The 71930-nt window shown below is 40.3% G+C and overlaps 1 protein-coding gene and 1 long non-coding RNA gene across 4 annotated transcripts; one reads left to right on the forward strand and one right to left on the reverse strand.

Annotated features, from left to right (window-relative positions):
• The first annotated feature begins 702 nt into the window (after positions 1-702).
• PIK3R1 (phosphoinositide-3-kinase regulatory subunit 1) lies at positions 703-60040 on the forward strand. Of its 3 annotated transcripts, XM_068422046.1 has the most exons (16): positions 703-791; positions 5578-6341; positions 32467-32559; positions 34273-34347; positions 37253-37384; positions 38260-38461; positions 38660-38739; positions 48920-49022; positions 49696-49794; positions 49920-50100; positions 50577-50702; positions 51761-51903; positions 52180-52356; positions 52467-52535; positions 54831-55001; positions 55467-60040. In XM_068422046.1, the coding sequence occupies exons 2-16, from the start codon at positions 6008-6010 to the stop codon at positions 55654-55656; spliced, it is 2175 nt and encodes a 724-aa protein (XP_068278147.1). In that variant the 5' UTR covers positions 703-791; positions 5578-6007; the 3' UTR covers positions 55657-60040. The 3 variants fall into 3 exon arrangements, with proteins under 3 accessions (XP_068278147.1, XP_068278148.1, XP_068278150.1); XM_068422047.1 differs by lacking the exon at positions 34273-34347; XM_068422049.1 differs by lacking the exons at positions 703-791; positions 5578-6341 and adding an exon at positions 29697-29997.
• On the reverse strand, positions 16065-27530 carry LOC137675821 (uncharacterized). The gene is made up of 4 exons (XR_011050014.1): positions 27185-27530; positions 26784-27082; positions 21300-21383; positions 16065-17540 (listed from the first exon to the last, which is right to left on the reverse strand). It is a non-coding gene; the product is annotated as an uncharacterized lncRNA (long non-coding RNA).
• Positions 60041-71930: the final 11890 nt, after the last annotated feature.

A 71930-nucleotide genomic window follows, 5' to 3' on the forward strand; every position in this document is an offset into this window, starting at 1 on the left:
GATGGCGCAGGGCTGGACCGGGCCGAGGGGGCCATGGTGGCCCATTGCGTGCCGAGGTGGGCAGGCCGCCGCCAGGCTGCCCCGGGGGAGCAGGCCCGGAAGCGGTGCCCCACGCAGTCCGGCGAGGTGCAGCGGGCTGCCATCACCTTGCCCCACAGCACGGCCCTGTTCCGGACCCTGCCGGACACCCAGGGCCCCGGTACCGGGGTGCAGAGCCGGCTGCTTTGCTCTGGGCACGCTCACCAACGTAACACGGTACGTCAGTTTCGGGGGAGGGAAGGAAAAAAGTGAAGAAAAATCCCCAAAGAGGAACAGGGCAGAAGCACGTGTTCCTCTCACTGCCGCCCCCCGGCCCGGCCTGGCCTTCCGCGGCCGAGGGGGCGCCCGGGCCACGCCAGCACCGCCGGGCGCCGCGCCTGTGGGTGGCGACTCCGGACCCCCTTCGCCGCGGGCGGGAGCGTAATCGGCTCCGGGCCGCCCTGTGCCGAGGCAGCGGCTGGGGCGGGAGGCAGGCGGCGGAGTCTCCGCCCGTCGGCCGCCGTCAGTCAACAGGCGGGGCGGGGGCGGGGGCGGGGGCGGTGCGGGTTGGCCGAGGCGCCGGTGGGCGGGGCGGAGGCAGCGCCGGCGGCGGGCAGGGCGCCGCGGAGGTACTGGGGCGGTGAGCGCGGCCGGGGCAAGTGGGGTCCGGTCGCGCGGTGCGGCGGACGCACGGGGGACTGCGGGGCGAGGCGACGCGACGCGGCGCGAGCGGCGCGGCGCGGCGGCTGCCCGGCGGCGCTGCCGCTGCTGAGGTAAAGCGAGTGCCGCTGCGGCCGGCTTACCTGGCGCTGCCCCGCGCGCGGCCGCCGGGGCAGGGGAGCAGGGCGGTGCGGCCGCTCGTGACCTGGGCAGCGGCTGCCCGTGCGGGGTGACAGGCCGAGCGGGAGCGCCGCCGCCCCGTGCAACTTCTTCCCCCGTCCGGGGCCGGCTGTGGCGCCGCCGAGCCCTCCGGCGCGGCAGGCCCGGGCGAGCCGCCCGCTGCGGCCGGCGCCGAGCCCCGGTGGCAGCGGAGCTTCTCCCCCCGCCGCCGGGGGCGGCCCGGCCCGGCGCTTCCTGGTCGGGCAGGGCGGGCGGCGCGCCGTGCCGGAGACGAGGTCCGGCCACCGCGGGGCTGCTCGGAAGCCCCGGCCCCGCCGTGCGGCGTGAGGAGCCGGGCTGGTGCCTTCCCCCGGCCGGCGTCCCCGGGGCGGCGGAGTCGTCTCTGTAGGAAGCGCAGAGGCGGCCGTCGCCGGGGGGAGCGGGCGGCGCGGGGTCGAGCCTGCCAGTCCCCGAGTCTCCACCGAGGGCGATCCCGGCGGCTCCCCAACCGTCCCCGGGCCCGGGGGTCGCCGTCTCCGCGCAGCCCTGCCCCGGCGGTGGAGGGGCCGCGCCCCCCGAGCGGGGCCGGGGCGCGGGGAGCGAGCTCCGGCCTCTCGAGAGCCGCTGCTCTGCGGAGGGGACCGCCGCCCGGATGCATGTCGGTGCAGGACTCCCGGGGGACTTAACTCGCCGGCCTGTTAGCATGCTCAGTTTGTGTTGCCTTCCTAGGTTTTTAAATTATTTTTATTAATTTAATGATTTTTCTGAAGTGGTCTTGATGCTCCCCTGCCTTCTTCCATAGCTTTGCAGCCCGTATAAAATCTTTGAGATGTTTCAGAATGGGATGCGCTTTACAGTGTCCACAGTGAAGTTTATGTACTTTGTCCATGTGTACCTATTTGAACGTGCTCGGCGGTAGAATCTCCAGAGGCTCAAAATAACTCTTTCAAAGACTGGAAGTGGTATAAAGATATTCTAAGTATGCATCTCTTTCTGCACGATGTATCGTGGACCTCACCTTCTTGCAGACAATAGCGTTCCGATGTGGTACTTGCCTTGGTCGTCTCCATCTGGAGAGCGGCAGCATTGTACTTCAGAGATAACAGCAGTTTGAGTTACAGGTGTGTAGACACCTAGCGGGGATAGTGGGGAGAAGAGTCAGTCTCCAAGCAAATTCCCTGCTTACACATCAGATCTCGTTAGTTCGGTGCCTCCGTCAGTACGTTAGTCTGCTCTTCTATTGATGAAGCTCATAATTGCAGTGGAAGGGAAGTTCGTGTTAGGCACTGTTTCCCTAGGGGTTTTTTGAATAAGTATGAGAGGGATGGCAGTAGGAGGAGATACGGTTCTTAAATGTTTTAATACTAAAGTGAGGAAAATCTTTGCTGTCTTCTATAGGGGTGCCGTATCGGTAACACACACACGCCTCTCTGGATGGGCTGGTTGTAACATGGATTCACAGAGTAGAAGTTTTTATTCTCAGTCACCAAAGGAATGCTAGCTAGTGTGAGAGGAAATGTTTGGATACCAGTGGGCTAGGAGCCATACATTTTTAATAGGGGGAGAAGGAGGAGTGGAGGGCAAGCTTTCATGTCCCCTTCCCTTTACACTTAAATTTACAAGAATTTCTTGTATATTTCTGTTGAATTTTAAATTTTACAACTGTTGAAATGCCCAACATGAACCATTCTGCTGAGAGACCAGAATTCTGCCTGAACTCAGGAATCTTTCATTGGGTTCAAGCTCTCAGACAGTAAATAAAAAACAAATGAGCATTTGATTCTCTTACAATACTTCTTCCTCGTTTTCCATTCCACCAGCCAAATGGAAATCCAGTAATACATCATCTCAAATATAACAATGTTTCTTGCCTGAAGTGTTTAGTTTGGTTTTTCCCCTCTACTTAAGATGGTCTCCAAGCTATTTATTTTAAGACTAATTGGCTTAAGTCAGTTTAAGTCAAAATATCTGAGTGTAGAGACCATGTAACTTCACTTGGAGTAAAGGGAATTTGTTTATGTTGGATCTTAAGAGAGCAGTAAGTAAAGAACTGTCAAAGAGGGCTTCTTCGGAGACGCTGCAGTGTTACCAGGCTGGTGTGGAGAACCAGTGTCTGTCCCTGCATTAGCGCTGTCTGCAAGGTTCTTGGAGTCTGAGTCTTTCTCCATCCCCAAACCTGACAGATAGTGAGAATAGAAAAAGGCATAAGTCCAAGAAATTCAGCATGGTTCACCCATGGGAGTGTCTCCAGGTACACAAATGGTAGATCAGTCATGAGACAGGATGCTGGGGGCTCTGTTCCGAGGGCAGTGCTGAGGAGTGAGTATGAACCAGTACTGCAGCTCTGAGCCCCAGGGAAACTGGATTTAGGGAAACTTTGCTACCATAACTGCATTGAGTTGTTCTAACGTGCAAGTAAATTGGACCTTTTGTCCTATCTGATTCAAGTTTTGGGTTTTTAAAATATACTTTAAAACTGTCATAACTAATTTTTATGTTATTACAACATTTCCTGTTCTGTATTGTCAGACCAAGGGTAAGAGACACAAGTGCGAATTTCAAATATCTGGCCATAAAGTTGCTATGATACATTTGATAATAAAAGATCAGAAGAGTAGGTCAGGTCAGTTAAATAATGCAGTGTTCAGAAGACTTCTATGACTGCCAAAATGCCCGTAGGCAGTAGGATTTAAATGAGTAGTTGTAGCAGAGCACTTGTTGAATCTTTCTTAAAAAGAAAAGAAATATTTCAGAATATTTAATTTAGTAGAAGTGGTAATTTTCTAGCAGGTTTTGCTGTGCACAGTTGGTTTTGATTGGAAACATTTAGATTAGCTCCAACACTTAGATCTAAGGTGTGTAAGTGCATTTTGTTCCCTTGCTATGTGAAATGGGAGGAACCCATGCTTTTGAAAGGGCTTCTGTACAATTTAATTGATACTTGTGCTTTAGATTTTTGTTTCCTTTTTTTCTAGTTCTTGTCTGTACACTTTCCTCTGGTAGAAGAGGCAAAATGAAATATCAGTGAAACTCTCTTCACATTAATTGCAAAGTCTGTGATGTTTGGTAGTGTGAGCTAAACAGCATAGTTTGGTTTTTCAGAAGTGGCTGCAGAAATTTCTCATTAAAATTTTGGTGGGAGCTGGATGCCTAATCCACGTGGATGGATTTGCAAGTTATTTGAATAAATAGTTGTGTGTAGGCTTTTTGAAATGAGAAGTCTTAATTCAGGCTCAGATAATTCTTTCCTATAGCAAGAACTGTTTGCAAGGGATGATAAGGAAGTTCTTTGAGAACTTACGAGATTTTCTTCTGTGTTCTGTTACATGAGAAGTTGTGCAATAAGCTGCAGAAAATTATATTTAGACCTGACGGACTGAACAGGATCCACATACAAATTAGGGATCAGGGTTATTCACTGCCAAAGGAAGCCCGTATACATTCTTATAAACACTTTTTACCTTGTCAGTTAGTTATGTTCCAGGGACTTGATGACTGAGACATTAGAGAAAATGGTGCGGAAAAGAGCTGTCAGAGGTTCCGTGTTCCAACCCTGTCTACTGATGTCTCTTTACAATGTAAAAGGAAGTGTTTCTCAAAAAATCAGCTTTCTGTACACTAAGTACATAGTACACAGTCAGTATTCTACCTATTGGTATTACATAGCCCCCTCTGGTCTTTTATTCAGCTGTAGTTTAGGAGTTTCAATGCAACACTGAGTAGTTAGCACTTTCTGGTTCCCAGTGTAGCACTCTAAATTATGATCGGGCTTGTCTTTTTAAATAGATGAAAATGAGTAACAGTTGAAATAATGTTTAGAAAACTTTCACTGTTCTATACGTCTTTAAGCTACTGTTTTCTAAATTGGCTTTTTTTTTGGACATATTTTTTCTTTCTACTTCATGGTTGGACAACCTTGAGTCAAGTGTTCAGGCCTGTATTCTCTTGCCTTTTAGTGTAATTTAAGCATACACAGTGATATATTCCTCTTGCTGGTGCTGCTTAGGTGGTCTGGGTATGCTTGTTTTAGTTGCTGATTGTTTTTTTAGTATTAATCCATAAACACATTAAAAAAAACATCTGGAAGATGGGGTAGTGGGGAAGACCCTCTTTTTAATAAAACAGAAATATGGTACTCATCAAGTAAAAGCATTTTGGACATTTTGGTTCTCCTGCAGATTATGAAAAGACTTCTCCCCCCCCCCAATAGGTTTTTGGAATGTAGGCTTTGAGGTGGGGATTGTTGCCCGTTCTCACCCTCTGCATAAACAGCAGGAGATTGGATACCCCAGTGGTGAGCGTCACCGCTGATTAACAGTGAGATCCTTCTCTGTCCTGGCAGACCTTTTGTGGCAAAGGGTTGTGGCCGTGTGTCTTCAGGGAGATAACATGTAAAATCTTTCTGCCAGGTTAGATATTGCACTACAGGGATAGCTCCAGGGCTTAGCCCTCTCACTCTGAGACTTCAGTAGCCATAAGCCACAGAGAAGGAAGTATGTCTCATACTATAGGGGTGCAAATTTGGTTCAAGTAATTAGACATACATCCTTTATAAAAATGCAAGTGTTAGCGGGCAGATTTTTTTTTTCGGTTCACTTTATTTTATTATTATTTAAGGCTCTTCTGTGGGACATAACCTCTGCCAGGGTTGCAGAAAGCTTAAGTCATAAGTGGAACCCCAAGTTCACAATCGTCAAGAGAATTTGAAATGATTTCACCAGTTTTCTCTTCTCTTTCCAGGAAGAGCATGTGTGCAGAGTTCGGTGGCAGAATAGTTAAGGTACGTGGGCAGTCTGTGGCAAGTACATCTGAAGAAGGTGTGGCTGGCTACAGGAATCAGCTGAACTTGAGCATGGAGACTCAGAAGTGCCAACAAGCCCAGAAGAGGAACTAATTGGAAGAATATTGCTAGACATAGAAGAAGTGGAACACATACTTCTGCAACAATCATTGACTTAGAATAAATATATCAGTAAAAACATCAGCAGTGAAATCACAGATCCTGGTGCTTTTTGATTCTCTGGTGGATTTTGTTATTTCGACATTGCTATTGACATTTTTATTATCCCATTTAATACATCTTGAATCTATCTGTACGTAAAAATATAACTGAACAATTGCATTTTGATACTGTTTAATAACACTTCTGAATGATAAATCCTTTGCCAAGATGAGTGCTGAAGGATATCAATACAGAGCTTTATATGACTACAAAAAAGAGCGAGAAGAGGACATTGACTTGCACTTAGGAGATATATTAACTGTGAATAAAGGTACCTTACTAGCACTTGGATTCAGTGAAGGGGAAGAAGGGAAGCCTGAGGAAATTGGTTGGTTAAATGGCTTTAATGAAGCCACAGGGGAGAGAGGGGATTTCCCAGGAACCTACGTAGAATACATTGGAAGAAAAAAAATATCTCCCCCAACTCCAAAGCCTCGTCCTCCACGGCCCCTTCCTGTGGCACCAAGTCCTGCAAAAGTTGAAGCAGAGAGCGAGCAACAAGGTCAGTACTGTTCTTGGAAGGCATTTGTGTGTCCGGTGTTTTTCATTTATTTTTGTTTCATAGGCTTGTCTGACTGTACATTTATTTGTGTAACACCTGCTGGTCAGCTTTTTTAGCGCATGGCTCATTTCAGTCAATAGAGAATTGTTTCTACTTCATAATATTTAGCTCACACACTTTGTAATTTCATGTGCTTTGTCTCAGGCACCACAGAGACCAACAACTTACTGTGAGGTACATGACACAGGTTGGAAAGTATGCTTATAATTCACAACTGTAAAGACTTAAATGGAGAATGAGCAGGGTAGCATTTATTTTGGGTTTCTAAGAAGCTGGTGGAAGTGTTTCCCTCTGTGGTTCATCACACTCACTATTGAGAAACTTCTTGGTGAATCTGACAGTACAAATTCTAAATAAACAGTATGCTCCTATCATAAATCTCTTGCTGACAGCAAAAATATGTACTTTGTCATGGAGGTTTACCTGTGGCATTAAAGGTAAGAGCAGATATTTAAAAATGAGCAATGGAATGATGATAAAGAGAAATTCAGATTTAACATTTTTTGAGGGTAGGACATGCAGTAGAAAAAATAGCACTTATATAAACAAAGGAAGATACTTCCTTTGTTTAAACACAAGTTGCTTTCTAAGCTACATTTGCAATAGTATGTTGGGCAGAACTCAGAATTTGATCAGAACTCTTCTGTTAATAGAAGAAAGAGTCATCTTTTTTTCAACTGGAAAAACTTTAGGGGGAAAAAAACCCCCACCCTTCCTCCAAGTGGTTTGTCTCCTTTGCATACTGACATTCAGGTGTTTGGATTTTCATATCAAGAAGGCAAGTCCGTCTTAGGATAGATTTTACATTGGTCTTTCACTTCTCAAAAGTCTAGAATGGCTTATATTGCTTCAACATCTAATACTTCTTAAATTCTCAGTGCTTCTAGTTGTAGAAAATACAAGTTGTAGTACGTGATCCTGATTCTCACAGTGACACCATAGTCCTGAACACTATCATCACCCTCTGCCTCCATAGAAACGTTTGCAGCATCACTTGCAAAGTTTTAGTATCAGTTTATCAGCTTCCATCCCACTGTGCATATTATGAGTTTATATTCAGCTGTGCTGATAATCAACGAAAATAAGAACGGAAATATAGGAAATTTTATGTGGCAACCTAATGGAAACCTGGCAGAAGCATTTCTAGGTTGGTGGGGGCTTAATAAAGAGTAAGTCTGAACTGTTTTATATAGCAATGTTTTATATAGCACTCGAGAATTGCTTGCAAGTGTATAATGCCTAGGTGTACATCATTGTTAGAATGAAGGTGGGGGCAGATGGGGGTGTAGTGGCATTCTAGGTTTTACTGTCCCTATTTATTAAGTCCTCGAATTCTCAGCCTCTAGTCATTAGAGTCTCACAGTTTCTCATTAGGTTAGTTCTGAAAATGGGGTATTTGCTTTTGAAAGAAAACACTGCTACTTCTTTGATCATTCCTTGTATTGGATATTAATATGTGCTGATCAGGTAACATTTTCATTTTTCTTAACTCACCTGCAGAAATGGTTGTCTCCATCATATGTAACTGCAGCATAGACAAGGCTCTTTGGATAGACACCTCAATGCTGACAGGTCATTTTGAGAGGCAGTGTGTGGACAGGAAATCTTGTTCTTTACACGTGCATGCTGTGGTGAAGTAACTGGCATCCCAGCTTTGATGCATTTATTGATTTAAACTTAAAGTAGCGCTTTGAACTTGCTTGGTCTCTGTACTCATGCTTGCTTGATGCTCCAGTTCGCAGCTCCACACTGTGAACTGGCCACAGCGCTGTGGTGGGAAGTCCTGGTGTTAATCTTGAGTTTCCGAGCCTGCCCCAGGACTGCGTTTGCAACAGACATTTATGGGGGTTTTGGCTGCTAGGAGTTACTCTGGGAAGTTCTGCTGCAGATTTGGGGGGCTCTGCTTCAATGTAGGCTTTTCTGCTTCCTTGAGATGAGGCACTGGCCAGACCTTAGTGACTAGATCTCTCTTAAACTGAAGTTTATTGTCCCTTGACAGAGTACTATTTACATACAATGTGTTTGTTTTTAATAGCTTGGGACTGTGGAGATTTGAAACAAGAAAATGTGCTAATTTAACTGGGAGTCTTTATCTCAAAGTCTGCACAAATGATCCTGCCATGCTCCAAAACGTTTAAGAATCAGCTTGGAATCCAGCCTTGTATTTTTCTGATTAAAAAAAACAATAAGCTAAGTTCCCATAACTCCTTTTGAATTAAAGATTTTAAGCTTCATGTAAAAGGCCTAGGCACCTTCAGTAATGCCCTAGGATCAGGGATTAGACCCCCTTCAACAGATTTAGGGGAAGCACTGAAATTTGAACTTCAAATAGCTCAAAAGTTAGGTTTAATTTCTTCTCAAATAATGTGTCTTTACTTAAAAGAAATTGGAAAAAGTAATAGTAAGAGGTCTCTTTACAGATCCTTTTAGTGAGGCAGAGAGTGCTTTAATATTAGAAACAAATTTAGGGAATGTTGCACTGAGAGTATTATTAAAAACAAAATTAAGGTGAATTTTTTAGTGAGAAGAATGATACAAAAATAATACCTATGGTGAAACCAGAGGTGCAGGCGGAAATACAGTTCAAATAAAGAATAATGTAGCAATGTATGTTTGACTTTTAGGTGGCTTCAGTATCTTTGTATATAAAATTTGTTGCAAGGAATAGCACAGTTAATGTAGTTCTGCAGCCAACGTAATGGGCAGTGGGCCTGAAGGTTCTTCCCAGAGTGATACTTCTCTATACACCCCCAGAGCATATTTCAAATAAAGTAATGCGTAGTATGAAACTTGCTTGACCAAATACAGTGAAGTTTACATTTTCAGTACTTGATGATTTGAAACTGCTGTGGATCAAAATGACAAATTAATGGGGAACTGGAAGCAGACTTCTTAAATGTACCTCAGGTATTTGTGATCCATATACTTTTTTCATTCCATGATGAGTCAATTCTGTATGTACCCCTGTTGTGTATATGTTGAGTAAGAATATCAGAAACTTAACTGGAGATTTTAAAGAATATATATATAATCATATATGTTTGCCACATACTTAGATTTATTTTTTAAGAAAAAAACTTTCTAATAATTTAAATGCTCTTTAATACTTAATTATTTATTCTGTATGTTTTTTTTCCCCTGGCCTTGTTAAGCTTGATCACTTGCTCATCAATGTCCAGATTATATTGTATTAGATCAAATTTGCAATATTTAGGCATAATGCTGCCAGTATTCACAATGCTGCAGCACTCATACAGAAATATTGATAGACATCTGAACAGACTTTGCAGTCACTGAGGCTAGTAACATGGGCAGAGTTGCTCATCAGGCCAGTGTCTTATGCAGCCACGGTCTTATTTATAAATAGGGAGCTCTTTAAATATTAAAAGCCAATCTGAAAGCAAATAAAACTGCTGGTTGTCTCAAATTCTGTTAAAACATTCATTTCTTTATTACAACACTTAGGTCAAATCTTTCCCCAGATTTTTATTTTATACATGACCTATTTAAATTTCTAGAACCATTGGTCAAGATCAGAACTGGGGCTCCTTGACTGAAATTTTAGAACTGTTGCATTTTGCCTGTCTTCCCCTTACCTTTGTCAATAAAGAAGTAGATTTAGTGTGAGTTTACGGGGCTTTTATTTTTTTTTTTTTTTAATTGCATCTGAAAAGATATGAAAATAAGGGGATACAAGAGCCCCAGGAAGTCTCTAGCACCTTTCATTTTCAGGCCTGGTGCAGGTCAGAGCTATGGCAAGGCAGATTTAGTTCCTGTTGTTGGTGCGAGGCTCTCACTGGCCTGACCTGCCTTTTCCCCAGGTTTCTTCTCCCACCAGGCAAGGGTGACTGGCTGCTGGGATCAAGGCATTTGCAGCAGTGGAGACCCAGTATAGGGTCATCTTTATGCCCTCCACTGGACGTCTGAAGTTTATGTGAAGGACTAAACATTTTATATGAATTTTTTTTTTTCTTGAAATGCTTTCTTTTTTAAATTGAAGCTACGTAGGGCTAGTTCCCCTCACTTAGCCCTGTCTCACCCGATGCTTTGAAAATGAAAAGTGCAGCTGTATTGAGTCCAGCTGAGTTTTGTGAACTTTGATACAGCTGCATACGTTTTGAGTTGGTTCATACAATATTGTTTCTCTACCTGGTTTGTGAAGGCTGATCTTAGGCAGATTTTGAAGAATAAAGCTTTGATTGATCAACAGAAATACTTTCAGATTTAACTTGGAATGCTAAATTCCCACTGTGAAATGAAGGTCAGATTGCAGAAGGGCAGATCAGAACTTTATATGAATAATTTGTCTGTTTTGATGTTTTGGAGCTTTCTGCAACTTCCTGTGTAATTTAAAAGGGTTGTGTGTGTTGATACTTCATACCATTTCAGATGGTTTAGAGACTAAAAATAACCTGAAGCTCTTCCTTCTTGTGATGAAACTATAAAATAGATTTCTTTTTTTAAAAAAAAAAAAAACAAACAACAAAACACCTTTCTTTATGCTTTTCTCCTAGAACAGATACAGATCAGCAAGTTAGACAAAGATAATGACACAGAACATTTGGAAGCTCTTTATTTTCAGAGACCATGTTATGCAATGTCTGACAAAGATCCAAACTGAGAGAGAGCATAAAACCATTTGTGCATGCTTGAACTGAATACGCTGTAGGATTTGTTTCTTTGATTTTGCTATAAAGCCAGTAGAGTGATTGCATTTCTGAAAATTATTTACATGTGTAAATTAGGAGACATAAGAGTGAGTGGAATGCAGCGAGTCTAGAGCCTCTGTTGGGAAGGAAACAGTCATAATCTCCTGATTTACGCAAATTGAAAAAGGAAATTATGGGGTGAAGTGACGAGTCACTATCTCATTTGGTAAATATGTTTGCCGTTCAAGCTAGAGCCCTTGGATTCATTCTAAAAAGCCCAGTTTGAGTGTAAGACTCTGTCCTGCAGTCATGAACTTCACAAGTAGGTTGCTTTTAACTTGCACTGAGAAATGGGGCAGGTTCCTGCCAGAGAGCCTTGCCACCTACTTGTGATCACGTTTCTTGGTGTACGAGGCAAATTGAGGCAAATTTCTAGCTGCTAGATGAGTGCGTGCACCTGGAAACTAAAGTTTGTGCCACCCACTTTATTGCTAATGAAAACAAAGATTTTTTGCAAGCTGCAATAAAGTGATGCAGAGCATTTTTTTCACAGTGATAAAATCAGGATAATAGTAACTAAAAAAGCCTTTGTAAGCACCATAGAGAGCACAGGGATACGCTTTCAAGTAGCAGTACAAATTGCGCGTTAACAGTGGACCTGGGCAAGTTCATGGTTGATGTGTAGCCCCACCTGCTGGCAGAGGAGGAAGGAAGCAAGAGGGAGGAAGGGACTTCAAAACCAGCATCTTCCATGTTGTGTTTCAGTCGTCACAGGATAAGAGTGAAAGTGAGGAAGAGCTTTTGAGAAGAATAATTTAAATGACCAATTGATATTTCTAGAAAAAATATGTTACTTGGGGCACACAGAACCACCTTTTGATGCTCAAAGATGACCTCAGACCTGAAAAGGGTTATGTGGCTGAAATGCATCTTTTCTCCCTAGCTGTACCAATTAGTCTAAAAAAATACTGGCTTTTGTTACACATTTTGCTTTAAGAAACTGAAAGAATAAGATGCTCCTATTTTGATGCTACAAGAAATATTTGTCAGTTTTGTATCATACCAATTTTAATATGCCTTTCTATAGTTATAACAGTGGCATTATGCTGAGTGACTTTGTTGACGTGAATGCTCCTGGGGCAGATATAAAACAAGGCAAAGGTAAAGTAGTCTGCTCCTCTCCCTTGGAATCATCTTGATCTGTTCCTGTAGCTGTGATCCAGGAACATCTGAAAAAAACACTGGTTAGCAGTTACTTAGTCTTGCATGTGATAACATCAGTTTGTGAGTTTCAGCAACACATGGCACTAAGTATTTGCCAAGGACTGATCATTCTGCACCCCAAGCAAATAACTGTGCCCACCTAAATAGTTGTATGATGCCATAAACACATCCAGATTTTCTTGTGTGAAAGAACACAGGTGTTTTAACTGCAGCTGCCTGTGCACTCTTTCACATCTGTGTCTTGCTCCAAAGCTGCTTTCCATGATGAACATCCATGAAATCAATCTGAAGGCTAGAATACAAAGAACTGCTTTATTTTCATAGCTAAGAATGACAAGGGGAATTACAGGATTTTAAAGAAATATTTGTTTTAACTGGAGAAGGATTTTAAGTCCTGAGAATACTTTGGTGAGAATCTGGGTACTTAAGACAATTTAAAGAGAATTTTTGGCTTTTTTTAAAAAAAAAAAATAACCGCGGTTAATGCTTGTCTACTTCCGCTCATGCTTTCAGCAAAATATATGTCTAAAATGCAATCCTATTTTGTGGTTTCATTAATAGAAGAGATTTTTTTTTTTTGCTTTTTTGTTATGTATTGCATTTTTTGCACTTTGTTATAGAAATGCCTGCATCCTTGGACATTGCCTGAAGTCTTTTGGTAAAGTGTTAGCAGGTGTCACTTTTTGTACTAATTTGACTGCTTTTTGTTCAGTCTTTTATGAATGCTGTATGCAGTAGTCCACAAGAATAGAACCCAAATGATATTCCTTATTTTCACATATTGATCCACTTTATAAAACAGCTTGCATGTAAGGCAGCATTTAAAAATAATACTTAAGCTGACAGCTTTTCAGGCGGTAAGGATCTATAATCAAAATCCTCAGGACAGAGTTTCAAAATCATGGTACCACCCTGATCTAGGGAAAGATGTAATGCATATGGTTTCTACACTTTAAAAACATCTTTTAAGACCATCTTGTAGTTCAAAACTACCATGTAACTATGGCATGAATGATGAGAAAGGTCTTTAACAGTTCAGTTAGCTGTCAGATGCTTTTATCATCCACTGGATCTGTTTGTATGCGCTTGGCATCATCCGCTGTGTTAGAGCATTTCCCAGAGGTTAATGTCTGAGATAGTTTCTTCACTAGAGACTGTGAATGTCAAGGGCATGAAGTGAGATCTACACTTGGCAGGTCTGAACATGCCAGTTTCCATCCATGCTGGCAGATCAACCCCGTGGTGTCCAGGATGGGAAGATGCTCCTGCAGAAGGCAGACCTGCTGCAGGAGGAGCAGTTACTTCTGGTCCACTCAGCTTCCAGAAGCTCTTAAGCAGCTATTGTATTTTTCAGTAAATAGGCAAGGTGTAGACGAGGCTGATTTTTCTCTGTGGTTTCTTCGCTTTTTTTTTTTAATTGAGTTTGTAGTTGTTGGAGAACCAGACAAAGTTAACTCTGCTTTCCTTTCAAGTTTTGATGCTTCCTTCTAAAAAACATGCACACCTAAAAATGTAAAGATACTGGCTAAAAGTCAGACTATTCTGCTTAAACACATCAGATTGGTGTAATTCAAGGGGTTTCTTCCTTGCTCTTTCTCCCCTGTGGGATCGGATTTGTTGGATGTGGCATGTCCAAGCACTCCTGTTGTGTAGCCTCCTACTCACCATCTGGGAAGGAAGAGGAGAGTAGTGCAACCTGAGATCTGTAGTCTGAGGAGGGAATGCACCTCCCAGGAGGCATGGCTGCACCAGTTTTGTATGTCTTGTTTACAGATGTAACAGTGGAATTTATTTGTTGGGGTCAGGAGAGAAAACTTCAATGCTGTCACCAATCTCCTCATCCCACTTTGACAAGACTGGTAGGTAGCAGGTAGCATGGAGGATTATTCTTGGCGAAGCAACTTTTAAATGGTATCAGATGCTACAGACTTCATGTTTCAAAGCATGTTACAGCATCTCCAGCAGTCTGTCTGAAAGGGAAGGCTTTTAGTTTGTGAGGTTACCTTTTAATATGCCCTCTTCCTAAGCTGTTTTTGGCTGGAGGTAGACCAGAGCGCTTAAGTTAGGGAATTAATGAAAGAAACCACTAATTATGTGCAGTGGTAGATAAGGCTGCACAGCTGTGTCTGTTTTCATTATCTTTCTATCCAGGAACATTCCAGAAATAAGCAATTAAGAGCAAAGATTTGCAGTCCTTTTCCTACTTGCACCCTGTAACCACACATTCCAGTTCTCTATTGCTAATTTGCAGTTTTTCATGTGCTGCGATTGGATGGAGACACGAAAATGTCTGTTGTGTTTATGAACTTAGCGTTGAATTGTCTCCTCGCCGAGACACATCTGCTTGGCACGGTGAGGAGCGACAGAGTCCATGGCAAAGCCCTCCATCATTTCCTGCTTTCCTCCTAGTTGACTGGTGCACACTTGAGGGGCATCTGCCTTGCCGTGGTCTGCAAAGGGCTGTGAGGCACCAGGGCACTGTGGGGTGCAGTGAAGTGTGATGTGTTCCCATCGCCACTGGTGTATGGGACTTCTGCGAGGTGTTGACGCTCTTTGAGAGCTCCTCTAGGGTGCTCTTGGCTGACCAGGCTTTGTGCCTCTTATTGTAATACAGTCTTTCATTCTTCATTTGATACTTACTCCGCTGTTTGCAATATAGCCATTCCCTTAAGAGAAACGTCAGAAAATGTCATCCCTTGACATTTTGAAGCAAGTTCTTTTGGATACTTTGGAGTTGAATCTGTACAGATGTTTGAGTATAATTTAGAATATATTCTTGCCAGTCCAAATCTACTCCATTGTTCTGAAGCCAGAATAATGTAGCTATTTGTTAGCCTACACAAGCAGTTTTCTTAGGGAAAGAAAGATTTAGGGAGGCCTCTTGTTCCATTGCAAGCCAGTTCTGAGAATAAAGGGGTTTTTTTTACTGGTCCTTGCAATCTGGCCGGGTCAACAGAGAAAGTGTTCAAAACAGCAAGTAGCAAAAACTTCATCTCAAATATCTGGAAATAAGGGACCTCTGTTCACTCAGTGAGGGGTCCTCAAGGGCACAAAGGGATGAATGTTTGAATTCTCTTTGCTCTGCTGTATTTATAATTTATTACCATTGGTTGAAAGATTAGCATACATTCCCCACCGATTTCATGTTTTTCTAACTTCCTCTTGGGTCAAACTTAGTGCTGACAACTCCAAAACCCTTCTGGTAGTCTGTGTAAGCTGCAGCCCCTTACATGAAATGAGAGATTTTCACAATCCCATTATTATCGGGACACTTTTTGGGGGTTGTATTAAATCACTGGTTTAACAATGTTTTCTACAGAGTGACTAGCATGAAGTGTCGCTTTTTCTGAGCTGCCTTCTGGCTTTTGGGAGAATTCTAACTGTCTGCTAGAGGAACATTTGGTGCTCATCTGTTGTGCGTAATACTACTCATTGCTTTGGACTAATCTCATAGTGATAGTTAAAAGTCCCTATATCTTCAACACTAAAATTTGCACTGAAAAGGATAGTGGGCTGTGGGTGCCTTCCCCAGGAATTTAAGATGTGGGACTTTTGAGTTGCATGTGCACTTTAGCCAGAAAGGGGAAGACAGTTACCAACCGTTACGCTTTTTCTCCAGATGTTTCCTCTAAGACAAGTATCTAGAGTTTTATTATGACATAGTAAGAACACACCAATAAGACGAGAATGGTTGGGTTGGTTTTTTTTTTTTTTTTTTTTTTTTGCTTTTCATTGTCTGTTTGATCTAAATAACCAGTCAATCAAATACTGTGGTTAATTGTATGGTAGGTTAGATGGAACATGCCCATGCTTGTTAACGTGAGCTTCTCTCTTCTAAACAGAGTATTAAAATGCTTTATTCAAAATCCCTTTGAATGCAAACTAAAAATAAAATTATCTTAAAAGTACTGATGTTTTTGAAAATATTATACATGGTTGATGGGGGTTTTTTTGTTTACTTAAAAGACTTATTCTTACAAGAAGCAGCAGGCTCCTATTCTACTTTCCCTTAAATTGGTGGCAAAACCCATTTTGACTTCAAAAGGAACAGGATCAGACCTATAGTCAAGGTTTGGCAGCATTGGGACAAATCCCACAGTTCTTACTCTCACTTCTCTCAGGCAAAATTCACATTGCTTTAGGGTTTGGAGCACAAATGCTAGCTCTGTTCTGAAGAGATTCTGGTATACCAGATTGCGTATGATACGAATGTGCATGAAGCACTACATGATAAACACCGATGTAAAGAACAGTGTCTGACTGTCCTTTCATGAATTTCGAAGACATGGAAGGAAGACACTGTTAGAATGATCTCTTCTGAGGCCCTGGGCTAATGCAGGGCATGGAATTTCACTTGGTAATATCTGTATCAAGCTCATAACTTCTAGATAGACTTAAAGCATTTTCCTGATTAGTCCAAACTACTCCCTTTGGTACATACTTAATGTAGATGACTTAAATTTTTAGCCATTTGTATGTCCATTATATAGTAAGAATTGCAAGTTTGGTAGGCAGAAATGTCTTCATTTGGGGGATACACACACATTTAATTGTATTTGGTGATGACAGTATAGAGATTATTTTCACCAAGTTGTTTTCTTCCATTGTATTCAGTCCTATTCACTAATGCATATGAAAAATTTACTCCATGCTGCTAGATACTTTGGCAAGGCTGGTTTTTTTTTCCTAGGGCTGCGTGTTTGGGTAACTAGTGTGATGGTAACAAGTGTTTCTTATGATTGAGGAAATGATATGGTGACAGTTTTAATTGTATATTCTGTTATTGGAACAAATTATTGCATTATGATAAATACAGAGTTTTATGACCTTGATTAATGTGTGTATATACAGTGAATTACATACTATAGTAGGAGAACATTGTTAAGATTGCAAAACTATGCATCTAAAACTCGTATTTGTACATGTAATTACACCTTCTTGTAGCGTATGCCATCTGATACAGTTTTTAATTACCTAGTTGCCTGACCCCTTTTCCCACTTATCCTTGCTTTGTTCATTGTCGAGGTCTTCACTGAATGAGAATTGCCTCATTCTGGTTGTCTAGTTTGTGGTCTTAAGCCATCTTGTCTTCACAGCCTTCAGGCTCCTCTCCGGAAACAGGTTTCTCCATTGCTTCCTCTGCTCTTCCCAGTGATGTGGCTGATAACAGCTTCATAGAGCTTCATATTCACAAATACTAAGTCGTTTTCAGGACACTGTTGTGAGCAAAGGTGGTGTCATGATTCCTGTGAGGAATGAGGTAGACCTAAAAGACAATTAAAAGAATAACTGCTGTTTTAAGATAGTTTAATCTCTTTGTAATAGGGAGGTCATGGAAAAACACTTTAAAAAGCTGAATCTGGGGATGGGTCTCTTAAAGAACTCTTAACTCTAACACTTAAATGTTCATTGAGATAAGTAAAACCAGGAACCAGACCTGCATTAGGTTTGACAGGGTAAGGCTTTATTTATCACAAGGAGTGAGTACCATGTGCTCGCTCCATGGCTGGCTTCAGTTACTGAGTGCTGGGTGTCCGAGACGATTCCTTGCAGCACAAATCTTCCTGGCATACCTCTGCCTGCATCATCCAGCTTTGCCAGCTGGAATCCAAGTATAAGCATCAAAAGCAAAAGAATTATTAGAATGTAAGTGCACAGATCCAACAGATGTGGTGACATAATTTAGTGTTGTCTCACTTGTTTCCCGACTGAGAACTCAGAGTTTCAAGTTTACAGTGCTTTGTTGTACGTGTAAAGCATGTCTTGCAATAGAAATACTAATTTCAGGGACATGCATGTTTTAAGTACCTTTTGCTTTATGTTTTTATAGTGCATCTTTAGTAGTTTTGCTTTTTTCACTGTATTGTGGTTGTGATTCACAATGCAGGAATTTTTGCAAATGGTGACATTATACAGGGAATTACAGGATTAACCTGATTTTGGTTTTCTAATACCAGTCAGTAACTTGCTTACTTGAAAGATGCTTTTGCTACCATATTTATTCTGCCTTGCTGTAAACTTTAACCTTACTTAATCAAGAGGTGTGGCAGTGCAACTTCATACTAGTGTGACGAAGTTTTTTCCTGGATTACTCTGTTGCTAGCATCACACATTAGATTTCTCTTCTGGGAAATACTAGTTTACGAAGTGGGAATCAAGGTGGCTTCAGTGTGGATGATAGATGAGTAATGGGGGAGGTATGAAAAATAGTCTTGACACCTGGAATGGTTATTCATTAATGTTCCAGACACACTAGAAACATGGGAAGACTGTTCTGCTGTGGAGGAATGTGTGCTGTCTTGCACCTGACCCTTGTGCCAGGTTGGAGAAATTGAAGGATATGCTAACTCCATATGAAGTTGTCTGCACAACCATTGTGGTTTTAGGTTTTTCATATTTCGTGTCTTCTAGATACTGATATGGAAGTTGCAGGGTCATTGGGTTTGTATGTGCAAACAAGACACAGGACTCTGAAGAACCATGGCATTTGATCTTTGAAAACCAAGAGGGTATGAATGCATGCTCCTACGAAAACCCTGAGTTGCAAAAATCGTTTATAGTGGGCTAGAGAGGCATTTGACAGATTACGTGCAAGTACATACATGTGTGTTTCATTATTTGATTGCCTTAGGAGGCTGGTGTTTAAGTTGGCAGATCTGCTTATTAAAAGCAAAGCTCTTGGGCTGGCAGGATTACCGAATGCCAGAAGGAGAAAGAGAGAGAACGTGTAATGTGCAGAAAGCATGGGGAAGCAATAAAGCCAGTAGGAAAAAGTAGACTTAAATGTGGTTCCAATTTGGTCTGTTGGGCTCAAGTTGATAGCCATGCAGAAGTAAAAGCATGAACTTCTCTCATTTCAGTATGAATTTAATGTTTTGGAAAACATAGAGCTTTCTGTTGTGTTAAGTGTGATTTGGTCACCTGTTTGCAGCCTGTCAGAAAACTTTAAACCATGCTGATTTTCCTGACTCAAATTTAAAAAAGCCCCTTGCTTTGAAGCTTTACAAAGCACTGTCAGACCGTGACATAAGTGGATGCTGTAATAAGCTCTAAAACTTTGTTCTTAGTCTTGATTAGTTTGATGCAAGACTACGGTATTAACTCCCAGTATGTTACATTTCTGCATGTAATTTGGTGATATCTAATTTGTAACTATTTTTGGGGAAAAAAAAAAACAAAAGAAAACAAAAACCAACCCAGTCTTTATACATAGTACTTTAGAAGTAAACTATCCTGCAAGGTTTTGGAAGCAGCAGACAAACAAGTTGAGCATGTGTGCCTAGAGAATTCTACACCTGTGGCCTTGCACTTTCTCGCTTGAGCTGGATCCCTTCGCAACCTCAGGCAGCACAGATTAGAATATTCACTTGGTCCTTTGCATTATTTATTCCTAGCTGAATGCTATTAGAGTAACTAGCCGCCTTGCTCTGTCTCCTAAGACTTCTGAGTTTGAGACCAAGCTTTGAAAGGAGGGAAGCTGACTGGTGGAAAGCTTGACTAATACAGTGAAACACAAGAAAAAGAGAAGCAGAAGGACTGGCTCCCCTGAGAGATCAAGAAATATGCTATTTTAAAAAAGAAGAACCAAACAAAAAGCGTTTCCCTTAAAACAAGTCCTAGATTTAGATGATTGCTCATACTGATGTCTCTAAAAGAGGCTATTAGTGGCATGTTTACCATGAAATATTAGAACCTTTTGGGAGGTGGCAGGCTCCTGTTTAGCAATTCTGAGTCCTGCAAGAATTAGGTACCTGGTGGTAGCATAGCAGAGCTTAGGTGAGTTACACAATCTGCCATTTTTGAGGAACTTTATCTTGTAAAAGCCTCATTAAAGTGCTCTGAAGATGCCACAGCTGAGCTAATTAGCATACAAGTTTTTCCAGCTTTATGCACAAGTTTAGAGTGGTAAAATCAGGAGAGATAGGTAGAAAGACGCTTGTTCTGATGTAGCAGGCAGTTCATGTGAACTATGCTTAAAAACAGGGAGTCATAAGCCTGTTAGAAAAATCAGGTTAGTTTAAAATTAATGCATTTCTGTTCCTTCTGTTCTTGATAGGGACCTGGTTTTTTGGAAGGATTTTCCATCTGAGAGTCAAGTGAGGCATCCTTTCCCTTCATGGCATGGCCCACATTTAAATACATAAATAAATTCATTTTAAAAGGTAAAATGAAATGAGAAAGAGGTTTCCCTTCTGGTAGGGTCAAATAAAGCTAACTCTGGTTCTTCCTTTTGGCAAGATGACCAAGGGATTCCTCTGGAGCACAATAACAAAACCAGACATGTAAGACTTCCTTTTTTTTTTTTTATTTTTTTTCCTCTTCCCCCCCCTTCCCCCTCCTCCCCCCAGTAGCGTGGCAGGAAAACAAGCAGGATATACTTGGCCTTCTGACAGAACAGCAGTCAATTCCCAGTCTTTGCTGGCCAGTGTGGAAGAAAGCTTACTCCTTCCAGCCATCAGCCTTTCAGCCTCACAAACCTCCACCCATTTATTAGTGAGTCATAGCTGGAAGACCTTTTCACATGTTTGATCACATCTTGTGCAAGTCAGGGATGTATTTTTACTCCTTTATTGCATCCTATAATTGACATTCTGAAACAGCTGAGTGATAGTAGCTTTAAGCTCTATTTGTACATATGTGGAAATAGATGTATAGATAGACAGTGCTATTATATTTTCAGATATGGATGGGTTGGTTAGAGGACTAGTTTCTTGACAGGAGCAGGATGGTGGAAAAACTGTTTTGGGTTTTTTGTGTGTGTGACCTGTAAAAGCTCTGTACAGTTACAACACTTAAATATTCAACAGATTAGTATTTCTTGGCATGCTCTTTTATACATCCAGTACTTCCCTAAGTTCAGAGGCAGTCAACTTAAGCATTAATCCTGCTCCCTGTGAATTTTCTACAGGGAAGTTAGGGAATGTCCACAGCATGCTCCCCTGTGCTGGAGTAGGCCAGTGTAGGACAGCTGCCCGGTGGCAGAGGCAAGGAAGGGAAGCAGCAGGTCAGAGTGCTTTTTGCTCACCTCTTGAGTCTTTGTAGAGGATGTAAAAAGAGCTTCCGCCTCCCTGGCTTCTTCCCTGGAAGAGGAGCTTTTCATTTGATCCACCTGAGTTTAAAAATCACAGGGAACATGTTGTCAGTTCTTAACCAGATACATACATTTTTTTAGTTTGCACAGCCCCTCTGCAGTTCAGGCTTTCCAACACCACTTACAAAATGTTTTTTTGCCATTTATTTCAGCCTCTTCTGCTCAGTCTCACTCCTTCACATCACACTGCTTGTTTTCAGGAGGGGCACGTTTTTTCTTTGTTTTGGACACCAGGAAACTCTTTAACACTGTGAAGTTGCATGGAGGTTGCAAAAGGATTTCTCCGAGTTGAAGTGCCTTGAATTGTGCTTGGGTTATCTTCAAGAGAGGCTTTGCCTCTTGCTTTTAGTCTCTTTGCAAATGAATACTCCCAGTGCAGACTGAAATCCTGTTCCATACCTCCTTACCCTGACTTCAGTTAATCTTTGGCTTGCAGATGATGATATAAAAACATAGCCAGTTTTTCATGCTAGCTTTTCATTAGCACCATCTTTGTTGTTATTTTCAATGCTTTTTTTACACTTCCTATAAACAGATTTTGCACTATATGGATTTCTGCAATGCAGCATGCTAGACAGTACACAAATGAAGGTCTTCGTCCAGTTGCAGTTAGCCAGCCAATTGAGACCCTGGCTGCTCTGTTAAAGTCCATGAAATTCATTCACCACTTTAACTGCTAAGGTCTAAATTAAAATTACTTCAGCAGTAGAGTGTGAACAAACAGTGGTTTATGGAAGAGAGGTCTTTAAGTGCATGCATAAAGTACATGTGCTTCATATTCCATGACGTCCTTTTTGTACAGTGTCTTGATAGCGTGAAATATATTGGAATGAGAAATCAACGCTGACATTACTATGCAGAGAAATCTTGACAGGTATATGATATGGGTCAAAAAATCTTATTACATACAGACTGAGAGTTTTCTTCTTCATCTGAAATTAAAGACAATGATGGGATTAACTCTCTGTAGATCCGGTTCAGGAATTTCCTAATAATGTTGTTGTTTCTGTATCTATGTCAGATCAGCCCATGGTTTAATGGCTGTAAGGATTAACCCAGTTTTACTTTCTTAGAAGATTGCCTTTCAGCATTGCTGTATTTCTCTTTTTTTTTTTTTTTTCAAGCAGAGGAAAAAGGCTTGATTTGAAATACATTAGTTTCCAGAATTAAAAAGTCCTTCTGATGCTGGATTGCTGTTACCATTGTTTGCATTTTTTTTTTCTGGGGGACTGCTATACACTCACTATTTTTAACTTTCTGTGTACTTACAAATGTTTCCCATAATTCCCCAAAGATGAAGGAGCTGTTTTGGCTTTTATCTGTCAGCAGCTTCTGCCAGTACTTTTATGTAAATCTTCCAGGTCTAAACAACTTGACTTCTCAAGCACAGTAATACACACTATCTTTTTCTTGAAGTAGTGAAGAGTTTATTCTTTTCCTCTAGACTGCTTGCCTGTGGATAGTTTGAGGGGGATTTGTTGGCATTTTTTCACATATTATTTTCTCCACAGCAAAAAGGTAGCAAAACAAAGTATTCTTTCAGAGCAAAACAACATACTGTCCTGAATTTTTATGTATTATGATTATTGAATAAAAAGAGAATGTTTTAAAATACGCTTCTCAAGCAGAGTTATTGTAACAAACCAGTGATGGCCTTGCATAAGAAACAACCTCATGGTACCAAAAAAAAAACCCCAGCAGTAAGGAATAGGGATCCTTTACAGGTGGGACAGGTCATTCTGGAGAGAGTTCCAGCATCCCCAGTATCTCACAGTGAATGTCCATCTAGCAGTCCTATCTTGGATACAAAGAGCAGATGCTGCTGGAGCACCGTTAATAGCCATCACCATGGTTATGTGGAAAGGAAATTGAGGTTAGTAATCTTGGTAGATTAGTGTCAAACTATTCAGAATAAAATACACATCACTGCTTTTTAGGTAAAAACAGTTCCAGCATGGGAACTCGCTCTGTCTTTGAGGTTTTACCTGATAGAGGTCATTGAAATAATCTCATCATGACTTTCCACTGGCTGCCAGAACCAAAATTTTCAAGTGCCTCTTGAGCTGCACCTCAGCATTCCTTCCCTTAAAAGATAGTCAGCTGTCTCTCTCTTATGTGACAAAGGTTTCCGGGAACAACAGAGTACGTATTTCCTTCTTCACTTGCTAGGAGGAACTTGAGAACAAGTTGTGGAGTGAAGTACTCGGGCATGGGAAGCCGAGTTGAGATGAGAGAATAGAAAATTCAGGTTTGAAGCAGGAAGTAAACAGGCAATATGAGCCTACTGGACGACCGTGTGTCCTTGTACAATCTGGATAGTGCTCCACATAATAAATACCTCAGCTCTTCACCTGGATTCTGTCCCTTGAGAGCACTAGGCTCTGTGTGCTGAAATGGGCAGAGTAATTTAATGGGAAAAATGCTATGTGATTATGTGGAAAGAGACAAAAGGAAGAACTAAAATTGCACATGCAGCCTTAGTTCTTTGTTGTCTTAAGTTTTGAGAGGATGACCTTGTGGTCTTGATGCTCCTTTAATGTAGTTTTGTTTATGTGTCTGTGTAGTATAGCAGGTGTCAGGGAGCTTTGCTGCTGATTCCTTGTAGCGTGATTGTAGTAAAATAGTGTGGAAATGTATTAACTTAATTTATTTTAAAGAGACCATATTTATGCTTTTACTAGAGTTTCAGTGTTCCTTGTTTTAAAAAGAAGTCTAGAGTGCTGAAGTTAATAGAATATCATGGCTTTAATATCCTTGGAAAAGATGGGGTAGAGTTTGTGGGAAGGCAGCTGGCATCAATTCTGAGAGATCACGTAGTTAATCGTAAGACCAGTAAGGGAGGTTTTGTTTGTAGAGAACTATCACCAAGTTTGTTGCAATTCTGATAAGGGCTTCTAGGTACTACTACTGCAATCTGGATGTTTAATGACAACAGTAACCCTGAAGGTTGCGCTGGGAACCTGATAAGTAGGTCACAAGATGCAGCTGCCAGCAGAACCTGCTGTTTGTCCTTACACCTGTGCTCTCCACACTATGCTTGAATATTCAGTGTCATATATTTCCCGTCTTGATGTCATGTATGGTTTCATGTCAAACCACTGCCAGAAGCTGGAATGGAAAGTTTTTCATTGCCAGTTAATATCTCTGAGGAGAATTGGGCAAAATTACTCAAATTCTTGCAGAGCTCAGCTTTTCTAGCCGTGGAGTGGCAGTCCTGAAGGAGGAGGAGGGACTATAACAAGCGTCACTTGATGTAAAATGCAATGTTTTGCACTTCACTGGGTCCAGCTTCTTGGTGGCCCTGTCATGTCCCTCCCTTACTGTCACCTCTGTCATCATCTCCTTGCTTGTGGGGGTGCAGTAACTTGGTACCCACACCACCTTTTACCGCTCATCTGCTAATGTCTCTCTGACTGAAAACTGCTGGTGGGGAACCTGCAGACATCAACAAGACATGAAAAATAGGTGTTGGCTTATTAAAGTATTTTCTTTCTCTGTCCTCAGAATCACGGTCTGAGGACCATGCTGGCTTGTTCTGTTTAGAGACATTAACCTGCTTGTCCATTTAAAGTGATGCTCTTAGGGACTGCTAGAACATTGCTACCCGCTGTGCTCCTGCATGTCACACAGGGCTTGGGGTGATCCCTGAGTATGAGGGGTAACAGGGAATTATGCATCAGTCTGCCACCCCTGAGAAAAGCGTGGGAAGCCTCTAGCCATACCCTGTGCTCCAGACCACGGAAAGGAGGTGAGATGCACCTCTTCCGGAGACCGGCAGTAACAAAGCCCCAGTGCCAGCCTGCTTGGGGTTCAGCTCCAGCCGTGTCTGTCCTGGGCCCCTGCTGTGCTCCTCAGCTTATTGAGTGCCCTCCTCTACTTAGAAGCAGAAAGGCATCTTTTACTACCTTGTTGCTTATTTCTTATTTTACTCTTCCTGCTTATTTCACAGCTCTTCAAAAGAACAGTTGAATAAGCAGGTGGTTTTCCCATCTCTTCCTTGGGTTTTTGGGGAGGTTTCTTTTGCAAAACAGTTTTTGTATTATGTGTGCAATTACAATGCAGTCTACTGCATGCCAGAATATTGCACTTCTAATTTTTTTTTTCATAAGCCTTGCAGTTTTTCCTCAGAATAGGGCTGCTCGTTTCTCGGAATACTAATTGAAAATAGTTGCAGCCATTTCAAATCCTAAATTCAGTTGTAGTTTGAAACGGAGTATTGCAAAAGCTGACCCATAGAGGGAAGCAGAATACTGTCTTTACAACTGTCTTAACTACAGGCTGCTTTTTAAAAATTATCTGTGCTTCAGCTGAAGCCAAAGAAGAACATCTGTTGTCTTATTTATAGCTTCTATTTCTAAGAAGTATATTCTGTAGCAGATGAGAAAAGTGCCTGACAGCTCATAATTCATAAAGTTACTGAGGTTTAATCTGATAGAATATTATGTACAGAATTCCTTCCCAGTACAGACAGTATCCCTTCCCTTTCAACAGATGATAGAAATAGGGCTTTATGAAGCATTAAATTAATAGGTGTGAAATATGATTAGCAGCCACTATTAAAAGTATTAAACTATTATAAAGGAGTATAGTACTCTACACTACGTTGCTTCATGGTTTTATTTTTCTGCTATTTGTGCAGCTAAACTTTCCTCAAGCCAGACGGCATTGTCTTTTGTTTCTTTCTCTCTGCACTTTAATTTTTTCTTAGAGGAGTTCTTTGTTGATTAATGCAGCAGCTCTGTGACAAGCATTAATTTTTGTGTCAGAGAAGGGTAAAGAGACCCCAGATTTCTTTCAGAAGAATTAGTACATTATACGTTATGACTTTCTATATCAAATCAAAGCTTTGTTCTGTCTAGTTCTGCCATCTATTGCTCATGGATTATTTTCTTGCACTGATCTATGTTTGCCTGGGCTTGTTTCCCCTCTGTTCCCATAGTTGCCCCCTATTTTCCTTAGCCCTGAGAGTGCAGCTAGTGCAACTTTATAAATGGGGATAAAGAGAGAAATTAGTTCTCCCAGTCCCCCAAACTTCCTGCATAATCACCATGCACATAATATTTTGTCAGTCAGATCATTGCTTGCATATATGTGCTAATAACCCTGGAAAGTATCTAGGCAAAGTATTTGACTTGTCTCAGTTACAGCATTGATTTATACAGGTGATTGTGTCTTTTTCCATCTGTTATGTGTAGCCAGGATAACATCCAGTTTTTATTCTGACCCTCCTAGATTCAGTGGGTTGGACTATAAATGGCCCAATCATAATATACATATATTTGTCCTCCTGGAAAAATGACTGCCTGGCCTTATTCTGTTAAGTGCCACATACATGACAACAAATTGTGTACATTTTTCTACAAAAGTCAGTTTGAAATGCCGTTTTTCAAGCTTATATGTGATGTTGTCAGTACCTACCTCACACAGAGGATGCCGGAGATGCTGGCTTTGCGTTTTCGGTGATGCACTGGGACTGACTGGACTTCAGAAGGTCATGCTGGTGAGAACTCCTGCAGTCATCATGCTTTGGAATAAGCCCCTTGGAAAAGTTCTTGTCACTACGTACTACTAATGTAGGACCACAGCAGAGATATGGATGCTTTAAAAAGCTGTTTCAAGTCCATAAGCATATTAACAGAGTACTGTTTATCTATGAGGGCTAAATGTTGTCATTGAGATGTCCTGGGAAGGGTGTTCGGCTTTATTCAGGTGTTTCTCTGTTGAAGACAAAGGAAAAAGAGGAGTGACAGCTGATGTGATAAACCATTTTTTTTAGTACAGATCTGTATTTCCTTCTGTGGCTAAAATCTTCAGCATACCTTTAACAGAGAATATCTGAATGAAGCTGTCACTTCATCCTCTAGTTCATACCCAACACCTACGGACCGATGGAAGAAGTAGACTGTGCTGGCTGTATACTGTTGAAGGATTTTAGAATTGGCGGTATTTCCATCCAGCTTCCTGGTTGTACTGCAGTCACGTAAGGTCATCAGCGGGCATCATTTCCCTGTTCCTTTTCGTAGCTCTGGGGTCATTCACATTGCAATAAATCTTGACGCGCAGACATTTTTTTGCCTCCGTAAAAGTGAGCTTCTTGTGAGCCCAAAGACTGATAGTGTTGGTGGGTCAGACCATTCCTTTTTCTAGTGCTAGGATAGTCTTCACCTCTCTTCATTTCTCATGGATCTAGTCTCCTTTGGCTGCCAAGGCTTCTGTGGTATTCTGAGTCTGTAGTCTGCCTGATTGACGACATCTGATAAAAATAAAAGCCAAGTAATAGTAGAGAGACTTATTAAGCCACTTGTAATGATGTGTGAAATTCACTGAAGCTTAAATCTGTTTCGTATTTTTCCATGAATAGTGTTGTCTTTTGAAACCTTTCTAATGAAACCAGTACTCGAAAAGGTGGTTGAGCCGAACAGCTCTTCCTCCTGCCATTTTCAGTGATACTTTCAGCCTCTAGGAGAATTTAAATATAGCCAAACTAAATCATCTCAGGTCAGTAGTGTTTAAGGAGAGGTATTTTCCTCTTCCAACAGTTGCAGCTGAAATATCAGCATTTCAATCAAGAAAGCAAGCTCCCACATTTCCCAGAATTTTCAATAGCAAGCATGGGTGTTGAACTTTGTGGAAAACCCTCCACTGTCCACAGCTTGTCACGCGTTGTGCCACTGACGGTGCCACTGGCAAAAGTATTTTATGTGCTTGATCAGCCATTGTTTCTTTATAGCTTGCTGGCTAATCTTGTTGGAGGCATTATCACAACTTGCTTGACAATGGCCCTTAGTTTAGCATTTCTTCTTCTATGTTAATTAATATGCTTATGTTTATTATAGTTAATTCCAGTGCTGGTCAAACCATTCACATTTGGACATATTGTATGACTTTCAAACAAGGATATATGTAAATCTAGAAATGCACAATTTACTATGTTAGTGGATACAGTTCCATGCATAAAGAGTATATCTGCATGCATGTAAGGCAGTTATAATCATCTTAAGACCGGAGCTCTCAAATATTGGACTTTTATGTAGAGCTGTGTTGTCATCGAATGCAATAAGTATGCACAAACTTAAATGACGTTTCTGAAGAATATGCATGGAGTAATCTTGACTCAAAGCTAAATTCAAGTAATGTTAGTATATAGTTTCTGTAAAATATATAGAAATTAAACTCCTTTAATTAAACTCCTTTTTTTTTAGACCTGTTGGAGAGCAGCTTAGGGGAAAGGGACCTGGGGGTCCTAGTGGACAGCAGGATAACCATAAGCCAGCAGTGTGCCCTTGTGGCCAAGAAGGCCAATGGCATCCTGGGGTGTATTAGAAGGGGTGTGGTTAGCAGGTCAAAAGAGGTTCTCCTCCCCCTCTACTCTGCCCTGGTGAGGCCACATCTGGAATATTGTGTCCAGTTCTGGGCCCCTCAGTTCAAGGACAGGGAACTGCTAGAGAGAGTCCAGCGCAGAGCCACGAAGATGATTAAGGGAGTGGAACATCTCCCTTATGTGGAGAGGCTGAGGGAGCTGGGTCTCTTTAGCTTGGAGAAGCAGAGGCTGAGGGGTGACCTCGTTAATGTTTATAAATATATAAAGGGCAAGTGTCAAGAGGATGGAGCCAGGCTCTTCTCAGTGACATCCCTTGACAGGACAAGGGGCAATGGGTGCAAGCTGGAACACAGGAGGTTCCACATAAATATGAGGAAAAACTTCTTTACGGTGAGGGTGACCGAACACTGGAACAGGCTGCCCAGAGAGGTTGTGGAATCTCCTTCTCTGGAGACATTCAAAACCCATCTGGACGCGTTCCTGTGTGATACGATCTAGGTAATCCTGCTCCGGCAGGGGGATTGGACTAGATGATCTTTTGAGGTCCCTTCCAATCCCTAACATTCTGCGTTTCTGTGATTCTGTGATTCCTTTCCATGGTGTGTATTGTTACATTTTAAGTTATATTCTTTTTTTTATATACTCATTTTCATTCTTCTAGCAGTAATGAAAGATTTGGCTCAGAAGCATCTGAAGTCAAATTCCAGCTTTAAATTTCCACTTGTCATTGCCAGGTACTAACTCTAAAATATCTCTTTTTACTGAGAACCCTTCCAAAAGGTGCAGCTGTGTGCTGGTTTCGTCTTGCACTTTGTAGCTGTGTTGGCAACCATCAAACCTAAGGTATGCTCTTATCTCCCACACGTTGCCATTGCCTTAGAGCTGTTCAGGCCTGTCTGTATTGGGGAGAGGGAAGAGTTCACAGATTGGAAGGAACCCTGGCTTGTCGTTCGCCTCATTGGTTCTCACTGTGGCAAGGTAAAAATAGAGCTAGTGGAAAATCCAGCTTTTATCATGTGTCACCAGAAGCTTCCTTACTATCTAGAGACCCACTACCAGACTTGTGACTAGAAAGAAGATGCAAAAACTACGTGTCGTCTTTTCAGAACCTTCGTATTTTGGAGACCGTGGAATTTCAAAAAAAAATTCAGGAATTTTGGGGAAAAATGATTTCTTTAAGTGAGAAACTGATACTGGATTGTAGCAAAGGGATCTACAAAGTTGCTCAGATTCTTAAGAGTGGATTTGGTTCTGCAGACCTCTGTGCTGTGCTACAGCGTGCTTCAAAGCAAAAGATACTTTTGAAATCAGGTACTAAATGCAGGATGCATGTGGGCTTTTGTTCTCTTTTACTAAAACTGACCTATCTGAAAAGTTTTCCTTTCCCTCTGTAGATCTTAATATGCATGCTGAGTTTCCTTCTGGAACACCTAACCTAGAATCAGGACTTCCCCGAGGACATCTTGTGTTCTGGCTCTGGGAGTCAAATTGTTTTTTTCCAAAATTAGGTGTAGTTTTCTTCAGTTTAGCCTCTGCCATTTCCTGTCAGTATTTTGAAATTGAAGGGCACTGTTCCCAAATTTGGCTTTCTGTGTAAATGTTATAAACTGGCTTCAATTCTGTAAGTACTGTTGTTTTTTATTTCCTGACAGATGCGTGTTTCATGAGGCCTTTCACCTTTAAATGAACATAATTTTCTATTTTGTGCAAAAGTTGGGGAGTTTGTGAAGTACAAGTCAGTATAATGCTATAAGTTAATTATATTCGAGATGGTGCAATGAGTAGGAAATCCTAGAACAGGTGAGAGGTTAAGTAATTTTAATTTGTTAATACCATCTCCTACATGCTGATTGAAGTGAATCAATGTTGCTGAGCACTAGAACTGTGTGACTCTAGATGTATTTTTCTGTCATTGCTGCATTGAAGGTAACTGCAGGTTTTGCACCTGCCGTTGTGTGTGTTTCTGTCTTTTTGCTGTAAAGCTTATACTCACCAGTGTGTACATAGTATTAAGAGACGTGAATAGCCTGAGTTTTCAGTCAAATACACAAGTATTTTACAGTTTATGTATTTATGGAATAGATTGTCATTATTTTAAAGGCTCTTTTCATATCTAAAAGTTCAGTAATGTCTCTGGTAGATAGAAATTTCCAGTTTGGGAGAAGAGGAATGGGAAGGAAGAGACGTCAAAAATCCTTCGAACTCCTAAAATTTTCGCATTTTTCCAGTTGCATATTTTAGGGTAGCAGAGGAGTGTTGGAAATCTTTCCTTTTAACCAATGTGACGTTTGCTTTAAACACATGTGTTCTGATGTCCTTTTCAGTTATGAATGGACTGGAAAGTATTTCATCTTTATCATACCATCATTCTGCTTCTTTTTGCAAGGGACATGTCTCAGTGTCTCAGTATGCTCCACTTCTATTAGTAGTTTGTAAATAATTATTATTTCTTGTCTTTCATTTCTCTCCTCAGTTTTCTGCACTTCCAGTCTTCTTCTGTACCTTCCTTGCTATCTTACCACTTTTAAATTGTTTACATTTTTAGGAAGTTATATAATTATTACTTCCAAAATAGCTTGAATTCTCAGCCAAAATTGTCTTCTTTCTCAGTTGTGGTATATTTAATTTTTTTGTTATCTCAAAGTTTTTTTATTAAAAGCTCTCTAGTAGTATTTTGCTGTTGTGCTTTTTTCTTTTTCTCCTTCTACTTAGTTATCCTAATTTTTGTTCAATTTCAGTCTTTTAGAAACATGATGTGTGCATGTATGTATACATATGCATGCAGGCATACATGTGCATGTGTGTTTAAGAATTGCTCTCTGTTTGTCTGTGGTGAGTTTAGCCGGGCAGAGATCACCATCACTTAAGCAAGTGGCAACTTTTACTTCAGTGATTAAGCTTTGTTTATCTATCATAATCCATCAAACTATGCCAGATGTTTCTGTCAGTAGTTTAATAATATCTTTATGTAAATGTTCTTGCTTTCCAAGAGTTAAACAGGACTGCTCTAAAACTTTTGAATTACTCTTTTGGCAAAAATAGTGCGTTTAGAGATAGATCATCCCTCACATCATGAGCCAGAACATTCTTTTGTACAGTATGTTCTCTCTGTGAAGAAACTGGATTGCGTGAAAACTAACTTTGTATAAAATCCATATGCAGGTTTGTTAGAATCTGCAAAATGTCCTGTTCTGATTATACTGCTATTTATTCTTAACCAATCATGGTAGAAAAGAAAATTCTTACTTCAAGAAAACTATGCTGTTAATAGTATTATATTTGAAAATTGAAAGCAAACAGAAGTTATTGAACTTCTGTATGAGTGTGAAATACTTGTTTCTACTGCTATTTCAGGCCTTTGTAAGTCTGTTTCACCCCGAGGATCAGCAGCTCCCAGATGGTGATGTGTTTAGCTCCCTCATCTGGTGCACACAGGATGTAAATGTTTCAGACCGAAAGGTTTTTTCTTTTCTTCCTTGCATTATATTTCTGCCCATCCATAGACTGCAAACTTCTATTGTATTTTCTTTTCCTAGGCAATATGGAGAGTGATTCTAGGACTGACTGGGGTCCCTAAAAGAAAATGCTATAAAAATGCAATTGTCGTCATTTTTATTCATCTTCCTGATTACTTGTGGAGTGTTCTCGTTTAGGCCTGACGAGTGGGATGTTTGTCCCATATTTAAAATTTAACTGGTTGCATTATGTGTCGTGACTTTTATAAAGAGAAATTGCATTCAGCTCTAGCTTGGCTTATTTTTATTCTTTTTTTTTTTACAGCTTTTTCACTTCCAGATCTTACGGAGCAGTTTGCACCTCCAGATGTTGCTCCACCGACTCTTATCAAGATAGTAGAGACTATTGAAAAGAAAGGTAGGGTGAAGAATGATATACCAAGGGTTTTTGTAACTTACGAGAGCCAAGACTTCAGAATCAGATCCAGAGCTGGCATCTTCTCTTTCTAGAGCTGCTAATGCATCGCATTACTCAACAGATAATCTCATTTAAGGTTTGTTGCATTGGTTTCTGCTCAGTAGAGGCTACTTGGACTGTAGGAGCAAAACCAAAGCTTACCTCAAATGACATTTAATAACTCAACTAATATAAGTAATTATTGAAAGGTAAGGGAGAAGGGTTTGGTATTGGCTTTTTTTCTAAACAGTAAGCACCTTAAGTTGGTTATGGAAATGCCATCGTAACATTGAGTTGGATATACAGCCAAAGAAGTAATGTTTTGCCCCAAAGCGGGAAAAAAATAAAGAATTAAATATGAAAAAGTTACAAGAACTGTTTTTATGCTGCAGGAGCCAGTTCTTTATTGCTGCTGTAGGCTGAGCCAGCCAGTGTTATTTTTATGGTTTTTTGCTCTCCTGCTTTCCCATGTTGATGTCTCTCCATCCTTTTGAGGCTTTCCCCTTTCTACTACTATGTTCTGCCTCTTTTGCCCTATTTCTCTTGTCCTGGCTCTTCCTCTGATATCACGTTCATAGTTCTGGTGAGATAAGGAGCAGCTCAGTGGGTTCTGCTCATTCAGTGGCCTTAGAGCCTGGGATCGAGAGGAAAAGTGGTATCCTGGTCAGACTCAGGCTGCTGTCCTGGGGACACAGGTTCTCACATACACTTTACGGGAGCATAAGCCTTTCCTGAATAAGTAGGAGCCTGCTAATATCAATGAGAAGGGCCAGTATTTAGCCACAGTTTCCATAAGCAATCACTGCTTCCAGGAAATGCCACTGACACTATTAAATCGTTGGTGCTTTGCATCCCTGGATGTGGTGTCTTGCCTTGTGTCTTCTCTATTTTCTGTGAAGTAGGGAAGTTGTAACAGTATCTTTTACATGAAAACACTGTATTGGTGTCTTCTATTCAGGTGGATTATCAGACATGCTATGTGACACATACAGACATTTTCTCTCAGATCAGTGATGTGACACTCACCCTACATACACTGTGAGGTTATGGGCTCTGTGGGTAATCAAAGGTGACCTAAGGGTCACCTGTCCCGTAGAAGGGGCTCTCCGTCTCTGTTGACTGCGCAGGGTGGCAAAGGTTAGGCACACTTGTAACGTAGAAGTCTGAGTTAAATCCAAACTCAGCTAATTTGGATTTGTCAGAACCTTGTCATGTCCCCGTCCCATTCCTGTGGGGTGGCATGACTCAGATTGCTCCCTTCTTACCCACCTGAAAGACCTGGTTTCCAGCTCGCATGTAGAGTGTAAAGAAAGATCTGGCTCCCATGTTGCTCCTGCAAGCTTTTTTCTTCCCTGGGGTATGCGAATCTGTTTCCTAGTCCTGTCCTTCTACAGCCAGCCCGTGGAGAGTTGTACAGAATACGTGGGACTGCTGGCATCTCTGATCTTCCTTGGCCAGCTCTTTCTGCAGACCCAGCAGTTTGCATGTACAAGGAGGTGTCTTGCAGCCTTAAAAAGCAATCACATTCTGTAGTGTGGTGGGTGGTAGGTGGATGGCGGTGGGAAAATATTGCTAATTTATACTGTAAGTACATCTTTGAAGAAAACAGATGTATGTTTTGTCATGGCAACAGTCACTGGAATATTGATGTATCCCGTCGATCTTGTTTTGAAGGTCTGGAGTGCTCGACTTTGTATGGAACACAAAGCCCAAGCACTTCAGCAGAATTAAGACAAATTCTTGAATGTGGTAAGTACAGTTCTCATCCTTAAAGCACTAGACAGATTTTGTGGTCAAACTGCTCCTCTTTTCTTTGTTCCCCTGCTCAGCTTATATATATGTGCTGGTTCTGAATAATATAATATTAAAAAGACAAATATAAGTAATAAAGATTTCTAACTTTAACATTTAATATGAAAGGTACTTTTCACTTTTCCAGAATGACTTTTTTTCACAGCTCCACGGCATGTTTTTTTCCAAGAATAATTATTCTAATTGTTTCTTGGTCACTTGCTTGTTCAAGGACTGTCAATCTAGCTGTACAGAGAAAAACAAGGTGTTTTGTTCAGAAGCAAGATAAAGATACACTATTCCTGTAAGGGTGCAGGTTATTATTTTGTAAACAAATGGCCATTTGTTTACATACAGTTCTGTGTGTGCATTTATTTGGTTCAGTAGGTGGAGAGGCAATAGCTGCACATTTCCCTGCCTGCTACAGAGATGATGCTGGTAGGGAAAGAGAGAATTGAATTAATGTTGCTGCAGGAGGCTGGGTTCTCAGGTTTTCAGCAGTAAAATGCAGCTACACCACTAACACCATGTAGCCGTTCAAGTTTACTGAAATGTATTTCCTTCTCTTTTTGGTACTCTTTATTTCTACTTCAAGCCAGAATATACTGGTATGACAACACTCAGTTGCACTATGACAGATCAGGAGATACTGTAAGAGGAGTGACCACGCCTTTAGGGTGCAATGTGGGATGTGAGCTTCCACTTGCATTAAAAAAACCACAAAAATACAAGGGCTAGAAAATGTAACTGGTTACATGCCACGTTGCCAAAGGGACAAAGGAAGCAAACTCAAACTGTGAATTCACTCTCTTCATTTTTAGTAATTGCAAGTATTAACAAAATGAACAAGAGTTGATACTATGAGTTGTCTGTTCCTTCAAATCAAAAGAGCATCCTGAACTCTGCTGACTGTGATGGGAGTGAAGAAGTATATGAGTGCAGCAAGCACGGAGAGGAGATATGCACGTGGTGCTAGCAGCCTAAGCCATATTTTTAATACTGTATTTTTCAATCCAGATAAATCCAGGTTTTCTACGGCACCAATATGAATGTATCTCTTAATTTATCTGAATCCCTTTTTAAGTCTCTAAACTAGGTGTACTTTTATGAAAGGTTCGTCTATCTCCTGAGATCAAGAACTTGTGGTTTACATGTATTCTTATTTAAAATGTAATTAGGCTGAGAAAAGAGAACAGGACTTTACACTTTAGTAACAGTGTATCTTTCTGAGTTCTCTTTAAGATAGGATCAGAATCTTCCAGGACAGAGCCGGTGCAGTGGGTGTCCAGATACATGGATACAGACAGATCTCATCATCTGCTCCACCTACTCTCTTTGAATTAGTAGAGTGCTAATTCAGAGAGCGAAGTCGGCTTTGGTCTCAAAGTTGTGAACTGCATTAGTGTGCTGTTCTGCTTATGGTTAAGATGCTTTCTATGTTAATTGGATAACTGCCTGTTAGCTTCAACACAGTGCTATCTAGCTCCAGAATCAAAGCTGACTTGCATCTGGCCAGCTCAGCAGATGGAAGAGTTCAGGTCTGTTTATGACATTACACCCAAAGAGTTGCAGAGTACCAGAAGTTTATTCATACTCGTGTATTCATTATTATAATTTAGGATATACTTCAGAGAATGGGTCAGCACTGAAAGAACCAGGATTTAACTTGGCCTATGAAATAAAAAACATCCTGTGAGCAACAAAACTAATGAAAACTATTTCTTTTGAATTTGTGGTTGGATTCTCTGACACATAATGGCTCTTACAGAATTCATACCCACACTGCAAGTTTTTTATCGTCTGAGCCATTTATAGTGTCTTTTTTCTCATGGAAATTCTTCAGTATCTGATAAGAATTGAGCTCATACTGCAAGCTTTCCTTTGGGGAAAACAGAAAGAAGGTGGAGGAGCACTAAGTGCCTCACTGCTCCCTCTTGACTGCTTTTTTTCACAGTACGTGTAGACACACCATATATCTGATTCCTCTACCCTCCTGTTGAATTTCGTTTAAACTGGTCAAATAGGTTCAGGAGTTGTTTTACAGGGGACTTGTCTAGCCTAGAAAGTTGGTCAGCATTAATACCTCTAAATTCTTGCGCCAAATGTGGATCTTTACATTTAGGGCTTTACTGTGCCAGAGTTTCATGTTTTAAGATGAACGCTAATCTTGCTTGCACTAAGTAAGCATTTCTGTATTTTCCTATTTTTATTTTTGCTGCTGATATTCTTTGCTCCAATGCTAACAAGTAGTCCTTTATGTGACACTCCCAAACCTTAGCCCAAATCATAACCATCCTTCAAGGATATCAGGTTTTACAAGACAAATCCTAACAGCTGCATAAAACACCAAGCACTCAGTTCTGCACATGTGTATTTGTTTCAACTTACATAAATATTTACAGACTCGGAGCCCCAAGTTGTTAATCAAACTTTCAGTCATAATAGAAGTAGCTAGCAGTAGAGAAGCTGCATTTGCCCAAACCCTTGATTAACACTTCTTACACAAAATACTTACAGGTAAAACAGAGACCTGTTAAAAATATTCTAATGTTCCATAACATTGCCAACATGCAGCAAGTCACTACTGTTACTCTGAGTTCAGCCCTACACTGTATATGACAGAAGGCCACACAAGGAAGCCATTTGGTTCGTCACATGCCAAAGGCTTGGGCATGGTGTTGAGCACTGTATGTTATTCATCTGAGAGATGTTTCTTGCTGTCTTATGTTCTTCCTTACAAGTTGTTCCTCATAAGCCAGATAGAAGTTAGCAGTTTGGGCTTGGTATAAAGGCCTAATATCATGAGGCTGTATATTTTTTCCAGTTTCTAATGTCTAAAAAATATGTTGCTCTTTCCCTTTAGATGCCTCTTCATTGGATTTAGAGACATTTGATGTGCACACTTTATCAGATGCTCTCAAGAGGTATCTCCTGGACCTGCCAAATCCCATCATTCCAGCAGCTGTTTACAGTGACATGATTTCTGTAGCTCAAGGTATGATTATCACATTATTTTAAATGTCAAACAAAAAAGCATTTATTCACATTCTGAATATCCAGTGGTCCAGCTGTCACCCACAGAACAGGGAAGATTCTGCACAAGCTGGCAGCATCTCAGAAAACATATACCTGCACCACTTTTGATGAAAGCTGTTTCATTTCAGATCTAGACATGCATTATTTACTTAACTATTTAGGTAAACATAATGGAAAATACAAGGGATTCTCTTCATTTTAGTAAGTAGAATGACTATAGAAAAACTGGGGGGAAAAATCAAGGACTATCTTTATGCAGAAAGCTAATTTTTAACTTTTTATCAGTGCTGACAAAGTAAATGTATTAGAGGTCATGGTGTTCTGTGGTACGTTGGGAGTTGCAGATTATGAAGTGAGAAATACATGCATGTAAGATTCATCATCTACAGTGGTCATTTCAAACAAGCATAGCTGATAGGCTTTCAGCACGTGGGCCAAGTATTCTGTTATATATCTCAGGACAGGATATTGTTACTGGTAACCTTCAAAGTTAGAACAGCACCTGTGAGACTTATCTAGTGCATCTCAGAATTACCCAATCATGTGTGACGCTAAACACAAGACAGACTTCTACCAGTACACTCTGAACACATTGTGGTTTTCACCAAAATGCATATCTGTTTCCATTTGACTTTTAAATACTTGTTCTTTACTCTTCCGTGAGCATTTCACTTTTTTCAAAAGAAGAAAGAAGTCTTAGGGCACTGATAAAGGGCAGAATTATTATTTTTTTTCCGTAAAATTGTTGCTTTCAAAGGAGTCATACATAGTCTCGTTTTACTTGTCGAATGTTCCTGTGCTGATATCAAGAGCCTTTTATCTGTTTGCCTACAGAAGTGCAAAGCTCAGAGGAATATGCTCAGTTGCTGAAGAAACTCATCAGATCTCCAAATATACCTCCCCAGTATTGGCTCACACTCCAGTATTTGCTCAAACATTTCCTCAGAGTTTGTCAAGCCTCCAGCAAAAATCTCTTGAATGCAAGGTCTCTGGCTGAAATTTTCAGCCCTCTGCTTTTCAAATTCCAGATAGCAAGGTACATGGATCATCTTTATTATATTTTGTACTGTAATATGGTTTAGTTATGTACAAAAGTAAATTTGATGAATTAATTTTGTGACCTTACTTATAATGTGGAGGGCATTGCTGTAAATTTTTCCAATGTTTTTTGAATAATTCTAATGTAAACTTTTGCATTTTTCCTAGTTCTTACTGTATAATCCATCTCTTGCAGCTCTGATAATACTGAACACCACATAAAGATCCTAGAGGTTTTAATCACAAGTGAATGGAATGAGAGACATCCTGTACCAGGTAAAAACTACTTTTCATTTAAAAAGTTATATACCAATGTTTTCTTGAATATTAAAATTCAACTTGAGGACAGTAAATGCTCATTGTTTTTCTTTTTTAATCAAACTTAATGCAAAAGCGCATAACTACAGAACTAAGTAGAAGTTGTTAATACGTTCTACAGTGGTGTGCAACATTTGTTTTATAAGAAATCATCTTGTTCATTAAAATCATTTTAGTACCCATAGTTTGTACGGCCTTAGGACTTTCATTTCCTTTTCAGTAAACAGTGAATAGGAATTTGTGAATTTTTAAGACCTGTAAACCAATAGAATGCATATCATACAGTTGTGGTGGTGGTGGGAGGTAAATTCTGGAGATTTTATTTAACTTTCACTCTACTCCCAGGCAAATTTTCTTAGAACTGCAATACCCGATAGAGATCATCGGAAGAAAGTAAGATTTCCCCCTTTATTTACATATATGTATTTTTTAATCCACAGAGTCAAAAGATTTATTTATCAATATCAATAAACAACATGGAAAATATTAAAACCCCATTCAAGAAAGATAATTATACTTGTATTTGTTCTGTGAGTTAGTGTCTAAATTTAGTCAGCAAACAGTAAAACCCACCTCTAATTTATGCAAAAATCCCCGTTTTTAAGTCATATATTTGGTAGGAGCAAGGAAGAGTTGCTAACTATGTGCAAAGGAGATTATTAACACAGGGGGACTTTAGATGTTAGCTTAAATTAATTCCTTTTACAGCTTATTAACAGAGTGTATTGAACAAAGGATAGGGTAATGGTGAACCAGAACATTGGGCAGGCTGTAGCTCTCCTTCCTCTCTATCCAAAGTACAAGGTAAAGTTCATGGCAGTAGGATTTGTAGAGCTGTTTAAGATTTGAAGACCTAGAACACAGCAGCAGAAAAACAGCAGCAGAAAATGCCTTATTTCTTGTATTTCAGGTAGGCGCATTGTATAATCCCCTGCATGAACTAATGGAGATTAATTCAAAATGGCTAAGATTTTTGTTCCTGTTGCTTTGTTTGTAAGGCTTTTCCAGCCTTCCCAGCTCTATTAGTTACGAATCTTTCCCTAACATAGTGTACATCTGTTTTGAGCTAGTTTATACCTATTTGGTTTTGTTCAATTTTGTCAAAATAGTTAAACAGGCATTTCCAGAACCACTGTGTATTTTTCCTCCTGATGCTTCGTAACAACCAGGAGAGTCCAAACTTTTAATGACTATTTGTCCTATTTTACCAAGAATTAGCAAATAACTGCTAATTGTTAAAGAATTATTTTATTTGCCACCTGTTATAAATCTTAAAAAGCAAAATGCATTATTGAATCCCCTTAATATTCTAAGGAGTTTGCTAATAGCATTTTTTTAAATGATATGTTTGCAAGTGCTTTAGAGTATGTAATTTTATATGGCTGGAGGCACTGATTGGGAGGTTACAAAGGCAGGGTCAACGGTGAGAGCTTCTAAAGTTTCGAAGTCAGAGTTTCTGAAGTTGCACTTAAGAGATCCCTTGGTTGCATATCATCCTGAGTTGCTTCATGTGAGGAAAGTATAAAAGTGAAAAGTGTTGATGTTAGAACTACTAATGAGGACAGGGAGTCTAGTCATCTTGAAAGTATCATTAGAGCGCTTGAAGAAATGTGGCTGTATCCATCAGATTTATAGGGTTTGACACTACGATAATAATTATAAACTAACATCTGCTTGTTTTTAATATTGCGTCTGCATTAATTAATATTTTGTAATGCAATAGTTTATTTTGACAATCCTCTTGGGATTTTTCATATGATCTGTTACAAAAATAGAACTCCTTCCCTGTGCATTTCAAAGTCTGTCCTGGGCAGTGGAATGTTTTTTTAGTAGAACATTTGCACATCTATTAATATGCTGGAAAAAAAACTCAGAAATTTTCAAGCTTTGTAGTCTATAGTTAGCTAGCCTCTGCTCTCAGGCCTGTAAAGCACTTGAGTAATTTTCAAAAGTTGAGTCTTAATAGAATGTTATATAAGTTTACAGGATTAGGACACAAGTCTGTTTTCCACACCAAAATCATTTGGTGACCTGATCATCTGAAGCACTCTGTTTTTATAATTCTCATAGAAGACTCTAAGATGTATTTTTCAGAATTACCATCTTCATGATTATTGCTTGTAGTGGCTTGAGTTTCCATAAAAATTATTTAGAGACATTGTAATAAAAGGAAGATTCCTAGAAAAGATAACTTATTTGTCATGTCAGTGTTCTGAGAATGACAATCTATAACAGAATTTTAGAAGTGCAGAAGTTAAGAGGTTTTAAGCAGAAAGAATCTTACTTGTTGAAAATAATGTAATGACAACTAAGCCATAACAGGGAAGCCAATGCTGCCAGATTTCTTCTCTTTTTCACAGGCTGGAATGATAGCTCTCTGCTTCCTTTTTTCTTTTTGTTATTCTCAAGCTTGGATGAAAACATTCTGTCTAAAACAAGCTGTGCATGAAGTTTTAGTGGTATCTTACACAGTACGTAGGTACATTAAATGTAGTGTTGGAGATATCTGAACTGAATAGGGAGATCTTTGCACAACTGCGTGTTTTTTTTTCTTATCACATCATCCACTAATTATCCTTTTTGCCTCAAAGCGATAGAAAGTATGCAATTGGACCATGTATGTTAAAATTAGTATCTTAAATTGAGCATCTTTAATTGAACATCTTATAGCTAGAGTGATGCTATGCACACTGTAACACAAAACCAGGAGTTACTTCTAGGCCATTACTTGATTTTTTTTCTTTAATCACAGAACAACTCTGCACTGATTTTTTTTTTTTGTCTGTCAGTGTTGAACAGCAAACTATGCATTTTAGTTTGTGAATTAGAAGTGTTTAGCCCTCCACAAAAGTTTAAGTACTAAAGTTAAATTACTTGTTATGCCTATGCGTGTAGTAGGTGAAGACAAAGTAATGTTGCAGGAGAAGGAGAACTGGAGAAATGTTGGTGTTTTGAATAACTGGTAACCAGACCCATTTTCTAATTCCTGTCTCATTCTTCGAGTTTATCAGTAGGGGAGCCAAAAGATGGTGTTAGTGCACAAGCTAGGTGATTTAGCATCCCATTTTAACAACCCAACTTGATGAACAGCCACACAGGCTTTAATTTAAAAAGTAGTGCTGATTTTACAGTCAGAAACAGAGTGCATGTCTCTAAATATGCTATTCAAAACAGTAGAATTAGAAGAAATTATAGCTAACAACGCTGCTTGTCTCAGAGAATCTCACACATCATACAGAGGTGTGAAGGAGCATGTGCTTTTAGAGGTAAATATTGACAAATAGGCTATATTTGTAGGTGTAGAAGACTGGATGTTTTTTTCAGTTCATTTTCAAGGATCGTAAAGGCACCTGGCTTTCCCGTCTGGAGAAGGCCCGCCCTGGATGCAGGTCCCAGAGCCATCTGTGGGGCTCAGCAGGTGCTCGGGGCAGCGTCATTGCTTTGGAGGTGGTAGCTGGGAAGGCAAGTTGTACAGAGGAAGGTCAGGTGATGGGAGAGCTGGGAGGGGATTTTTGGGGGGAACTCGGAGATGGGGGTCCTCTTGGGCTCAGGGGGTGTTAAGGAGCATGGAGTGGCTTTGGGTGTGTGAGATTAAGGTGTGTCTTAGGCAATGAGGAAGGGGGATGTGGTGGGAGAGTGAGGGGACATGGGGAGCTGGTGGCATTGCAGGCAAAATGGGCTGGTGAGGAGAAGAGGAAGAGCTACTGCAGCAGCGGGAAGGAGCTTACCTCCTGTATGGATGAACTGAAGCCTTTAACAGCCTGTGCACTAACTCAGGCTGAGCTTCTTCATCTAGACTGTCTATTCCGATTTATTCCTGTTGCCTGGGCTTGTAAATAACATTGTAAATAATGGCTCAGGCTGTGAAATATTGCAGTTTTAAGCATGAAGAGGTAGGTTTTACTACTCACGGGGTCGTAGCTAAGAATGAGTTGAGGTAACGAGACTGCCTCACACATAACTGCTCACTTACTGGTGACGGGGTGCGAGTCCTGTCGGTATCGCCGAGAGGCAGACACTTTGCTTTTAGCTGCACAAAGTATTAGCAAGTGTGGTAGCATTCCTCTTGGAATCACACACAGAGCTCCCCTGGACTGCTGCGGTGGTCCGGCTCAGACCACGGTCTTGTCCGTAGTGTCCTGGGGACACAAACAAATACAGAGGAAGGCTGTTCCTTGTCAGGATTTTGCTGCATCATGTCACGAGCGTGGTTTGGAGCCCGCGGAAGGCGGCGGGTCCCGGGCAGAGCTGGAGCCGCACGGGAGGGGTGTTGTGTGTCCCCTCAGCCGGCAGGGGGCGCCGCGTCTGAGCGAATGAGCCCCTGCACCGCGTTGGGCTGAGGGCGAAGGGCCTCGGTGGTAACTTCTTGGAGTGCTGCGTTCCTGGTTCAGCGTTTGACAGCAGTCTGTGCTTTATTTTCCTCAATACCGAACTGAAAGTGTTCGGTAAGACTGAAATAACATGTATGACGTTATTAGAACTCCTTACAGATTGATATGTCTGTGTGTGTTTGTGTGTAGGTATGTGTAATACATGCACAAGCCTGTCAGACCCGATCGGTTCTCTTCCTGCTTCATACATAATTTTTTAGGAAAAAAAGTGCTTTATAGGTAGAAGAACACTGTGAGTATGACTGCAAAAAATAGTAGGCTACTGACTTTCTGCAAATACAGATCTGTAGATTCAATGGGCACCACTAGAGGTTTTGAAATTTAACTTTAAATAAAAGTTAAGATAGAGCAATTATGTGGAAATGCAGGTGTGTCCCTACCAGTATCTTTTTTTGGTGAGGCAGTTGATTCCCTTCTGCAGGATGATTAGGAACTCATTTTTGCACGAGGCACTGGAATAAAAAAAAAAAATATTGGACTTAGGAGCAAAGCCTTATCTTTTGTCTCTGTGTGGGTACCTGTGCTTTTTAAAATGATAAACAATTCAGTGAACCAGGTTTGGGTTGTCTTTTCTCCTTTGAGAGTATGCTTCTGTATTGTGGCCCTATAAACCAAGAAGTTTTATCAGCTCCTTCAGTAATCTTAACAGGCATATCAGTTACTGTCAGAAGTTGGGTTAGTTCAGAAACACAAGTTACCATCTCCATTTGAAGTAGGCTGTACCTTTATGACTGTGCTGCTTTAAATTATATGTAGAACTGACAATTGTTCAAGTAGGCAAAGGCTAAAACTAGAAAAGCAAGGGATTGTTATAGGTGAAGCTAATCAATCGATTGTAAAACATCAAAAATGTACTGCAGATATTTGGGTTTGGTATTTTGTAGCATGGGAGAGTTTTGGTAGGTGGAGTGTTCGGGAGGTGAAAACTCTTCAATGCCGTTTGACTGCCATAAGGAACACAGCTACCAGACGTTCTCACTGTTTCCAACAAGTAGGAGGAAAATATTAATCCCCTTCTCTTTCTCTGAATTAAATTTTGTGATCTGCTTCTCCTTTCACTTTATTTCCTTGTAAAACTGAGCTAGCAAAGAAGTTAACCTCCGTAGGCAAAGGGGAGCAGGCTCTTCAGTTTCTGCTCCATTCCTTTAGCAAGTATGATCTCCACCAAACACTAAGGCAAGGAAAATGTATTTGACCTAAACTGCTTCCTCTCTGTACAGTCCATTTTCCCGCCTGCCTGCCCAAGGAATGAGCAAACCTGACGTACTGGAAAACACCGTGGATACGGACAGGTGTTTTTTCTACTATTTTCAGTTTATAAGAAATGGATAAAACGCCTCACAAGCGTCATGCTAAGGGTCTTCAAGCAGCACCTGTATTTGTGATCCCACATGAGTGTGTAGGAGGTGATGCTGTGCTTGCAAGCAGGCTATTTTGCTTGCACAAAGCTGCTCTGAGAGATGCAGCTTTTTTCAAGGAAGATTTTGATTGTATTTTTCTGCAGTAAGTTAGTTAGCCACTTCCTGTATTTGGCTGTTCATGGTGTTTTCTCAACTTCAATACTGCACTCAGCATGCTGCCAGTGACAGAGACTATTTTAAGGCCTCTTACAATAGTCTTCTCATTTACTTAGCTAAAATGAGAAAGTTAGCCTTGCATTGGCCACTTGTTAGCTGATGACAACTTTTACTTTGAATCTGGCTCCCCCTCCCCCACCTGAAATCCCTGGCTCAGCAAATATTTGAACCTGCCCAAGTTAATCATGAAACTGAGATCTTTATCTGAGAGAGACGTGCAAGCTACTGAGGGTGGTGGTTTCTTTTTTTTTTTTTACAGTACTAAAGTCAGGTTCACTTTTTAATGATGAACCAGAGTAAGTGGATACCTTCTGCACAGCACAGAGCTTTAAGCAGTTAAGAAGAGAGAGAAGGCTTGGATTTTCTTACTGCGTGTTGCAGCTTTTTTAGGGATTTTTATGGAATATTGGTTGGAAAGCAGAGCAATCTCTTTTTCAGAATTTTTTTTTTCATTGCTTCAGAGAAGCTTCCTAGTAAAAGGAGTTTTAGGGGGTTTTCTTAAGTAAGATTTTTATAAGAGGAAACCAATTAATTTTTCAGGTTACTGGAGTGCATTTTCAGGCTGTATTATAAGGACGAGCATTTGTGATGCATAATTTACAAAGTAAGTGATTCTGAATTTCTCTGTGTGTTTTCTTCATCACCTCTTGGAAGTATTTTACTATAACTGATTACCAGGTAGAGCTTTCATGGCCTTAAGATATGTGAATGAAAGTCAAGTACCTCAGTACTTTCTCCAGATTATACAAGGAATGGGGAATTGCCTGTCTGTCTCCTGTCTTTTCTTGCCTGCAGGCTAGGCTAGTCTGAGCCAAGTACTAACCTGATTATACAAGTGTGGGCAGTCCAGAACTTGGCTACCGGTGAAACTCTGGAGAAGTAATTTTTTCTGAAAGCCTTTATTCAACGGAATAAAAAATCTTACTGGTCCCACGTGAGACCTAAATGCAGCAATGCAGTCTTTGTAGGAAATCTTTATAACCTAATTTAAATTATTACTTTGGCAGCTCAATTGTTTGGGTAGCAGGTGGGCTAAACCTCCAAGTTCAGTGTTTGGACTTGTATGTGGGATGATTTCAAGTATCCTATTTCATTTTGGAAATGAAAGGAATCTTTGGAGCACATGTACCTAAATAGGGCGGGGAGAGTCTACTTCAGAATGAATTTAAGCTTGTTAACGTATAAAGCAAATTAGCATGTATTTTTTTGTAGCTGTTGGTACTCTAGACGTGTTCTTGTTTGTAAATGCTTGTCTAAAAGGGGGAAGCTGCTGAGGGGCACAGAGAGGGTGTAGAAATGTGTGAAATACTTGGGAAGGATATAAATTGTGTTAATTTTTTTAATGAGCATTTGTGAGATAGAGCACATTTCAGCCGCTCCAGAATTTCTTATGATGCAGGCACAGATAGTTGCTACAGCTACTCTTTGTTGTGGTTATTTTTGGTATCTGGTTTTCTGCCCCCATAGATTATAGTGAGTATAAGGCATTCACATTGCTTTACATAGCATTCTGCTCTGGAATTAATAGTCTATTCTGTGCGTGTTTCTTCCAAGAGGTCTGAAAGAGTTACAGTCAGCGATGGGGGGAAGTTAAGAAGGAATATTTCTAAATGGTAGGAGGATACTGATGACATAAAGTCAAGTGAGGAAGGAGACACTGACAAGGGACTCTTGCTTTTAAAAACAATTAACTTGATAAATATCTCAGTGAGAACAGGGTAGAGAAACAGTGTGAAAAGGCAGACTAAATCTTGTATTCTGACAGACTGGCTTTTTATGTTCAGCAAAACCATGTTTCAAGATCTTGCTCAGTTTTTACTTTCTTCCACAGTTTAGGCAAGTCTGCTGAATGTAAGATTACGATATTTGGGTTTTGGATTTCAAAATGAGTTAATCTAGATCAATTGGAATTGTGTTTTATTAGAAAATGATAAGAGGGGGAAGACATCTCTGCAGTAAACACATTTTATATAATAATACCACATATATCAGACCCGTGTGTCCATTGAAATAATAGAAATCTGCACAGTTTAAAGACATAATCCATATTTTATTGTGTGGAGATACATAAGCCTGTGCGCATATGTATGTGTAAAATGGGTGTGTAATGAATACACACACACACACGGAGTCATGCTCTTTTCCCTTCTGCAGCTTTAATACGTACAGTAGGTCCAAATGCCTTTTAAAGCTTTTTGAATGGTAAACTTCAGGCATCCAAGCAGGAGAACACAACTGAGATGCAACCGACCTACTTCTCAAGGGAAGCTGCCCTGTGTGCGAGTGTGCGTGTGCTGTGTGCGCGTGTGTGTAAGAGCTACGTGCTGCAGCGTATCAGCCTTTTGTCATCCTGCCAGGATTGGACTGTACCATGCTGCAAAGTCAGGAAAACGAGCCGGGAAGGCAGGGAGGAGAGCCCACTTGCTCCTTTTGTTTGTAATACCAGGTTTATATTGCAGTTCTGCTAAATGTAGATTCTTTCTGAAACTGAAATTGTTTCAAGATTAATGTAGAACAAAATGATGAAACAGGAGTGGTCTGGTGACATTATTTTGACATGATTGGCTGAGGATTATGATGTAATAGGTTACAGTGCAGCCCCTTATAGGTTTTAAAATGAATTCCAAGACACCATTACAAAGAGAGCCTGACTCTTTTCTTGTATCTGAGCTTACTCAGTGAAACTCATACAAATGTACAATACTGTTTGGAATATGGAAGAACTGGATATAGAATATCCTAAGACAGATATAAATTGTGGCACAGACTTGATGTTTTACATAGAAATGGATCCACCAGGTAAAACTGCAGTCTTATTATGGAAGACTTAATTCATTTTGATCTTTACAATAGCTGCTTAGTGGATATGTAGGATTTCTTTACTTTGTCATTGATGCAGATAGGTTTTCTTTTTCCTTTTCTTCGTAAATTAGAATTAAATTGTGGTTTAGTGCATGGTTATAGTAATTAGAATCATAACCTGTAGAAATACCTGTCTGCTTACTTAACTGAATTTTTACTGAATTGACCTGTTTCTGTTTTGATTTTATTCTGTCAGATGTAGTTCTAGTTCTGCTATTATATAATAAAAATTTTGTATTTGTTTTATTATTATTTTTGCTGTCTCTGTTCCACACTGTGACTAAAAGGAGATGCTGCAATAACACTTTTATTTCCTGAACAGTGATTACAAATCATTGTTTTGGATTGTTTGAGGAAATCAGATTTTAAAATCTAGCAATATTAATTGAATACCTGATATTGCATCATTTTTTCATATCATATAAAAATACTATGCTATCTTGATATTCATTGCAACTTTAAAAAACATCGTGTTTTGTAGCTGGTCATAGCATATAGGGCAGGGCTGTTCATAAGGAATGATATACTTACTGGAGAACTAAAAGAGCTGGGTTGATTTTTAATCCTGATTCCAATGTAGCCCCCCTTTCTACTAAGTCAGAAGTGCTGCAGTATCCTCTCTGGCACCTACTGGTATACGTATGCAGCTTTGACATTGAGAAAAGGGGGATGTGGGTTTTAATCAGTCCTGGCATTTGGAACACAATTTATTCTGTAGAATACTAAGATTTACACAAGGGATATTTGGTTCACAGATGGGTTTCTTACAGCGTTTTTTGGCAAATCATCGCACAGAATGCTGAGGATCACAAAAACCCAGTTCTTCTTTTAAACTATACAGTATTGCTGTGGGTTCGCATCTTTTATTACTTAGCTTCTAGGTGAGGAAGCAGCAACATTGCTCTAAGATCATTATGTAGGAGAAAAAAAAAAAGAAATTTTACATGTTTTATTATTTGTATTCACCTGAAGATAGTGGAAGAAGGTAAAAGCAAACTTCGGAATTTCTTTTCCTCATATGCTTTCTTCAAAGGGGGAGGAGATGAGTATGGATTTTGCTTAAAATATGTTCTTGCAAGAGTAACATACTTCTTTGAAACAGTACATCTTTCTTGTTGAATTATACTGTTTTCAGTAAAATATCTTGATTCCTCTCATGGCTTTTGAAGGCTGTTAGTGACGGAAAACTATTTTGTAACAATTCTTTTTTTTTTTCCTCATTCATGTAATAAGGTATAATTTCAAGGCATATATGGTCAGGTTTTCAGTGAGTTTTAGTCAACTTTTTATTTCCCCTTTCATCTGCAGCGCTGCCTCCTAAGCCACCAAAACCTAATACTGTAACTAACAACGGCATGAATAACAACATGTCATTACAAGATGCTGAATGGTACTGGGGAGATATCTCAAGGTAAATCAGCTGTATTTCTAATGTTTGCTTTATGTTCTTGCTATGCTACTCTCTATGTATGTGTTATGCTTAAGTATAGAAAAATTACAGTTCTGAGAGCCATTTTTAGGATATTTTCCAACACAGACATATTCGATTGGTTTTATTCCAAACATGACTAAAAAGTTACTGGCAGTCAGTTAGAATGTAGTATGTGAAACGATTGGTCTGTTACTTTAAGACAGCTATATGAAATGCTAGCATGAAAGGACAGCAACAATAAAAAAGTATTTTCTTCTTTTTTTTTATCAAGAACCTCAACTGGAGGCACAATAGTTAACAAGCCAGACTAACAAGTGCTATATATTAGCAACATTTTTAACTGTACTATATATAGGTACATTAGACCAGCACTGGCTGCTCGAATTGTGCAGGCTTGTATGAACAAGCAGAAAGACCGTTGCATTAATACAATTTTGTCCAGCAATGAAAGGACATAGGATATACCATTTTTATATCACAGTTGTTCTCCAGCAATGTCAAATAAGCTATTAAATAACTGTATTTATTAATGTGGAGATCAAGAAGGCTTATAAAAATGATTTATTTTAAAACAGAATAGTTTAGAGCACAGTGAGAGGATAAATGAGTGAGAAGTAGCTGAAATAATTGGTTACTTTTGCTTTCATTTTAGAGAAGAAGTAAATGAGAAGCTTCGAGACACTGCTGATGGTACCTTTTTGGTACGAGATGCTTCAACCAAAATGCATGGGGATTACACGCTTACGCTAAGGTAAGATTAGTTATGCTAGGTCTGTAATACTCGACAGTAAAATGTAATACTGCATTTAAAATACAGTGTTCTTTAGGAAATACTACATAAAGTATGCCTAACTTTTCAACAAACTTTATTTGCAGGAAAGGAGGAAATAACAAATTAATCAAAATATTTCATCGAGATGGAAAATACGGCTTTTCTGACCCATTAACTTTCAACTCCGTAGTTGAGCTAATAAACCACTACCGGAATGAATCTCTAGCCCAGTATAATCCTAAACTGGATGTCAAATTACTGTATCCAGTGTCTAAGTACCAACAGGTAATTTGGTCTGTTTTCTTTGTGTTTCACTTAAATACAGAGAAATAACTGCAGAGTGGGGAGTCATTTATCATTAAGAGCTTCAGCTCTGTTAATATTTGAAAAAATAAAGTGGGTATAAAAATGGATATTTTTGTTTAAAACCAACTCCACAGTTTTCATATAAATAATTAAAACTTTAAATACTGCACATACATTATTAAGAAATAAACTTATGTTAATAAATATCCCACTCATTAATGATGAAATATATAATTTTCAGTATAAAGCTGAACACTTGCAATGCAAAATTGCTTTTTTGTCATTAATTTCTCATTTGCATATTATGCATATAGTATAGTATATCTCCATATGGATGAAAGAGGAGTCACATTACCAAGTAATTAACTAGGCATTTTTAAGCAGTTTTATCCTGAAAATCTGTGCAATATAATCGTTTCTTTACAGAGTATCTTTCCTTCTGCTCATCATTCCAGGATCAAGTTGTAAAAGAGGATAGCATTGAAGCAGTGGGAAAGAAATTACACGAATATAATACCCAGTTTCAAGAAAAAAACCGAGAATATGACAGACTCTATGAAGACTACACAAGAACATCTCAGGTGAGGTAAATTTGGAATCAAAGGGAGAGTGGAAGACCTCTGTAGATTTAGAAGAATATTATTGTAAATTCGTACAGCCATCTTCCTCCATCCTCCTCCCTCTCCCTTCCGCCACCACTACCATTGCCCAAAAGAGGAAACATATCTGATGTGCTTGCTTAGTATAGTAAATTGCTTACTCATGTTTGAACAGTCACCACCTGTAACCTAACCCACCCTGTGCCCAAGCCTGACACTTGCATCCAAAGCAAGCACAGAAGTATCTTGATTTACCAACGGTTCCTTGTGCTAACCTCATCAAGCTGAGTTACAGTTTTCAAGACACATTTGCAAGGAAGCATTGTATTTTATTACTAGTTTTTGAAGGGTCTGGTTTCGAAGGGTCTGGTTTCGTCTATGCAGAGTAGAGAGATGACGTGTGTAGATACAGTGCAGGAATGTAAAGCTGCCTCTATCCTTCGTTCAACTTAATCAATTATTAGCCAAGTCTTGAAGTGCCAATGAACTAGTGCTGTTTTACAGACCCAGAATCAAGACTGCTTCTTAAAATGTGCAGGAAATATGCCTAAAAATAATTAAAGAAAGGTGGAGAAGTGCAGGCAACTTGAACTAGTGACTTAAAAGACTTAGCTATCAACTAGCTATATAGGGGCAGGAGGATGGACTAGATGACCTCTTGAGACCTGTCCAGGCCAATATCTTACACTTTTATTTCAGAAAGCCAGATGTGTGTCTAAGGACATTAGTTGGTACAAAGGGCAAAGTGCCTTGCGATAAGGCTCTAATTGTCACAAATAAAACTTACTTATACAAAACAAAGATTGTAGCTAGCTCTTTGTCTAACAGTTTTTCTTTCTTGGAAAACCTCAGCGTGGGAAGCCTCATCATGGTGGCCTTTTGCACAGGCTTATTCTCTCTGTGTTATAAGGCTCTGCAGACAGAATGCATTCTGGTAAAGGGATATTAAAGTCTTCTGGTACAATAGACTGAAGTGTTTCTGTGATACAAGCCAATAAATCATCGTCTCTGATAACAACTGTAATAACAATTATTTTCAGGAAATTCAAATGAAAAGAACAGCTATTGAAGCATTTAATGAAACAATAAAAATATTTGAAGAGCAGTGCCAGACGCAAGAAAGATACAGTAAGGAATACATTGAAAAATTTAAACGAGAAGGAAATGAAAAAGAAATACAAAGGTCAGTATTTGTATTTGCATTTCAAATTGTATGATGTTGAAAAAAGAAACAACGCCAAGTATAGATCTGCCTAAAACTAAAGCAAGATGGCAAGTTTAAAGTTGTTCAGTTGTAAGCAAAGCAAGCCTCAAATAAGGTAGATGTGAACGTGCAAAATGTGTAGCTACTTCTAGAGAAATAATCTGTTCTCTTAAGGGACTACAGCACTAAATAGCAGATTGTAAAGTTATGAATAATACATCATTAGAGTGTAACCTATCGCATTATTCCATTCAGAATTATGCACAACTATGAGAAACTGAAGTCTCGAATAAGTGAAATTGTGGACAGCAGGCGTAGATTAGAAGAGGATTTAAAGAAGCAAGCAGCTGAATATAGAGAGATAGACAAGCGCATGAACAGCATTAAGCCAGACCTCATACAGCTGAGGAAGACAAGAGATCAATACTTGATGTGAGTATCCTTATGAATTAATGAGTTTGGGGTTTTTTTAAGTTGTTGTTTTTTTATACCTGTCCAACTTCTGTGACTAACAATTAATGTTATTTGCAATTATTGTCCAGGTGGCTGACTCAGAAAGGTGTTCGGCAAAAGAAGCTAAATGAATGGCTTGGAAATGAAAATACAGAAGAGTGAGTACTAAAAGATTTAAATATTTCTGGTATTTCAAATCATCTTACGTAAAAGTGAGATAAAGCATATTTAATTCCTGGACCACACAGAGAAAATCTCAAGCCTCGGTCTCCAGTGACAATGCACACTGTTAACACATGGCAGCCTACATCATGCAAGTGTTAGAAAGGACTCTATCTCACCCCCTACTTTCCATTATTTAGGGAAGTGCACAGTCAAGTTACTATAGCAAAGCACTGGAATTTGACCTGTGTCTTTATTCTTACCAGCAAAATAAAGGCCATAAGGTGTTAGTATCTTATAGAGATGCCATATGGATGGATAAATTTTTCAGAAGGTCTCTTGGACATAGGCAGGCTTTTTCCAACTTTCAAGTGTTGGTACTGTGGTGCTATTGATATCACATTGTTATTGGAGATGATGGAATTGTATATGCTGAAAAGTGGTCCTTCTCTGGTTTTGTGGTCTGGTTATTTTTTTCTGGGAAATGGCAGGATAGTGTTCTGTCATTTCAGCAATTCAGTTTACTATAGGTTCTGATAGGGGCTTGGCTAATGAGCAGGTTTCACTTCGTTCCTGGGAAAAAGCACCTGGATGGTGTGAATGTGGACGAAATTTAAACAAAAGCAAGCCACAAAATAATATCAAAAGTGTAGTAACAGTGAAGAATGAACAAATAGAAAAACAAAGTTGTCTGAGTAATACTGTGTCGACATTTTCTGCCTTTGTAGTTTCCTGTGCATGCCTTTTACACTGCCTGGCTGAACATAGAGCAGAAGCAGCAGACTGACAATGACTGTTTTGTGGATTTACATTCTAGCCTTGTCCACATCTATTTTAATTTGGCTTGGTTTATTGAGTCTTCTACTGTTATCCTGGAAATTGTGCATCTCTGCTGTGGCTGCAGCGGTAGAAGAAGGAGATAGAAATGGCATACACATTTTAGAGCCGTGTTGTTCACTCAGTCTTAGCACAGCTCAAAGATGATATGATAGAGAATAGGTAGGCACCTGTTTCCAGTAGTATTCCCATCACTTAAACAGTAGACAAAGAACAATGCCAGGCCATAGTTTTAGTGTAGCATCAAAATAGTAAGTGAAACTAAAGAAAATCTTCCTTTTCTCTCTCTCTGTGACTCCCCTTGCCAGTGAGTCTGGTAGGTGCTCAGGTTTCTGCCGGAAAACTAAACTTTCAGAATAAGACTTTAGAAAAAAGATGTAATGCAGAAAAAATCAACATAATGAGAGGCAGGAAAAACAGGAATCGCTTTCTCTAGCTGCTGGATGAGAATGGAGACGCTGCTGAATGTATTTGAATATCATGCAGGACAAAGGAGTATAATAGGGTAAAGGAGCTAGAGAGAGTGTCATCTGAAACGAACCCTTCTTTCTGAAAAATTGAATTGTGTGTGAGATTGCTGATTTCTGTAGACAACTTTGAGAATCTTCAGAAAGGCAGAAGAGTGGATGAGTGAGAAGTCATGTTTTCTTAGACCAAGGAAAACTGATTAAAAACCTATTACAGAGAAAATAAATACATTAGGCAAACACAGACTGATTGCAAGCTGAGCAGGAGAGGCAGGGCCCACCAGCACAGGCTGCTGGGGGAGTGGGGAGCTCTGGAACTGCAGAATATTGAAGTGGTGTCCACACAGCTGATCCAGAGACATCTTCTTTCATGGTGGGCTTCAGCTCGGAGAGTTCTGTATAATTCTGAATCAGCTTCGTTGCTGGTGGCTGTTTTGGTAGAGAAGGCCCTATATTAATGCTCTTCTCATAATCTGGTTATAAGGAGAGAGAGAGAGCACTCCCCTATTCCACCCTTTCCACAAAGCCATCTCCCCTATAAATAATTAATCTGTCTACCTGTACAACTGCTCGTGGCTTTCCCAAGCAGCAGCAGCTGTAGTTGATACATTGCATGATTTTTCACTGCTGACCAAGTGTTCTGATCTTTGGAAATTAAGCTGACTCAGAGGGTATTGATTTCGTTGGGCTTGCTATTTACGAAAACAGTGAGCAACAGTAGAAGTACTGAAGCACTCGCAGCATCCTTTTCTACCCTTCTTCAGATTCACATAAATGTTCTTAAAAGAAACAAGAACCAGAACTTATTTTTATTCAGCGGTTTAAATGGTTCAGTATTACATATTTTTTTTCCCTAGTTTTACCAGGGAGGCATCCTACTAACCATTTTTTTTTTTTCCAAGTAATATGAAATATGGGCTACTTAATTCATGGATTTTACTCTGCTTCTGTGTCTGTTTCACAAACACATTTCGTCCTATTTAACAGCCAATACTCTATGGTAGAAGATGATGAGGACTTGCCCCACCATGATGAGAGAACATGGAATGTGGGAAATATCAATAGGAGCCAAGCTGAAAATCTTCTGCGGGGAAAGCGAGACGGAACATTCCTTGTTCGAGAGAGCAGCAAACAAGGCTGCTATGCCTGCTCTGTTGTGTGCGTACCCTAATTTGCAAATGATGTAACCAACATTTGAGGCACCTACCTTGAGTCAGGGGCAGATAGGTAGTCAGGGGCAGATCCACATACACGTGGATCCCATTGGACCTTTGGGCTTAGAAGCAGACCAACAAGTCCTGAGGCCGTCCTTTGCTGCCTCATTTCCTACACAGCTCAGACCTGTGCCACTCCCACAGATGAGCCTCATGCGGAAGAAGGGAAACCAAAGCATGGATGCAGTCCTTTATGTGCAGCTGCTAGGTCTTGCCTATCTCCTGCCTCCCTAAGCTAACACAACATCTGGGAATTTGGGTTGAACCTAGGCTTTTACCATTATCCCACCACAGAAGACAGGAATTGTATGTAGTGACTAGCATCTTAAGATTTATTGCCAATACCTTATTTTCTAGCGTAACTTTACTGACAGACTAAAAACTGGTTGCTTTTTTTTTTCCTCTTTAGGGTGGATGGAGAAGTAAAACACTGTGTGATAAACAAAACACCTACTGGGTATGGATTTGCAGAGCCATATAACTTGTACAACTCACTCAAAGAACTGGTGCTACATTATCAACACACATCACTTGTGCAGCACAATGACTCTCTCAATGTCACACTAGCCTACCCAGTATATGCACAGCAGAGGCGATGAAGATCTTAATACTCTGGGTTGTTTGTTTTTTTTCTAAAGAAAAGATCTGACAACATTGAGGCCTCTGGGGAGAGAAGGCTCCTTTCAGCCCTACTCAAGAATTTGAGCTGCAGTATCAAAGCTATGTGTCTTCAGATGGGACTAGAGCTTTCCTTCACAACTGCAGTGGGAGAGATCACAGTTTTCAGCTGTGAACGTATGTTTCTAATCTGAAGTGCTTTTTTTTTTTTTGAGAAAAGAAAAACACGAGAGAGAAATCCGAACCTGATCTCCCTGCAGGGACATAGAGGCCTTTAACCATGGTGCTTGTTTACGACCACTTCTGAAGCTTTACCAGCTAGAACATTGGATTCTCCAAATGCAAGGTGTGAGAGGTCTTTGTCATTCGGTTATTGGAATTTCGTGGAATTCACAACTTGGCTTGGATTTGGTGTTGCTGCACTCAGTGGATCCAGACACACAGCATTGTGGATTTTTTGGTTTCTAGTGAATGATATGTAGCAGAATGGCACTTTCATTTCTAAGGGACACTTTAAAAGGACTTCAGTTTCAGTATGTTGTTCAGAGTAACTGTAATAGCAAAGTGCCAGGAAGTGTTTTGTTTAGACGTTTAAAAATCCTGTTTTAAGAATATATTTAAGACTGAAGAAAACAGGATTTTCAATGGCATACAGTATATAATAATGTACATAGGATTGGATGACTAACTATCATTGATGGAAACTATCAATACCAAACCGCTTCTTTTTTCCCTTTTCTGTTTGCTGAAAGCTGGATTCTTAGACTGTGCTATGCAATACTGAATTTTCTTTAGGCTGTAGTCTTCTCTCAAGCGTATCTACAGGTTAAGCTGGTTTTTCTTTCTTGTTTCCTTGTCTTCTTTTTTCTTTCTTTCTTTATTTTCCCTAAGAACATTTTTCCTGATGATTACTTTTTGTTACTTATGTTATTGTTTGTTTGGGGATTTTTTTAAACAATGTACAGGAAGCCAGCAAGAATTGGCTTCAGAATTAAAACTATGAAATATTTTACAATTTTCTTTGTATAGAATATTGAGCTACTAGCTCAAAGTTTAAAAAGTTCGTAATTTTTTTTTTGGACTAAATATTTTGTTGGGCAGTGCCTGATAAGCTTCAAAGCTGCTTTATTCAATAAAAAACATATGAACATTACAAAATATCACTGAGTCCAACAATATTGTTTCAGAGATAACTTTAGAGTACGGTACCACGCTATCTTTGCTTCTTGAAGCATTTTGAGCTTCTATCATGATTGTCTTTGTGTTTGGAATATGAAAAATTGTGTATCCTTCTCTGATAGTGATTGCAGAAAAAAAAAAAAGGGGGAAATTTGGCGACTGGGGTAGATAGTTTGGATTTCAGAATGAATCCACTCTTCATAGTAAATAAATGACTTCTTGACCTACTGTGACAGAATTTTTGTCAGCATGTAAAGGTATTCTAATTTCATATGAAGGAAGTTTCTCTAATCTGTTGCCTAGGTTTGTTTTTTTGTATTAGTATTGTGAAAAAAAAGCTCCCACCTTTACTGAGAACATTTGGATACAACGTAGAGCTAATTAAGACCAGAAAATGCCTGTTTTGAAAACAATTAGGCTATCATATTTAACATTTTGGATTTATTTTCATAAGTCTATAGGCTGAGGCAGTATCAAAGTGAACAATTCTATAATTTCAAGCACCAGAGACTTACGGAATTATGGTTTACTTGAAGGAAACAAATACATGAATCGCACTAGAGCGAACTTAGTAGGAATTCTGGGACAATTCACTGTGGGTTATTTGCAATGGTTATTTATTGTCCTTACCACTGAGGAGGTTCACACATTGCAAATTGATAAAGTAATGAAGTTCAGAGAAATTTTGGAAAAGTTTTGACTAAGTGAACATATGAATTTATTCTTCCCCCAGGAGGCAAAGGCAAGACCCATTACCTATTAAAGGGAGTTGCACACACAATCGAAAGAGTAAGACCCATGGACTTCTCTCATAATAGCTCTGTTTTAGAGATACATGTGTTTGAATTCAAAGTGTGCCGTGCTTATTAAGCTATTGGAAATAATAAGAAGAAATTTGCCAGTCTCCAGCAGTTTTATATTATCTTTTAATTTTTACATTATTCCTTCATTTCTGAGGCTGTAAGGCTTTTGATTTTATTTTGATTTTGTGCTCTTTTGGTGGGTTGTCTTTGCTTTCCTGTAGATGTATTTTCTTACTAGAATTTATATCATGAAACAAGATTCAACCAACATTAATGTTTTGGGATTGTCACCACTTACAAAATTATTCTGAATAGATGCTTAATCTTCATCCCTTCCCTTCCTTATTCCACACTCTTTTCAGGCCTGTAGGACCATGTAAATTTGGTTTACTAATAACTGGTTTTTACTATGAAAAGCACCAACAATTACTCTAGCATGCCAGTTATACTACTGGGCTTGAAGTTACAAGTTGGTTCAATATACAACAATTTTAACACTTGTAGGGATCCAAGATATTCTTTGGACATATATTAATTTTTGAATGTTAAATATTTTAAAAGTAAAATTGTATTTTTTTCTCTATAAGCAAAATATATATAATCTGAATTGATGTTTCACATAGCATTTGTCAAGAAATTTTATCATAGTTAAGGCATTTGGATCTAATATTCCTCATATTAAGAAAATCTCTGCTATGTCAGTGGGCCATATCCTCGACATGCTCAGCCCAGTATGGGATATAAGTTGTTCCTGTCGTGCTGTACAACTTCTCTTCATCTGTGTTTGTAGCAGAGAAAAAAAAATCATGTATGTGCAAATTTGGCACGTGCTTTTCTTGCACAAGCAACAATGAGAAATAAGCACTGTGTTGTGAGGATGAGTGCTTAGGGCTTCCTAAGGGGAAGTTCTGCCTGCACAGGGTCTGTGCAATTTGCAAGGATCACTTAGGCCCTCAAATTGGCATGAGTGGGTTTTCTTTGGTACTTGCATATTGTGTGGCCTCTGCATTTTCCTCCCTTCTTAACACACAGAGCTACGTCCTGCCAAAGGCCCTATTCATTGCAGGATTGTTTGTCTTTAATGTACAATATTGTTCACTCTGGTTTTGATTTATCTCAAACAGACTAATATATACAGAAAAAAAGTACGTGGATGTAACTGAAGAAACACGGCACTTTTCTGTATTTCTATTGACATGTAGTTTTTTCCATCTAATATGATTCAAGAGTGGGATGTGTTTTGTTATTTTTTTTTGTTTGGGGAATTTTTGGTTTTATTTTAAATCCCTGAGTTAATGCTGCACTGAGTTAATACTGCAGCAGCACTTTCACAAGGCCTTTGAAAGGTATGAGATGTAACTCAGAGAACCAAAACCCATGAGCAAAATCAGGAGTTTCTGATTTCCTTAAGTTGCAATTTGCATTTGGAGGTTTGGGGATGTATATCTGTGCATACGTGTGCACACCTGCTGTGTTTATATATAAGTAGATCCTAGTATAGGTGCATTTTTATCACACATGATCATTTTGCTGAATTCAGTAAGTGATATCATTAACTTTGTTTAAAGACACACACACATGCACATTAGACCTTTGTGAGTACAGCATGTTTCCAAATACAGTTAGAAAACTGAGTTTCTGTGCTGTTGGATATTTTCTTTTTAAAAAAAAAAAAAAAGCTTGTCTGTATGGTTCAGTTAGCTAAGAAATCTTGTCAAGCAATCTGTAAAACCAAATCTTCAAATTTTCTATTTGGTGTCAACTTTTCTGTAGTGAAGAAATGGCTTTGTCTTGTAATTGACAATGAAATAATAATGCTTGGGAAAACATTCAGATGCTTCTAATGGGGAAAACTTCTGCCGATTTTCACACAGTGCTTTTGCTATGCATGGTATTAAGTTGGGAAAGTGAATCCTGATAATATCTTTTTTTCAGGGTCACTTTAGAAATGGGCAGCTCTAAGCACAATGCCTCCCATGGGACAAGGTTCCAAAATGCAACATTTTATGTAGAATCATGTTGTATTTACTGCAGCTGAAGACTAAACTGGACTGTGGGAGTTGGTGACATTACATTGCACTTGTCCTAATGAGACTGCATTAGCTGCCCGAGATGCTGCTATTTTTTTTATTCTTGTTTTTTAAAAAAAAGCTCTGTTCTGTTAAATGTCTTTAAAACATTAAGATTACTTTATTTTAAAATGGTCTTTGAGGAGGTGGAGGGTAAAGTGGGTTGTAAATTGCCATTACAAGGCAATAAGGAAAACATGCCTCCTTAAAGTTTTGTTTAAGCTATAGAGTTGATGGAGCTGTGTCTTGTTTTTAAGTTGCTTTAAAAATTGTAATAAGTCTTCAAGCAGAATAAAGGTGGTTTTGAAACTGCATTTCAGTTGTTGAGGCTTCAGTAAGGACTGAGATTCTATTTACCAGCATCCTTGGCCGACTGTTTATATGTGACCTACTTTGAAAATGAGACCCAAATGCTTTTATTATTAGAGGGAACTAGGAAGCAAATAATTTCAGCTGACTTACAGCCATCCTATGTATTGAACTGCATGCAGTACTTGAGTAGCTCCAAAATAGTCTCATGTCAGTGCCAAAATGACAGTTCTACTCGTCTCATACCCTTGGAAAAGCAGTACACTATTGATGATCTGTGATCTGCAGATAAAGTTCTGGTTGTTCTGAGCTGTGTGGGTTTTGTCACTGATTTCCACGAAGCCAGCCTGTAAGCATTTGTATCTAGAAGTCATTTACCAGGTTCATGTCTGCATCTAATTGTGAAAACCAACGTAAGAATGAAGAAGAGGGAGAAAGTGAGGGGGGATAGGGCAAGACCAGTTCTGAGCATTGTTTTCTTCCCCTCATTATTGGTATGTGGTACCTGACTTCTTCGAGCCTGCCCGTATCTTGCCCCAGGAGAGGTCCTCCAGGGAAGTCAGCCAGCTGCTGTGGAAGCAGAAAGAGATTCCTATTCCTGCTCAGTCCAAAGTTTCCATTCCAAAATCTGCCCACGTTTTGCTTGCAGTAGTCACACAATACCCTCTGACTGAGGCACTCAGGTAGCACAGGCTTGAAATAATTATTACTAATCACAACATTGTCACTAGCCCTTAGAGGTTCTTACAAGAAATGTAGATTAAAGGCTATTACCATATTTTTAGCCCACTTAATAGGCACTGGGTCTAGAACGCCAATGAACCTGTTTCAGTTTTACTCAGTAAGCTGATTCTTTTAACCAGACACTGAGTTTATCTCGTTCCTGCTCCCTGAACTGATGTTGAGCAACACAAACACTTCTGCAGCCGTAGGGCTCAACATCTAAAAATAAGGTTAGCTAGGTCATGAATCACGCATTGTCCATCATCAGCTATTGAGAGAAATTATGACTGGCTGATCATAAACGACAGAAATCTATGGACCAGCAGGTTTCTTGCCTGTATCATACGTTGTATAATATCACTCCTGGCAGACTGGAAAAATAGTTTGCAAAAATGTCGTTCTGTTTTTGCTATCTGCAGACCAACATACCCTCACTTTCCCTTTCTGCTTTCTTGCTAGGGCTTCATGGTCATTTTTCATAGGGAATATGAGGACCTGCTTAAATCTGTCTTTGTGCAGCTACAAGTGGGTGTGATATTTTTAAAGGCTTGGGAATGCTTGTCGTGTTTTTTTTTTTTCTCCCTGAGCCACTTGACTCGTGCGAAGTTGTGTGCAATTAACTTCACACAAATCCCTTTGTTTGAGCTGTGAAGCCAAAAAGGGAAAAGATTTTAAAACTTTTCACTGTTGCCTTTTCCGGGCTTCATTGAAGGGACAGGTGCTGTCCCCTCCCCTCAGACCTCAGCCTCCAGCATCTCAGCCCACCCAACACCCAGGCTTCCCTGCCGCCCAGGGGGAGCTTCCTTAAGCCAACCGACCAGCCCGCCATAAATGACACGCCAGTGCTGATCAGCTGGCCAGTGAGCAAGGGTGGCAGGCAGAGGTCCCTGCAAAGCAAACAGGCCAAGCATGGGGTGCCTGTGGACAGCTCTGCATGGGCAAACACAGGGAACTCCCATGGCTGCAGCCAGGGGCAACCAGGCACAAAATGACAGGGGTGAGGAGAGCCCTGTGGCTGCCCCTCGCTGCCCATAATGGCCTCCCATGGAGGCAGCCTGCCCTTAACGCCATGGGGAAGAGCCCCCCTTGTTCCCAGAAGGACCCTTTTGAGATGATTATGTTTAGGATACAGCTAACATTTACCCCAGGGGTCCAACCCCCATGGGGGGGGTGGAAACTGAGGAAATGGCAAATAGTGATGTCCTGCCAGTGTCCCTGGCTGGAAAGAACAATAAAAATAAGCAGTCCTGCTTTCCCTGCAGGACAGGACGCGGGGGAGCGGTGTCAGACACGCTTCCCATCAGATGTGGGCTGTGCAAAAGGCACCAGGCCTTTCCATGGCCTCTGAAACAACAAAAAGCACGAACTGTAGGAGTGATGCTGAGGACATGGTTCTGGTGTATTTTTTTTTTAACCCCTTTGAGGACCTACATCCTCAAATACATAGACTACCAAAAATAGAAACTCTGTAGGGACCTTCTGGGTAAACAGATATCAATTGCTCAGCCACTATTCAAACTTTGGATAATCTTTGCAGGGACCAGCACTTCAACCTCTGAACAGCAATCAGATAACCAGAAATGTCCCAACAATTCTTTGAAAAAGTAGGTTTTTATCCATGGCTGTGCCAGGCTGCGTTTCCTGCCAGAACAACATTGCAGGGACACCTCTTGTTGCGCCATTCTTTTCTCTACAAAGAAATTACCTTTACATCCTAAAAAAGAAGGCATTTACGCCACTGATTTAAAAGTGCAAATATTGACAGGAAGAAAATGTAACAGCACACAAAAGGATCTAAAACCTGCCATCCTCAGGTCTTTGAACAAACAATGTCAACAAAACCAATCACGAATATAGTTAATGATGATTTTACTGTCATGTGTCTGGTATTCCTAACTCATTAGAAGGGTGTAGCCTGAGAAGATAATTAATTCATACTTGAGAGCATTTCTTCCTCTATAAATGTTTATTTCCTACATGGTTTAATTTATTTTTCCACAAATCTTGTGCTTGGTGTAAAACAAATGTTCTGTGAAGGTTGCTGGGTTATTCTTTTTCAGTTTTTTTTAACGTTGCAACCACCCGAAGTACTTCAGCATATTTGTCCATGGGGTGTTAGATGAAACAGACACACCGAGAGTCAACGTTTGGTGACCCTCCTGCGGGGACTCGCGTGGCTGGTTTGTGTGACAGGGTGGTCCATCACACCTGCGTGTCCAGTACCCATGGCAGTGCTTCACACTGATGCTGGCTTTCGTGTGCCCTCTCGTGTGCCCTCGGGCCTGTCACTGCACTCAGGGGAATGAGGCGTAACCTTTAACTAGCTAAAAGGTGGGTATAGCAACTCTTAGCAGCTTGTATGCCGTGAGGCTGAATGAGAGTGTGGGAGACATGAAAGAGGATGAAGCAGATATATGAGAGGAATGCAAATCCATCAGCTGTCAGAGCTGGAGCCAGCCACGCCATAGCAGGGACAGAGGCGAAGGGAACAGCCTCGCACCGCTCACCGCACCCTCTGGACAAGGATGCAGGCTGCACCGTGCTGGGGCTGCAGCTGGGGCCCCAGGTGCCATCCACCTTCCCTGTGAAATCCATGCAGGATTATTATTCTGTTGGGTAAAGGCTGCCACTTAAAAACAAAGGCTGTTTGCAGGCTCATGCAGTTTGCAGCTCTTCTCTATTTCAGGAAGACAGTGAGGTTGAACATTTTGAGGTGGGATTCATCTTGTCTAATTTTAAGCATCTAAAAGAAAGGCTTGTCATCAAAGCTATCTGGCAAAGCTCTCTTCACAGAGAGCCAGGCAATTCCCCAGGGTGATTCACCCCCGCCTACCTCAGGCACTAATCTTAGGATGCGGTGAATCACGCTCTGGAGACACTCCATTGACTGGAGGGGAAGCCTGGGCAAATGGCTGACACTAGAAGTGCAACATTAAGGTAGCCAAGGTTAGATGAACTCCGTCTCTTCCCTACTGATAGGCAGTTCAGTTTTAATCTTTCCAGTACCAGCTGCGATATCTTCTGCTCTTACACATAATGAGGAGGGACAGGACAATTAATTTGGGGCAGGAGGTTCAGTTGGTTTATAGATTTTTGGGTCTTTCATAATAATTGTGAAGGTGGCAGACAGGTTCAAAAAGATGCTGGGCCATATCCTCCTTGGAGCTGTAATGCTGGACTCCATGCAGAGGAATGTGGATAAGCAGTAACGCCAGGATACTGCCAGCTTCTCTGCCTGCTCCAGGGCAAAACCTAGCACTGCCTCAGGCCTGGTTCATCAGTGCCTTCCAACAGCCTGTCTTTGTGAAGGCCGTCGACCTGTCTTTTGGGGAATAATTTGGTCTCTTGCCAGCTGTGTGGTCAGCTGAATAGACATGGATGAAGAAGATGCTGCTGTTTTTTCAAGTGACATCATTTTGTTAGTCACCACATCTGTATTTCCTTTCTTATCCAGGGGAAACTTATGGAAGTCGACTTTCTTTCCTTCCAGTTGATCCATAGCCAAGAACACGGGGTGGCATATTGTGACAATAAAACTAAGATAGTAAGTAATTTTGACAAGTCAAATTACGGGCAGGACAGCTGTGTGAAATTCCTCATGCATCTACTACATGGAAAATTCAAGAAGGTGGCAGGCCCTACGATATTTTGGGGGTAGAGGACTATATGCATACCTACCCCAGTTAAACCAAACATTTCAGTAGAGAATGCTCTGCTGAGAAGGCTCTGCAGACTGCATGGGGAGCTTCCCTGTCCAGTGAAATGGAAGATCTGGCCTTGGAAAGCCTCAGTGTCTAGGGCAGATGCAGTGACAGGTCTAAGGCAGGAACAACATTTTGGGGAGAAACTTCAGGAGACTTGAGATGAAAGAGGAGAAGCTCTAATGCAAACAGCTGTTGCTCTACTGATAACAAACAATGTAAACAAGAAGACCATGGACTGTCAAATAACCCATGAGCACCAGGAGTCCTCAGGTTATGTGAATAAGATCCTCAGAATGGGTTCATGGCATTGCACCTCCTTATGGTAGGCACTGTAGGTTTCCAGACAAAAGAGCAATGCTCCTAGGTGAAGACAGACTGACCTAGCAGATGAATAAATGTGCACAACCACTCTCCTGCAGGGCTGTGAGTATTTCAGAGGGGACAAGAGGACAAACTGATTAAAAAAATGAAAAAGCCAACTGGTGTACAAATACACAAAATTTAATAATGATGATGTTTTAAAATGTCTTGATCTTCATTACCAATAACACTGTTACTAAAACTGAAATCTTGTCACGGTCTGTTCGTTTCCCACTGTAATCTTGGCAGGCACAGATAAGCAAAGTCTCGTCCATGGTTCTCCAGTGGAGAAAATGCCTCTTATCTGGCTGGCCACATGGGCTTCCAGAAGGGTGCGGCCAGAGGCTGGACCCAAGTTGTCTTCCGTTAGCTCAAGTCACTTGGGTACATGTGCAGTCTTCTGGCCAGCCATGTCTGACAGCCCCTGGGTAGTGCTGTCTCAAAACAGACGTTTTCAGAGAAGAGAGCAGAGGGAAGGGGAAGGGATTGCTGTTAAAGTCTTGGTAAGAAATTTTTTCACAAGCATCTTCCTTTTGCTGTCACATACAGAAGAGCACATCCTCTATTAAGATGGTTCAAGAAAGATCCTTTTACAGGGGAAGGTGGTTAGCTGTGGCAATTAAATGAACATGTTTCCCCCCCTTATTTTCAGAACATCTTTAGCAATGTCAATGCACATGCTCCCTCAGCATGTCTATGCTGCAAACACTGTGACTACAATAGTTGCAGGCACACCTGGGCTCACCTGACATTTCTTAGCTGAATACAACCAGTAATGTGTTCAGTCTGTGCCAATGAATATTCCTCATTTCAAAATGCCACACTCCTCCCATTTTTAAAATTCATTTGTCCCTTGAAAATGGTATAAAATTGGTAAAAAGCGTCTTGAGAAGCCTGAGAAATCCATGCCAATACCTCAGTAAAGTAACCATGCAGCACGAGTGAAACAGAATGCTGTAGGAGTTTTCCAGAAAAGATGCTCTGGAGCTTAGAAAGTGAGTCTACCACAGCTCCATCACTGCATCGCATCCTTATTGCACATATCTATGATTTCTAGATCAGATTTACTGGATTCATCTCCAGCGAAAAAACAAAGACTAGGATCTTTTTGATTGTCCTCAAATCTTAATATTCCAGCCACTGGCAGGAGAACCAGTGGAAGCAGGCCAAAGCTGCTCCCACCCACACACCTGGGTTGTTTTCTGTGGCAGTGGGGCTGTAAGGGAAGGTGGTGGCTAGCTTATGGCATGGTGTGAAATCAGCACACATCTGAGGAACATGCCTCATCTCAGAAACTCAAAGAAAATGCTGCAATATCTGGTAATGCATATGTAGGCCTTGACTGATATGCCCGATTCAACATGTATGTTTTCTTCTTCGAGCTGTCATATTCAAAGGTCTTCAGCTCCCAAAAAGCATCAACACAAGTTAGGCAGCTGGTTTCTTCTGATTGTTTTTAATGTCAGCTCTACTCTGTACAATCTTGAAGGTGAAATAGGTGACTGTAGGCTCCCCACAAGGAAAATAATGGGTACCTGTGGGTATCAGTCCCAGCAGATACTTCACATCTGAAGTCTCTCTATACTTTCACCTCTGTAGCTTCTGAAGCAAACCTGGCTCTGAAGCTTTGAGAACTGGCTTCCACAGAGAGAGAGAGGGACCATGAGACCTGGAAAAAAGCTTTTCCAATGTTTTCCTGAGCTACTCATTTTCAGTGGATGAGTTTCCTGGGAGATCTACTTGAATGCAAGGGGAAGGGTCAAGGCAGAGAAATATGACAAGATTATTAATTACTATGTGAATTTTCTATTCACATAGTCTTCTAAAACCTTGGATTTACTTATCTTTTTAATTTTGCTCTGCAGATCATTAAGGGCGAAATTTTCCAGCCCAGCATCTTTATCAATTTGAAGTTATTGATGTATTTATCAGTGCTGATGTATTTGATAATCCAAGGCTACATTCTTGTGTCAGATAAATGGCCCACTCAGCAACAAGATGTCGTCATTCTCCATCCTTTCCTAGATGCTAGTAGTCCTTTCCTATGCTAGTAGTCACTTAGCATATGTGAGGTCTAGGATAGTCTCCAGTGAGCAGTGGCTGAAGTCAGAGATAAGGCATCTTAGGTGAATACTTTTCCCACCAGACTAAAGAGTTAGCTTCAATCCACTGGTGGTTTTACTCCATATAAATAAAAATATTTATTGGAATAAAGAAAACTGATTATAGTGCCCAGTCATTATGGCACTCAGCAGAGACAAGGGAAGACTGAATTCACATCTCTGCTTCAGTGGTTACTCCATGTGTACATCATGAAGCCTCAACCTTCTTGAAAACTAAGTAGGCTTAGGCTGAGACAGGTAATTGTATAGCTATAAAGATGGTGGTGTTTTTCTCTAAGCAGTTTGATTTATTGGTTCTTTACTGAGTATTACAGCTGAAGAATTGACATCTAGATCAGAACTACTTTTAGATCAATACTTACATTTTAAGGCCTAATTGGTCTGTGGTGTGAGTCTGGCTTTGGATTCTAAAGGACCGAAGTCTGGGAGGTTTTTCTGCCATGAGAAACCATCTCAAGCAACCGTAGAAATCACAAGCCTTCTGCTTTGAACAGATATAACTTAAAAACAGAACAGGAAACCAAACCCTGCCAGATCTGACTGTGACACAGAAACCAGACTGGACTGGAGTTTTCGTAACTGTACTTTATCCACCCAGAAGTCAAAGGTATTTTAGAACCTCAGTTTTGGTTTGGCTCATTTTTACTGAAAAGCTCAATACTGCCTACTCTTTTGGATCAGAAACATGAACATTTGAACACAGCAGTAACAAAAAGGCCAATGAACGTGTTAGAAGATTTTATGGCTCTGAAAATGTACCACAGCGTAACTAACTGCTAACTGATTGGAAGCTCCAAATCAGAAAAGATCCTTGGGTCTTCTGTTTCAAAGACCTTCCCTCCAGACTACTCCAATCCCAGCACAAATTTGTGTGAACTAGAAATGGACAAATAGATATGATGGGGCTGTGTGTGCCAAAAAGCTCTTTAGGTTCACTGACTCCATCTAATCCTAGCACAAGAATCTCCCTAGAATTATTTTCATTCCCCATAGATAGATTTGGCTGCCATTCAGGTTACTATTTTTGCTGTTAAATTAAAGTGATTAGCTCTGCCTGCTTGCTAAACTGAAATATTTCTAAATGGTTTAGAAACTGTTGGCTTTCTTTACCAACAGTTTGAAATGTGACTGAACAGAAATCACCCGTCGGGCCTCCTAGCCTTGAGGATATGTATGGTCTGGAAAAGGAGAAAGTTTTCTCCTATCATTTGCATGGGAGCTGTATCAAAGTGCAAAAATCCTGAGTGCGAGATAGAATTACACCAAGGGTATTCATTAAAGAAAGTTCAGTAGAAGAAAGTCGCATTAAAACTTCATTGAAATAATCCCTTTTGGAGAGTATTGGAGGAACACCTGTTCAAATGCTGTTCAACCAGCAAAATGGTGATCATATCCACTAGGCAATTTATTTGACAACTTTTTCAATAATTTATCTAGCCCTGGTATTGCAATTGTAAGTGAGAAAGTGTAAATTATCAGTCTCATTTAATTTTGCTGCCACAAGCTCCCATGGAGTTCTTGTTGTACAAGTGTTACAGAAACCTGTTCTCCTTGTGTGTCTGACTGCATGCACCCAGTGTACCTGAATGATATTTGCAATGGAAAATAGAACTTGTATTTCCCAATTAGAGAGCTTGACTATTCTTACAGATGCCAGAGTTTCTTGAGCTCTTTGTCCATTGAATCTGAACTATAAATTTCGTTTAAATATTGTTCCCACAGGGAGGATTTCTTTTTATAATGTTCTTCTGTGTGTTCACCTAAAAAATAAGTTGGGGGGAGGCAGGGAGGGAGAGAGGGAAAATTGGTAGTCTGGTCAGATGCTTGGCTTACCTGGTCATCAGCAGTCACTTTCAGGATAGGACAAACAGTTGATATGACAGCAAATTCACAGGGGCTGGTGAAAAGGTATTCTTGTGGCAGCCACCTGAATCATGAAGGTTCAACTTTTTCTGTCTCTGTTTTATTGTGGAGATAGCTGGGAGTGGTGGGGGGAGGAAGTGGTTTTTTCGTTAGTGGTAAGGGCAAAGGGAGGTGTACATTTCCTCTTCTAAAAGTGCAATGTATAAAGCTGCTGGGTGAGGTTTGTGTGTGTAGACAGGCATATAGGACAAGTCAGTAAGTAATTGTCACTGCTGCAGCACCAGCTTGCACCAGAAGCACAATCAGTGAGAAGTCTCATACCTACCTTTTATTGTCAGCGTGGCAGTGGAAATTCACACCTCAGTCTGTTGCCTTATTAAACCTGAATCTGTAAGAAAGCCCTTATGTAGTACCCAACCCAAAGAAGATGAGTTCATAAATCAATAAGCAATTCATCTGTTTCAAAGATAGTGGAAATCTTAGACTATATATGGTTGTGGTCTTCTTCATCTAGAAAAGCAGATAAAAAAAATAGCAAAAGTACCAGGTAGACCAACAAAGATGGTTGAAGGTGTGGAGTAGCTTCACTGAGAGGGGAGATAGCTAGACTAGGGTGCTTTAGTTTGGAAAAGAGACTGATGAGGAGGTGTGATAGGTACAACCACTTCTGAAAGACAGAGAGAAGGCAAACAGAGAAAATTTAGTTACTGCTCCTCAGAACATAAGGTCCAAGGGCATCAAATGAACTTAACAGGTGGTTGATTTAAAACAAATGAATACAAGTAATATGTAGGTGAACTGTGAAATTCTTTGACCTGGGGAACTGTGAATACTGAAGAGTTGTTAGACAAATTCATGGCGGTCAAATCCATCAGGACTACTACCAAAAGCTGCTGCTACAACTGCTAGGCAGTGAAGTCCTTAGACTGCAGGGAGAACTGAAGCAATGATAAACCAAGGAAGCTATTACATGGGGGCTAATCAAGTATCTGAAAAAAAGTTAATGAGAGAATTCAGAGCTGGATTCCAAATTTGTTAAGGATTTGGGGGTTAGGCTCGTTATAACTTCAGCTGCAATGTTCAGCTCCACGCAGTTATTTAAACTTCTACCTTCAAAAATGGGGGGTGTTGTTCTGCTTTGGCTTTTTTTTTTTTTTTTAATTTTGAGTCAAACTTTTGTCTCATATATTTACTTTTTTTTTTTTTTTTTTAAGTCTTCAGGAGCTCATGACAGATCTAATAAAAGTTTTGGAAAAACCTGTCAGAATTCCGTATGCACAAGAGGATGTGAGACTGACTTTCAAAATCTGGGGTGTACAGTACCATAGCTACATGTACTAAAATTACACTGAGTATTTGTCAACATAAACAAACAAGGGGATATTCTTACTGTGTTCTTATGACCTTTTGCTTCAAAGGTAAATGCAAGCTTAATTTCCAGTATTTCTCAGCTTTTGCAGAGGCATTCTCAGAGGCTCAGTTTTAAACAAGATTGAACATGTTCACAGCTGAAATCTAAATGGGTTCTGCATCCCTGTTGAAATGTTCTGCTTAACTGTTTGATCCTTAATGCAATCTACACTCTGCCCACAGCAAATGTTCCTCCCAGCTGCTGTTCTTCCCATTAACAGAAAGGGGAAGAAGAATTAAGGTACTGCTCTATCAAAACATGTTGAAGTCGAGAGTTCAGTAGCTGCCATCCAATATGCAGTGGCCTATAATAGAGAGTCCAACGCAGAGCCACGAAGATGATTAAGGGAGTGGAACATCTCCCTTCTGAGGAGAGGCTGAGGGAGCTGGGTCTCTTTAGCTTAGAGGAGACTGAGGGGTGACCTCATTAATGTTTATAAATATGTAAAGGGCAAGTGTCATGAGGATGGAGCCAGGCTCTTCTCAGTGACATCCATTGACAGGACAAGGGGCAATGGGTGCAAGCTGGAACACAGGAGGTTCCACATAAATATGAGGAAAAACTTCTTTACGGTGAGGGTGACCAAGCACTGGAACAGGCTGCCCAGAGAGGTTGTGGAGTCTCCTTCTCTGGAGACATTCAAAACCCGCCTGGACGCGTTCCTGTGTGATATGGTCTAGGCAATCCTGCTCCGGCAGGGGGATTGGACTAGATGATCTTTCGAGGTCCCTTCCAATCCCTAACATTCTGTGATTCTGTGATTCTGTGACTGGGTACTTGCCTGCCCATATATTCAGAACTCATATTGCATGAAAATAACATTTGCTGTGTTTTAGAAACATTTTCTTGATCACTTAGTTCTAATTTCCAGACAACCACATAGAATATATGTGATATAGCCATAACTGCTAATGGCCCTGATCACCATGGCTGGCCACAAACTGAAACAAAATCCCAATGAATCCAGGGCAATTTCTACATTTGTATTCGCTCCTGCCATTTGTCTATTTTGTCATTCTCCACTACGTGAACAAGTACTAGTAAATGGAATCTCTTTCTATTTCCAAACACTGCAAATACAAAAACACAAACCAAAACAAAAAACCTCTTTTGGATGAAGACAGTGACAAACCAATTTTTCCCTCCAGCTTTTTAGATAAAGAGTCACAGTGGTACCAAACTATATAATTCTGAATAATTTTCAAGTCAAATATCCCAATTCCTCCTATTCAGTGGTATATGAAGTAACATCTGGAATTCAGTCCAGGCACTCTCTGTCATAGGAGAGACTATGTAAAATGGGTCTGATAAACTTCGTCCTATTCTTTGATTCCTCAGTTTCACTCAGTAGCCTCGCGGCCATTTCACTTCATTTTTGGCCTTGTGTGAGAATAGGAGTTAACTGGCAGGAGGCTGTGCAAATGCATTTTGTCTATCAGACCAGCTTGTTCACAGGAACCTCACTGATGACTCTCACCAGCTTGCCTCTTCAATCTATCTGGCTCTGGGGAGAAGTGGACACAATTCACCTAAAATATTTATGTACCAAAAACGTATTCATCCTTCCCTGGGAATATGGGTGGGTTCTTCCCTCCTCAAATTCTTTCTTTTTCCTTTTGTTTTGTCTTTTCTTGTGGCCATCTGACTACTACACTGACTAATACAGAGCATTAGGCAAGCAGGAATTCATGTGAGTGTGTACTAAATTACC

The sequence above is a fragment of the Nyctibius grandis genome, chromosome Z (genome assembly GCF_013368605.1).
Source record: "Nyctibius grandis isolate bNycGra1 chromosome Z, bNycGra1.pri, whole genome shotgun sequence".
Lineage (NCBI taxonomy): Eukaryota > Metazoa > Chordata > Aves > Nyctibiiformes > Nyctibiidae > Nyctibius > Nyctibius grandis.

What these genes read in the sequence shown, in the direction of transcription:
- PIK3R1 (XM_068422046.1), top strand. Translation starts at nt 6,008, where the DNA reads ATGAGTGCTGAAGGATATCAATACAGAGCTTTATATGACTACAAAAAA. An exon ending in AGAGACTATTGAAAAGAAAG is followed by an intron (nt 32,560 to 34,272) that starts GTAGGGTGAAGA and finishes CTTGTTTTGAAG; the next exon opens with GTCTGGAGTGCTCGACTTTG. An exon ending in TTCAAATTCCAGATAGCAAG is followed by an intron (nt 38,462 to 38,659) that starts GTACATGGATCA and finishes CATCTCTTGCAG; the next exon opens with CTCTGATAATACTGAACACC.